At 44.0% G+C, this 72,089-nt stretch overlaps 3 protein-coding genes across 3 annotated transcripts in view; 1 reads left to right on the forward strand and 2 right to left on the reverse strand.

Moving 5' to 3' along the window:
• Window positions 1-13,422: 13,422 nt before the first annotated feature.
• On the reverse strand, window positions 13,423-19,527 carry LOC310772933 (HLA class II histocompatibility antigen, DP alpha 1 chain-like). The gene is made up of 3 exons (XM_083632879.1): window positions 19,477-19,527; window positions 16,149-16,409; window positions 13,423-14,922 (listed from the first exon to the last, which is right to left on the reverse strand). Exons 1-3 carry the CDS (start codon window positions 19,508-19,510, stop codon window positions 14,783-14,785), a joined length of 435 nt encoding a protein of 144 aa, XP_083489005.1. The 5' UTR covers window positions 19,511-19,527; the 3' UTR covers window positions 13,423-14,782.
• Window positions 19,528-27,449: 7,922 nt separating this feature from the next.
• Window positions 27,450-42,369, forward strand: LOC310772976 (rano class II histocompatibility antigen, A beta chain-like; the record flags this gene model as incomplete). Its single annotated transcript, XM_083632924.1, has 4 exons — window positions 27,450-27,495; window positions 29,786-30,073; window positions 40,120-40,389; window positions 42,245-42,369. The coding sequence occupies 4 exons, from the start codon at window positions 27,450-27,452 to the stop codon at window positions 42,367-42,369; spliced, it is 729 nt and encodes a 242-aa protein (XP_083489050.1).
• Window positions 42,370-49,482: 7,113 nt separating this feature from the next.
• The window catches only part of pudp (pseudouridine 5'-phosphatase), a gene marked incomplete at its 5' end in the record, with an annotated part of 55,076 nt that continues 32,469 nt past the window's right edge, over window positions 49,483-72,089 (reverse strand). The window contains one exon of the mRNA XM_083633575.1: window positions 49,483-50,788. Within this exon, the coding sequence (XP_083489701.1) occupies window positions 50,612-50,788 (177 nt within the window). The 3' untranslated portion in view covers window positions 49,483-50,611. The remainder of the gene's footprint in view (window positions 50,789-72,089) is intronic.

A 72,089-nucleotide genomic window follows, 5' to 3' on the forward strand; every position in this document is an offset into this window, starting at 1 on the left:
TTTCAGCCCAAAAGCGTGAGCCAAGAAAGAGAGAACGAGGTGCAGAAAGAGATAAGGAGAAACAGTAGAAGACTGTGGATAGGCGACGCTCGTGCTGTGCTAGCTCCGTTGCCATCGCCCATCCCCTTCACAGAAAAGCCTGTGTAAAGTATTCATGGCCTGCCTTTTGCTTTACATTTCCTTTCCCACACACAGGATCTGTATTGACTCTACCCACAGCAGAGTCTCAGAGTGAACAGTGATGATGTGCAGTCCTCCACAGCACAGAGTCTCTGAGTGAACAGTGATCATGTGCAGCACCTCCACAGCACAGAGTCTCTCTGAGTGAACAGTGATGATGTGCAGCTCTCCACAGCAGAGTCTCTCTGGGTGAACAGAGATGATGTGCAGCACCTCCACAGCACATAGTCTCTGAGTGAACAGTGATGATGTGCAGCACCTCCACAGCACATAGTCTCTGAGTGAACAGTGATGATGTGCAGTCCTCCACAGCACAGAGTCTCTGAGTGAACTGTGATGATGTGCAGCACCTCCACAGCACAGAGTCTCTCTGAGTGAACAGTGATGATGTGCAGCACCTCCACAGCACATAGTCTCTGAGTGAACAGTGATGGTGTGCAGTCCTCCACAGCGCAGAGTCTCTGAGTGAACAGTGATGATGTGCAGTCCTCCACAGCACATAGTCTCTGAGTGAACAGTGATGATGTGCAGTCCTCCACAGCACATAGTCTCTGAGTGAACAGTGATGATGTGCAGCACCTCCACAGCACATAGTCTCTGAGTGAACAGTGATGATGTGCAGTCCTCCACAGCACAGAGTCTCTGAGTGAACAGTGATGATGTGCAGTCCTCCACAGCACAGAGTCTCTGAGTGAACAGTGATGATGTGCAGCCCTCCACAGCACATAGTCTCTCTGAGTGAACAGTGATGATGTGCAGCACCTCCACAGCACATAGTCTCTCTGGGTGAACAGTGATGATGTGCAGCACCTCCACAGCACAGAGTCTCAGAGTGAACAGTGATGATGTGCAGCACCTCCACAGCACAGAGTCTCTGAGTGAACAGTGATGATGTGCAGCACCTCCACAGCACATAGTCTCTCTGGGTGAACAGTGATGATGTGCAGCACCTCCACAGCACAGAGTCTCAGAGTGAACAGTGATGATGTGCAGCACCTCCACAGCACATAGTCTCTCTGAGTGAACAGTGATGATGTGCAGCACCTCCACAGCACAGAGTCTCTGAGTGAACAGTGATGATGTGCAGCCCTCCACAGCACAGAGTCTCAGAGTGAACAGTGATGATGTGCATTCCTCCACAGCACAGAATCTCTCTGAGTGAACAGTGATGATGTGCAGCCCTCCACAGCACAGAGTCTCTGAGTGAACAGTGATGATGTGCAGTCCTCCACAGCACAGAATCTCTCTGAGTGAACAGTGATGATGTGCAGCCCTCCACAGCACAGAGTCTCTGAGTGAACAGAGATGATGTGCAGTCCTCCACAGCACAGAGTCTCTGAGTGAACAGTGATGATGTGCAGCACCTCCACAGCACAGAGTCTCTGAGTGAACAGTGATGATGTGCAGCCCTCCACAGCACAGAGTCTCTGAGTGAACAGTGATGATGTGCAGCACCTCCACAGCACAGAGTCTCAGAGTGAACAGTGATGATGTGCAGTCCTCCACAGCACAGAGTATGTGAGTGAACAGCAATGACGTGCCAACGTCTGATAACAGCTGAGCCATAATGTCTGTTGAAGCATAGGGAAGCCACTTTCCCCCGTGCCAGTTTAACACCGGCACTGTCGCACAAGCGGGGATGCAATGCGGAATACATACATGTGATTAAAAATTAAGTAATGAATCAATCTCCATTCTAAATAATTCAGCAGATCTGCACAGGCTCAGATTAAAAGCATACAATAATATTAATGTTTGATGCGGTAATATTAGAAAAAAAAGAGAGACTGTAGCGCATTTCAAATTAAACCTTGTCGTTCCGTGATATCAAACTCCCGGAATAGCAACACAAAGACGTTATTTTTTAATTCGGCAAAGCATGATTGCAAAACATATTAATCTCCTTTAATTGTGCATTAAACCCCTACTTGCACGGAACGCAACGTGCCACCCCAACACTGTCCTCTATAGCACCTGCTCCTGTAAGCACATTTGTTCTCTCATCATATGACGATGCTGAATAAATCATGAGGTCTATTTGCATCACTGAGGAAATGTTGAGTGTTGTAAGCAAGTGCAAAAAAAAAGAAAAAAAAAAAAAAAGCACGGTCTCCGCATCCTATCTCGTAACAGTCAAAGTGCTCCTCACGCGGTCAGAGGCCTAGCCTTCCATATCTTCATCAAAGTGCTCCTCACGCGGTCAGAGGCCTTCCATATCTTCATCTCCACACCATCCGTACGGTTCAACTTAAGACTGCAGACGTTGGCAGCGGAATACAAAATGGCATCCAGCGTAAGTTCTTCAATCAGATTTTGGCATTCTTTTGTGCTATACCCTCCTTGGCAATTCAGCTACAGCCTGTGCTTGCGAGATATGCAGACTTGAGATGTCCCTTCGCCTGGTGTCGAGAATAGAGAAATCTATCTCAAGTTCCGCCACCTTGCAACACAGTGCAGTTATTTGTTTCGCTTAAGGCTTTACCAACTATGGACAAAGAGGATTTTCTTAAGATCATTGACAATACAACAAAGAACTTGGCACATACTGCGAACTATTTAGAATAGATGCAAACTTTTGGATTGTGTTCATTTCTGTTCCAAAAACAAACAATTAAACGACTTAAATCACTGTGATTTAAATGGATCTGACAATAATACAGACATTTAACCCGTCATTTCCTTCACTAAGGTGATGGCCTGTCTTCTTCTAAATCCCTTGAACAAAACAAAACAAAAATACTAAAACTGCTTCCGGTAAATTAGTTCAAGTCAGTTGTGGCTGTTTATATAAGACGGCAGCCTTCTAAAGTGCTCTGATTTCAATGTCCTGATTTGGGATGGAATACCATTACAGATCTGTTGGGAGATTGAAATGTTGTTGATGTGTGTCATTCATCTTGGTGTGGGACACTGATTGACAAGCACATTTGAAAATCAATATTCATATCAATTTGCCGACCCCTGGCTGCCTTTCACACCGGAAGGTTCAATTCCCAGTCATGGTCACCGCGCTTCCAAAGTCTATCTTTCAACCGTGAGTCACATTTAATGTTTTCGTCATTTAAGCCTAACCCAAACCATAAGCAAGTTGTTTTAGTTGCCTAAACATAACCCAAGTCGTTTCACACAAAGGACCACTCCGCCCATTTTCAACCAGCTTTCTATCATTAGAACATCAGTAGTATATCAGAAAACTGTAAACGGTTTTGAAGTCTGTCATTTAATTTGACAGTTATTGAGTGTTAAAGTGTGGACCAGTGACATCACTGGTCCACACTAGTCTCGGCTCAGAAACTGTCTGTCAGAGCCCGGCGAGAACCGCCGGCAGCAGACACGCCTACATTTATTATTAGAATTTTATTTGGTAGCGGCAATGCAATGTTTCATAGTTCCAATATAGAGCAAGACACCGATGTGCTGCAAAGAGAGTTTATACCTGTTGTTTATTTTACAATAATGTTTCCTACCCGCAAGTGGTCCGCTTGCTACTGTGAGTCATCAGCAGCCAGCAGGCTCTGTAACGTTAGCCTCGGGAGTCGGGCTTATCGCTGGGGAAAAGACCTCTAGCCGCCGGGGCCGGATGAAACACGTCCTATTAACAGGTTATGTTTGTTTCTAAGTGATTAATATGTTTCTCCGCAAACGCGGCGATGTTTGCGAGACACTGGTTCTGCATGAGCGTCACTGCCCCCAGAAAGCAGGCCCGCCCACAACACTCATGATTGGTTCTCCGATGCAAGGCTTCCAACAGCGCCACCTAACGTTATGCAAAGATTTAAATAGTAATATTCTCAGTCTTACAGGAGTGAAACGGATTAAGACTGAGGGCTGAGTCTAGGTCCACACTAACTCAAATTAATAACTCATTAACTCAAATCAACTGTCAATAACTGTCAAACTATTCATCATTCATCTAGTTTGACAGTTATTGAGAGTTGATTTGAGTTAATGAGTTATTAATTTGAGTCACAGTGATGTCACTGGTCCACACTTTAACACTCAATAACTGTCAAATTAAATGACAGACTTCAAAACCGTTTACAGTTTTCTGATATACTACTGATGTTCTAATGATACAAAGCTGGTTGAAAATTGATTGATTGATTGATTGATTGATTGATTTTATTTGATGTATTGTAACAAAGAAAACATGGAACAGAGGACATGCATCTCGGAAAACATCAAAATACATAAAATAATATAAAATTAAATGAACGAGAACCAAGACAAAGTGCATCTATGCTGTGACATTATCTAAAAGCCAGGATTTGACCTTCATTTTAAAAGAAAGCTGGCTGGTAGTAGTCTTGATCGGGAGGGCTAACATGTTCCAGTTTACAGCTCCACTAAACCTAAAAGAACATTTGCCCATGTTGGTTTTAAACCTGGGCAGGCAAAGATCTGCTATACTAGCTCTGGTTTGATGAGCATGAGCGTCACCACTCCTCTGGAAATGATCCTTAAGATATTCAGGGGCCCTATTGTTGCAGATATTGTGGACCATACTGAGCTGCAGCTGGACCACCCTGGCCTCTAGAGGGAGCCAGCCAAGCTGCTGAAAATGCTGTTTCCCAACGTGGTCTCTAGAGGATAGACCTAAGACAACCCTGATTAATTTGTTCTGGGAGACTTGTAATTTATCTTTGAGTACCTTTGACAGTCCTCCATACCAGGAGCAAATGGCATAATCAAAACAACATAAAACAAGAGAGCTAGCCAGCAAAAGCAGACTGGCTGCATCCAGTAAAGGAGCTTTTCTGGCTATGAATTTGGTTCTACCATTAACCTTGCTAATGGTTTTTAGAGCCATGGTTTCCCCACCCAGGCTGCTGTCTAAAATGCAACCCAGGTAGCTCACTGACGTTTTAGCAGGGAAGATCTGGCCTCCGAGGATAATTTAAGATGAAACCAATCTGCGCAACCTGGGTTTTGAACCAAATAAAATATATTCTGTTTTAGCCATATGAAGGGACAACTTGTTGTCCCTTCATGGGCAGAGTGTTCCTTTAACATTGGAAAGGCAGCAAGGTTTTAACATTTTTGGTTTCAAATTTACGTCGAGATTGTACTGGTGACATGTCAAATGCCGACGTTTTATTCTGGTAATTGGGTTGCCACACTCAGGGGACGGACGGTCTGGCAGCCTTTTAAGATGACGGAGGGATAAAAAAAAGAGACTAATGTTTAAAATGATGTCTCCCTCGCAGCCCCAGTGCTTTGCAACTTGGCCTGTAGGGGAGCGGCTTGTCTGAGCGCTGATAAAACGCGGATATAAAAGCTGACGCCGAAGATGAATGTGTCCCACGGCCACTCTGGCCTATCAGTGGCGAGCACAGGCGGAGACGGGGGGCCTGGTTAACATGTCGGAGAGCTATCTCCTCTGCCCGGTCCCTCTCGCTGCTCTCCTCTACAGGCACAATTAAGAGTTGAAAAGGTTTGCAGCGGGGATGAAAGCGGACGCTGATTGGCAGAGATGGGAAAGAATGCTGTTTTTTAAGCGGTGCAGCGGCTTCTATAAGTGAAATGTGTGTCCATGAGACGCATGAGGCGCATGAGATTTAGCCTAGGCCCCTCCCCACCCCCGGCTGTACAAGGAAGGGAGATTGGAGATAGAAAACACAGCTGGTGAAACACGCACGCACACACATGCACACGCACGCACAGACAGTGCCGGAGAGAGGGGTGGGGGAGAACGGACCGACCTGCGTAAACCTGCACCGTTTAACTACTTTAAGGGAACGGACAGCTTTCAGGGTCTCTATATGACCCGCAGCGCTTACAGGTTCTGTATTACAGGGATGTTCAGAGACGTAGCAACGTCGCTGGTGTCTAGGCTGGGCCCAGCATAGTCACCTAAACACCGGCTTGCCAAAAAGGCCTAAGCCCCCGACACAGAGGGCCGACAGTCGGCCATCGAGCATCTGTGGCGCTAGTTTTTGTTGGCACTAGTCGGGCTCGTCGGCAGCTTTTCCAGTCGTCGTCGGTGAAAGAAATCACTCTGATTGGCTAGTCAGCAGCAGCTTAAGCGAATCAGACGAGAAGGGAGGGGGCGTGCACAAAACTTTCTGCAAATTTTTCAACTTTATCTGATAATTCCAATACACGGATATTTTCACAATGACGTGGCCTTGGGAAGCCCCTTGAGCAGTTTCGAGGGCTGACAACGCCAGTGCCATTTGAAACTTTTGATCAGACATATTCTCAATCTCAATTAGAAGTAGTATACTACAAAACCGTCTAAGTGAGCAAGGGTGGCGTGAAAATGGTAGGCAAACGCTGCTTTGTGTGATGCATCTGAACGTACTGTACGTGCTAGTTGGCTGTCGGCTGTAGTCTTTGCGGTGTTTTCAAGTGCAACTTTTTGGCTCCGAAACTGTTTCGTGTACGTGTCTGGGCCTTAAAGGATCATTTTTGGACTTTTCAACCTCTACCCTATTTTCCTAACTTGATGTAAGTAACTAATCTGATATATTTTTTTTTTATTGATGCTCTATTGAGCGAGATCGCGTCAGCCGGCCAGCAGCTGCAGTGGCTACAATGTAATCACATGCCGCCATGGTCTCGGCTTCCAATGTTACGCCGATGACCTCCAGCTGTATATCTCCACCAAATCATTCACCACTGCAAGCCCACTCCACTCTGACCAACTGTCTCACCGAAGTTAAATCATGGATGCAAACAAACGTCCTCAAACTCAACTGACAAATCTGACATGATCATCATTGGTGCAAACACATCACCCAAACTGCCTTTTTCCACCTAGAAAGCATAGCTTGTCTCCGCCCATGACTCCCTGCTACCAAAACTCTAACCCATGCCTTCATGGGGGTACGGTGGCGCAGTCGGTAGCGCTGTCGCCTCACAGTTAGAAGGTCCTGAGTTCGATTCTCACCTGGGACACTGTGGGCGCTGTGGTTGTGTTCCCCCCATATCTTCAGTGCCTACTGCCCAGGTGGGTTATCTCGTCGTAAGGGCCTTTCTGTCTGTGTGGAGTTTGCATGTTCTCCCCCCCCCCCCAGGGGGTTCCTCCGTATATAACCCCCCCACTAAAAACATGCAGAAGATAAGATCGTCATCGTCATCCGACCAGTGACGACAACATCCGAAGTTGGTCCCCGGGCGATGTACGAGAAAGCGACCACTGCTCCTGGCCTGCCCCCCGGAGGAAAGGACATGCCTGGATGGGTTAAATGCAGAGGACACTTTTCACATGCCACCGCATGAGTGTGTTGTGGCCGCATGCATGTATTGTGGTGTTCGTGTGACAATAAAAGATGGGCTTGTCCGTTACGAGAGTTTTTTTTTCCATCACTTCCAGAATCGCATCCAATTCAAAGTGCTTCTCTTCACTCACAAAGCCCTCCATAACCAGGCCCGCTCCTACCTTACCGACCTGCTTCACCACCACACTCCTTCCCGCAGCCTTCCGTTCCACTGATGCCAACCTCCTATCCCCACCACTCGGGACCAAGTGCTGGACCTCCCCACCACTCAGGACCAAGTGCTGGACCTGGGCTGACAGAACCTTCTCAATAACTGCCCCCCCGCCTCCGGAACTCACTCCCAAAACACATCCGAGACTGCACCGTTCTGCCCACGATCAAATCTCTAGTCGAAACCCACCTATTCAGAACTGCTTTTAATGTTTGATTACTCGTGTGAGATTCATGCTATGTAATATATGTTTTTAATGTGTTTTCTTTGATCTTTTAACCCATGCATTGTATTTATTTATTTTTCATCTTTTTTACATGGGGCACAGCACACCGTCAATGTATACATGTCCACTAAAAGTGCTTGTTTTTGCAACTTGACAGGCTCAGGTTTTTATTATCAGTGTCTGACAACATGGAAACGAGAGACGTGGAACACATGTCTTTACCTTTGAGTTGATCCGGTCTGTTTGTAGCTGTGTGTGACTCAGTCTCTCTCAGGAGATGATCTGGTCTGTTTGTAGCTGTGTGTGACTCAGTCTCTCTCAGGAGATGATCTGGTCTGTTTGTAGCTGTGTGTGACTCAGTCTCTCTCAGGAGATGATCTGGTCTGTTTGTAGCTGTGTGTGACTCAGTCTCTCTCAGGAGATGTCTTGAGGAGAAAAGTCGAGTTGTTGGAGGAAGAGAATGCTGGAAACATGAGTGAGAGCTGGAGAGAGGTAACCTGACGCTGCCAGATGGACGGTATAGCTCCACATAGGTTTCACTAAACCAGTCGATCTGGGTTTGAAGTCACCAGACCCGCTGACGGAGGCGGGCACTTTGTCCAAGCTACTTGGCAGGTGATTGGATGACCCATCTGTCTATCACCGCTGGTGGGTGTTAACTTCAACCAATCAGATCGCGGAAGGTGCCTGTGGATGATCTCCGTGGTATTCATTGATTGAGTCCTCGCGGTCGTAAAGTCACCTTCGAAGCATTTAGTTAGATTATAACGAACTAGTTGTGTGGCTTAGCCTTCCCAAATGTTGAGGGTCGTTTTTTAGAATTTAATACATAGAATTGGGAACATTACATTCAATTTCATTCAGACTGCCTGTCACTTCCGCGATGTTGACGAGTGAAAAGAACTACAAAGACCATGTACCCACTACTTGCCCAGACGAGCCTGCCCGCCTACGGCCGCCGCTGATTCGTCGGCCCGGCAATGGCCGGCATGGCTCGACCAATCATCTTAAACTGCCTGTGCGGGTCCAGACCGTCACGGAGAACCAAATGAAATGTGAGTTCACGTGACGGGCGGTTTACCAGGCTAGGAGAGAGGAGTCCCGGGAGGAGATTGTTGTGTGGGCGTACAGACAGCATAGCTTTAGCTTTTTTCTAACTGTATACTTGCTACAACAACTCTCGCGAGACTTGGAGCTAGACTCCTCCTTGAGCGAGACTTGGTAGACATCTCCATTCACTCCAATGGACCAGTTTTTTTACTTTGCAAAAGGAACTTTTGGGAAGGTTCTGGATTAAGGAGCGCTGTCGAGCTACAGCAGAACAGACCGTTTGTGATGTACTTTGAAAGGGTCAGACGTTTAAATGGTTAAATTGTATATTATCAGCTTTATTTTATGCATTCAAACATAGTGCGAGCCCCCTGCCTGGATCCGCATTTTGAATATTTTTTTTCCTGATTCTTTATCCCATTTTATCCCCCATTAGTGCTCATTTGATTTCTCAATCCTGGTTGCTACTCCATCCTCTGCCGATCTGGGGAGAGCCGAGACTGGCTCCATGCTTCCTCCGAGACATGGGCAGTCAGCCAGCCGCTTCTTTTCACCTGACAGAGGAAGCTTCACCGGTAGGACATAGCACGTGGGAGGTTCACGCTATTCCAACCAGTTCCCCTCCCTCTGAACAGGCGCCCTTAACGATCAGAGGAGGAACCACATTAGCAACCAGGATATTGCATGTTTTTGTGAAGGGGGTTCCTATATGAAGGAAACCCCCGGGAGGCACGGGGAGAACATGCAAACTCCACACAGAAAGGCCATTTTGCCGACCCCACCCGGGCGGTGGGCACTCGAGGACATGCGGACGGGCACGCATCCCTTCAGCGTTCACCTCGTCCCCAGGTGGGAATCGAACCCACGACCTTCGAGCTGTGAGGCGATAGTGCTTACCACTGCACCACCGTACCTCCTAGGATCCGCATTTTGGACCTCCGCTGACAGCCACATACAAGCGAAAGTGTTCAATTCCATTTCCATGTTGTCAGACATGTATAATAATAAGGGATACATACAGTGGTAGACAAAGCTGAGACTACGGTACGATGCTCTTGAGATGTCTCAACAAAGTGACTCTAAGTCACTCTTCAAGTGGGGATCAAACGCAAAACTCCTGAAGGTAAACTAATAAATGTGGAATTAACGAGCTTTGAGCGTAGCAATAATTTATTTTAACCTTCAAATGTTATTAGACACACGTGTTCTGACTCAAGAGATAATGAAATGACTGCGTTGATGCTGAAACCTCTGTAGCCATATCCCCCTCCCCCACCCCCCACCCCCCCATACAGAAAATTGCTCCGGAATCGATAAAGAATCGGACCGATAAGCAGAATCGATATCAATAAAATCGTATCAATTCCCATCCCTAGCCCTGCATCCTTTTTGAGACTTGGAATCATACCTTCATGTTGGAGAGTGAATACGTGATTCATTCTCTGGGTTATTCTTCTTAATTTGAGCTTTTCTAATTGGCCATGTCCTGGACTTGACACGATACCAATATACCATACAGTGATTGCACATAATTGGCCCTCTGCTGATTTGAAGTGAACTATATGTGACAAGGTAATTAAAGTTCACTAAAAGTATAACTAAGGATAGAATATGTGCCAAAAAAAGTTAGGCAATTGGTTCAGCCTTTGGTCCTGAGCGGGGAAGAGCGCCATCTCAAAATTAAGCACCACATCCATTAAACATGGATGCATTATATTCTACGGATATCTGAAAGTCAATTCATGAAAAATGTTATATATCTGAAATGATCCTATAAGCCTAATTAAATTGGAAATCAAAGAAGTCAAGAATAAAATAAATAAGACGCCTAATGCAAATCACATAATTGTCATATCCTGGCTTCGAGTTCTGAATTTCTTTATTTGATAATAAAAGTTAACACAGACACATTTGCATAACAGAAAGAAAAATATGCTTGGTAATAAATGCATAATAAGGCATTGTTCTTGCTTTAGATCCAGTAGCTGCAAAAGCTTTTTTTTTTTTTTTATCCTATTTTTATCCCCTATTAATGCTAATTGTAATGTATTTATCCTGGGTGCTGCTCCACCCTCTGCCAATCTGGGGAGAGCTGAAACTGGCTCCATGCTTCCTCCGAGACATGGGCAGTAGCCAGCCGCTTCTTTTCATCTGACAGGGGAAGCTTCACCGGTAGGACATAGCACGTGGGAGGATCATGCTATTCCAACGAGCTCCCCTCCCTCCCAACAGGTGCCCCGAACGACCAGAGGAGGCACCACTTCAGCAACCAGGATATTGCATGTTTTAGTGAGGGGTTCCTATATGAAGGAAACCCCCAGGGGGCATGGGGAGAACATGCAAACTCCACACAAAAGGCCCTTTTGATGACCCCACCCGGGCGGTGGGCACTCGAGGACATGCGGACGGGCATGCACTCCTTCAGCGCTCACAGCGTCCCAGGTGGGAATTGAACCCAGGACCTTCTAGCTGTGAGGCAACAGCGCTTACCACCACTGCACCACCATGCCCACCTAGCTGCAAAAGTTTTAACAATGGCGTAATAGGGGTAAGTTAGTAAGACTCAACAAAAGAGTGTTCCTTTAATACCATCCAGCCTTCTTCAAGATTAACAATGAAGGCCGGAGGGCCGAAACGGCATACAATTACATATGGAGCCAGAGTGTGCGACACTTTTGTAATGCTATTATAAACAATTATAAGAAACTCATAGCAGTCTATGAACTGTTAACAAGTTTCTTAAGTGCTTAGAAACGTCTTATAATTTAACAATACATGTGTTTATGATGGTATTAAAAGGAATACTCTGCTGATTTTCAACCAGCTTTGTAGCATTACAAAATCAGTAGTATATCCGAAAACAGTTTTGCAGTCATTCATTTAGTTTGACAGTTGTTGAGAATTGATTTGAGTCAATTTGACTGTTGTGGAACAGTGATGTCATTTGTGCATGAATGAAATCACTGGTCCACACCTTCACTCAAATCAATTCTCAACAGCTGTCAAACTAAATGATTACCTGCAAAACCGTTTGCAGTTTTCGGATATACTACTGATTTTGTAATGATACAAAGCTGGTTGAAAATCAGCGGAGTGTTCCTTTAACAACTATAAAGTCTTATTAAGACATAAGGGGCTCTATCTTCCAAAAAGCGCTAATTTAGCGTTTGCGCTCGTTTAACGCCATGTGCAATGCAAATTGGGGGCGGACACAAGCGCATGCCTGTGATAATTGTACTGGGCATTGGCTGCCACAAGCCAAAGCAGGCGTTTCAGCGCTAAAATGTGGTGATAGATGGCATTATGCTATCGTCAGCAGCGTGCAATTACTTTGCGCTAAGAGCTTTGAAAAGGACCTCTTACGCGCAAATACCTCTCTGCGCTGGGTGCGCTGCACGGAGATTACGGCTGCGCTCCCAGCGCAGAGAGGTATTTGCGCAGTGGAAAGTGGAATTCCTTTTGGATATGTCATTACGCACAGCCTTGCCATGCCAAGACATCAAATTATGCTGCTAAAATTGGGTATTAGCAGATAATTCAGTGAGGCAATCAACTATAACTCACTGAGAAACTTTTATCATATCGCAAAGAGGGAAATGAATTGAGAAAACTTGTTGGACAATCAGACATAGGCTATTTACCTCCCTAACCCGAAGGGTCGTTGGCACCACAGACGATCTGTCAATAAGCTCTCTCTGTCCTCGCATGAGTGAGTATACTCTATTACGCATGGAGAGAATTACAGCATATTGCATACCTAGCGCAACCATTGCGAGACGGGAATCTGATTGGTTTTGATTGACGTAATGCCCAGCCTTGCCTGGCCACGCCTGTGAATAATTCTGGTAGTTAAGACCGCCCAAATCCCGTTTGCGCAGGCATTTTGGGGCGCAGATGATTTTGGCACAGCTCTAACTTGCGCTTGGGACACCTGCCGTGAACCTTTCGGCATCCCGGCCGAGAATTGCATCCCCAACATATTTCGGGGCTGTTTTAACTTAGAAATCAGGGAGGTCACGTCTACCAGACAAGTATATCACTTTTAAACAGTTACATTTCTGTATAAATGATTACAAGTATGCTCCCGTGAGGTGGGGATGCTTTTTTTTGCTGATTGGCGGGGGAGCAAAACTCGGCAGAACACCTGGCAGACGGCGCAATGTGGAATGCTATCTTCCCTGCAAACAGGTGCGCAAAGCGCTATTAGGGGATAGCGCCTGTCGGAAGATAGAGCCCAATAAGTGTTAGTAAGTACCTTATAAGGACCTTATTACCTATTAATTAATGCATATTATAAGGATCTTAACATAAAGCGTTACAAAAATGCTTTTACACAGGGAGTATAGAATCATTTTATGTTATTTTCATGCGGTCTTCAATATAATCCAAAATCAAAATACAGGCACTACAATCACTTTTATGTTAAGTGTGTAAGAGACGCGAACGCGAGCACGTGCGTGTGCGTGCTTGCGTGTGTGTCTCTTATCCTACTAAGTGTAGTAGTGTATTGTAGTAAGTGTGCCTAGTATCCACATTCCAATCCACATTCATCACAAAAGATAAAGAAGACCATATTCCAGCTCTGTACATCACATACCAGGTCTAATTAATGTAGGCTACATCACATATCAGGTTTATCAGTCAGTTCATATCAGGTTTAAGTCAGTTATGACCAGGGTGGGAATTTCATCATTTTAGGGGCAAGGCCAGATAGAATCTACAATTCTTTTTAGGGCACATTAGGCCATTGCTCTATTGACATCATGAAGAGTGATTTTTCTGAAATGTGTGTTAAAATGAGCCAATTACACATCCTTTGCAAAGGGCAGGCAACACATTGAGACCACTGATGCTTTTAAAGCAACTGACAGTAGCAGGCTGGTAGCAGGGCATACACTGCCAAGGTGGCTTTAAGGATCTCAGGGCATCACAGCCAAAGGGAGGGGCAATGTAGGCCATGGCCGCCGTCCATAGAGCTCAACCGTCGCATGACTTTCTGTGACGTTTCCTGCCCCGGAAGTGAGTTCGCCATTCATTTTCTCTATAGACAACTGAAATGTTTTATGGTCACTCAGGATTCAGTGGGTCACAGGTTGGCTTTGTTCCAGCCTTAAAACTCGTTATTGTTATATTACTGTATAAGGATTTTTTCGAAATGTCTATGGAGAAATGAATGGGGAACTCACATTAGTCATAATGAGGGCAAGAAATGTCACGTGCCTGTTCAGCACTATGGCCTCTGTGTAATTCCCACCCTGGTTATGACTCATGAGTCATAACTGATACAAGTGTCGTTAGCCTGAACGTTTTTTCCAACCACAACAGCAAAGTACTAAACTGACTGATTCCGATAGTAGTACTGACACTCCTGACAGGACAACACACTCACAGACAAACAATATGAATGGGATTTGCAAGAAACACCAGAAATAAAGTCTGTGCTATTGGAGGCTACTAGCTCCTACTAACTGTACCGTGTTATGTACTGTACTGTACAATGAAATAAAATACATTAGCTAACATCAGCTGTGTGAACTTGTTCCCTTTTCCCACCCGTACAGTCAACACAGTCTCTTAGAAAATTGTATAATACCAACGATATGGACCAACGTTGCTATTTTACGATTTCGGCTCGAAAATTGTAAAATAGTAACGTTCTGAGTGGTTAGGGTGAGGATTAGAGTAGGGGGAGGGGTTAGAAACAGAAAATCTCCGTAAAACACGCCCAAACCACGCCCACCGCTGTAGACGCATACGTTCCCATTTTACAATTTCTTAGCCGACATCGTAAAATACCAACGTATGTCCACAAACGTTGCTATTTTACAATTTTTTTGGAGATCGGGTTGGTACAGTTCATCCTGTTGGGGATTTGAACCGACGACTCCCGGGTCAGAGGTGAAGCGCTTTGTAGAACAGGACGACTCCAGCATTCAGACAGAGTAAACCCAGAGTCAGACCGACACCGAGCAGCACCAAGGAGTTAGAGTCAGCCGGCTGGGATGGGATGGATCCCGGCTGGGATGAGAACACTGCAGGACAGGAGACGTAAGACATTTACAGACTGAACAACTTTGGCGCGTTCTGCTTGCAGGCAGTGTTGGGCAATAGCGTCGCTACTCAAGTTGCCATTGCTGTTACTGTTTGGAGCAGGTCTTTATTCTTTTGATATTGTGGTTTGAGTTGAATTAAATTAGTTTGTAAAAAATATGGTAATATATATATATATATATATATATATATATATATATATATATATATATATATATATATACATAATATATATATATATACATAATATATACATAATATATATATATATAATATACACACATCGATCAGAAGAATTGCACATGAAAATAAATCTTTAGGTTACTTCTGTAACTCTAGTCAAGTAGCATAAGTATGAGATGTCTCACTATGGGAAGCGCTCCCTCCCATATAACGTTTCTGTGTTTGTGAAAAGTATATGTGTGTCTCTGTGTGTGTGTGTCTCGAGACTCCTGTCAGCTGAGCTACCGACCTGTATGCTAATGGCTAGCAGCTGGTGCTCCACATCTAACAGCTTACAGCTTTGCCTTCCTCAAAGCCGCATATAAACAAACACACACATGTCTTGCTTCCAGAAGAGGGTGCACTAATTTCAAGATTACTTACTGCAGAAACCAGTGAATTTGGGAATGGAGATAAAGCATTGTGCTGCTGCGACCGTCATTCCACGGTAGTATAGTGTGACACGTAGTGACACGTGTTGTGACACGTGTGACAAGTAGCTACACTATACTACCACCAGCAGAACAAACTCTACTGTTTGGAGACAGACTAGAGTGCTATTCTAATCTTCATGAATGCCTTTATTTCTATGGAGATGGTAAGCACAACCTGGATTATCCAGAACACCGTATTCAGCGATGGAGTCACCTGCTCTGATCTGCGAACGTTTAAGCTAACTTGAGGAAGCAACAGGTGAGAGATAATACTTCTAAAGTGAGAAGAGATGATTGAATGATGCAGTACTGTCAGCCCTATATAGAGGGAGGAGGGTCCTGAGTCGTGACGCAGATGTCACGACTGCCAGGCAATCAGGGCTGGAGTAGTGAAGTAAAAGCTTCAGAGAATACGCAAGGGAGCCTATCCCATAGTATGATTAGAAATAAATACTATGAAAGAGAAGTGCTTTTCTGATCTCATAAATCATCTCGCAACCCTTTCACGACCCCCTGAGGGTCCCGACCCTGGGTTGAGAAGAATGGCTCACCCCAGTTGACCATGAGGGTTCCGGTCTGGTGCGCCACCCTGCATTCCACCACCGCTCCAGGCTTGGGGCTGAAGGTCAGGCTGGCCAGCTGGCTGAACGTCCCGTCCGGCTCGGGGATCAGGTTGCTCAAAGTGACGTCCTTCGTCAGCTCAACGCCGTTCGTGCTCCAGCTGATGTTGATGGACGGCGGGTAGAACTGGCTGATGTAGCACAACAGAGTGTTCTCTGCCTCCTGCCGTGGGTAGACGACAGCTGTCGGGGCTGTGGGGAGAGAAGGACACGTGGTTGAGAGTGTTGGGAGTACAGTAGTCTCGCTGGCCAGCCTCCCCTCCCTTCCGTGAGAGGAGTCTGGTGGTGCTGGCCACCATTCTGGAATTGCGTTGGGCGGCGCTTAGCGGCAGTGCTCTTGGAAAATAGTTTCCAACAATCCAACATTTTCAGCGTGTAGCAACGAGCTAGCATGTAGGTTTCTGCCGTTAGCTTGCCAGCTAGTTAGCATTGTTGTTTTCACTGCGGTGGCAGGCGACTATTTACAGCGACACACAGGGAGGAGGGAGCGGAAGCCGCTCTGATTGACATGGTCGGAGCCAATGACAGAGCTTCTTAAGCAGGGAGCGGAAATCCGGCAGCGTCTGAAATCGATGCCTCCAATGGGAGAGCAGCTGTAGAGCAGGGGAGGGCTTGCCTGTTTCCGTGCAGCCAGACTCCTCTCACGGAAGGGAGGGGAGGCTGGCCAGCGAGACTAGGAGTACAGAAACATGAACACATAACACCAACTCTGTTCTCACTGCACTGGCTCCCTGTCTCCTTCAGAGTTGACTACAAAGTCCTGCTAATCACCTACAAATGCATAAACAGGCCCTCACCCCCTCCCACCTACACACCCCACAAACCTCCACCCGCACCCTCAGATCTGCGAACAACTTGCTCCTCCGGGTCCCCAGCACCAAGCTCCACACCATGGGTGACCGTGCCTTCTGCTCGGCTGCGCCGCGCTCTGGAACAGTCTTAAACCGTACCTAAGAGCACCACAGACTCTCAGCTCTTTTTCAAGACAGGCCTAAAAACGTTTTTATTTAGCAAGGCTTTCTCGTGCTAACTTTTTTTAAACTATTTTCAGTTGTACTGAATTAGCATGATGTCTTAGACCAGAGGTGTGACCAAGTCAACTTCGCTCGAGTCCCAAGCCAGTCTCAAGTCTTGAGGCACAGGTCTGTGTATCAACTGTGACCATAAATTTGAGAAGCACCCATTTCTATCTGACTGTGAAGGGGACAAGCACATGGGATAAGTAGTAAGTATTTATTTACATACATTTCCCCCAAAGTAATGCATCCAGGTCTAAAGATATGCATTATTGTTGGTGATTTGCCACCGTATAACCACCACAAAACGTGACTATGGGGCAAAGTGAGCCAAATGCTTGGGGTAAATTGAGCCAGTATAGTTTAACCACAGCGCACCGAAGTTAAGCTAAGTCTCCGAAGTATAAAATTGTATTTCACTTTAGTATTACACATGTGGCTTGGTTTATCATGTTAAACATTTCAGAAAAGTGTTTATGCCAAGAACCTACACAAGAGAAAAACCAACTGGGGGTCAACACCCCTTTAAGAGATGGAGAGAACAGTCATTGATCTCAAGGGTGGAACATCCATCAGATCAGTGGCAAAAGACAAAATAACAGGTCAAACCTGTGGTAGTCTCGCTGGCCAGCCTCCTCTCCCTTCCGTCCGAGGAGTCTGGTGCCACGGAAACAGGCAACAGGGATAAACCCTGCCCTGCTCTAGAGCTGCTCTCCCATTGGAGCGACTGTTTCGGTGGCAGCCGGATGTCCGCTCCCGGCTTATTACAAACTCTGTCATTGGCTCCGACCATGTCAATCAGAGCGGCTTCCGCTCCCTCCTCCCTGTGTGTCGCTGTAAATAGTGCCCTGCCGCCTCAGTGAAAACAACAACGCTAACTAGCTAGCAAGCTAACGGCAGAAACCTACACGCTAGCTCGTTTCTACACGCTGAAAACGGCAAGTTGGATTGTTGAAAACTATTTTCCAAGGGCACTGCCGCTAAGCGAGACTAAACCTGTGGAGCAGGGGCGGACTGGGATCATAATTCAGGCCGGGCATCAGATACCAAGCCAAGCCAAGATACCAAAAAATTTGGGCCGTTTGAAGCCCAATTTGGGCCGTTTGAAGCCCAATTTGAGCCATTTGAAGCCAGATTTGGGCCGTTTGAAGCCCAATTTGGGTCGTTTTTAGCCAGATTTGGGCCGTTTGAAGCCCAATTTGGGCCGAGTCCAATTTTACAATGAGATGCACCCACTTTAACCCTGAATAAAGTAATAAAACCCCTAGTAAACCAGTAGGCGGCACCTGGCCTGCTGTTCAGTGAGTGGCCTGACTGCGGGCACCAAAAAAAATAAATAAAAAGGAGGTAGCCTAAAGGAAGTAAAAACAGCAGATAACGTTACCCCTGACCTGGGGCAAGTTGAGTCACAGGAATATTTTTTAAGTGGTGCAGCCGCTTCTTTAGGTGACGGTGTGTTTGAGCATGGGATGTGAGAGTGGATTAGATTTAGCCTAGGTGTTACACTTTGAGCATGAGATGTGAGAGTGGATTAGATTTAGCCTAGGTGTTACACTTTGGTTTAGCCACAACTCATATCTCCGACATGACATGAGCCACCATATCACAATTAGCGCCACTTAATTTGGTATCGTTCCGTTTGTCTAGAGGTTTTCTACTAACTTACTACACTACCAATTGTAACGCTATTTAGTCTGCCTGGCGCACTACTTTCCAGCCAGAGCCGAAGCTCAAAATTGTAAACAGTGCAGTACACCCTCCCAACCACTGAGCACCCAACCAATACTGTGGAGCAGTTGAACCCAAAATGACACAGCCGGAGAAGGCTGTGTTTTAGCTTAAACTTCGGCTCTGGCATGTGAATAAGGGCTCGGTATTGAAAACTACACAATATTTTGGAATAGCATGGGACCCAAATCTTGGATAACAACATTGTGTCGGAGGTGGGCTACAGTTTTATTGTGAGTGATAACGTGTATGTCGCTTGCACCCATTTTAGCCGAGCCTTCAGTGGAATGAGGGGTTGCTAAGTCGAGACTCAGAATGAAGAATGAAGGCTGAGTCTTGCGTTGAGGCTAGCAACAATGTAAATTACCTCCATTATTCAGCTGAGCAGTGGAGACAAAGAGAGAGTGAAAAATAGAGTGAAAAATAAAATAAAAAAGTTAAAAAGTGAAGCATTTGGACATCATTGTTAGCCCTATGAAAGACAAAAGAAGAAAACTGGGCCACAGTCTCCTCACCTCTCTCCACAGGTGGCTCCTGGCTGGCCACCATGGCGGCAGGCAGGTAAAACGAACACACTCTCTTCCTCTTTAGCTGTGCCAAAAAGTAAAACTCGGGCCAGGAGTTGTTCAGCTCAGCCAGCAGGGGGGCGGTCCACACTGCCCGCTTTTTATTGAAGTCGGCGTATATCACCTGGTCTGCATCCACGTGAACCTGGACCCCAGTCTTGCCCGACTGCCAGCAGCCGTAGAACAGAGTGCCTTCATGAACGGCTGCAGAAGAAAACCATTTAATCACTTTAACTGACCTACTGTACCTCTTCAGCTCATCAGGGGTGTACTGGAGGGTAAACACAAGTAAAGACAGTTCACCCACCTCTTTGAAAGCAGAAGGCAGAGCGTTTACTCAACTCATTTCAGATCAATTGTATCAATCAATGGCGGACACAAGGTGGGTAAACTACTCATCTTGAATAGTTTGCCCACCTCTGTATTTACCACTACACACCTGATTCTAAATATTTGACAGTTTGATGAAAATGTTATTTTCTTGTATTTGTATACCACCTATACCTCTTTTTCTGTCTGTCTGCCTGTCCGTTTTTATTGTTTTACTCAGTTTATTTCCTTGTTTTTATGTTTTTTATTGTGTAAAGCACTTTGGAAACAGTCTTGCTATAACTATACAGATGTTTATTATTATTATTATTATTACTAGTGCAGTGCCCGTTCCCCCATGCACCACCCCGTGGGCGCTTTCCCCCTGCACGCACACTGCACTCTGTCAGGTCCCCCTCAGCGCAAGTTTGAAGTCGATCCGACAGACAGTCCTGGAATAAGTCCAAATTGCATGAAATGCGGCACCACACTCCATCGGGGTCCGAGCACCGTACTCCCCAAGTCTGAAGTCAATCGGACAAATGTTTCTCGAAATAAACTGCTTTTTGTGTTGCCAGTAGGAGGCGCTATGTCAAATTGCAAGATTCAGTGCTACACTACTTCGAGTTCCCAGGAGCACACTCCCCAAGTTTGAAGTCAATCGGATGAACGGTTCTCAAGATAAACTACTTTTTGTGTTGCCAGTAGGTGGCGCTGTGCCGAATTGCACAAAATTTGGCACTGTTCTATGTCAGGTTCCCAGCAGCGCACTCCCCAAGTTTTTATAGTCGATCAGATGAATGGCTATCGAGATAAACTGCTTTTTGTGTTGCCAGTAGGTGGCGCTATGCCAGATTACACGGAATTCAGCTCCCTGCACTCCGTTGAGTCCCCCTAAACGCACTCCCAGAGTTTGAAGTTTGAAGTCGATCAGATGAATGGTTATCAAGATAAATCGCTATTTGTGTTGCCAGTAGGTGGCGCTATGCGCAATTGCACGAAAATAGGGCACTGTACTGGACAATAGGGCACACTCCCAAAGTTTGAAGTCGATCCGACCAACGCTTCTCGATGGCAAGCAGCAGATGATGCTCATCCATAATAAACTGCTTTTTGTGTTGCCAGTAGGTGGCGCTATGCCAGGTTGCACGGAATTCAGCTCCCTGCACTCCGTTGAGTCCCCTAAGCGCACTCCCTGAGTTTGAAGTCGATCAGATGAATGGTTATCAAGATAAATCGCTATTTGTGTGGCCAGTAGGTGGCGCTATGCGCAATTGCACGAAAATAGGGCACTGCACTGCACAATAGGGCACACTCCCAAAGTTTGAAGTGGATCCGACCAATGGCCAGGTTTTACTCTGGGAACCCTACTTACACAGGATGGGGTTCCCGGAAGTGGTGTTGCCCTAGAGCAGAGGTTCTCAAATGTTTTTCAGCCAAGGACCCCTTATAAGATAGAAAATATACCGGGGACCCCCTCATTCTGATTTGTGATTTTGGGCTCAGCTTGTTTCCACGCTAACGTGCTTGACATTTAAATTGATAGGTTTGTCAGATTAGAATGTAATCCATGAACCATTTTAGATTTAAAGCATAACATATTTTCGTTGAACTATGAAGCTTTTGCACACACAAAAAGCCCCCCCCCCCCCTGAAAACTTTTCGCGGACCCCCTGGCAAAGTGCCATGGACCCCCATTTGAGAACCACTGCCCTAGAGGATATTATTTATGAATGCGTGACTCATTATAGCCTACCATTATAGCCACGTACAGATCTCTTCGAAATATCACTTAACTAAGATCACCGAGCTCTACTGATTATTTCCCCTTGATTTTATTCATGGCAGACTTGAATATTAATGCTGCTTATTCAGTTTACAAATACATGTCCTACCATTCTCTACCCTCTCTCTCATGGTAACTTAACACCCCCCCCCCCATTCAATCTCAAGGACTCATGTTGACTTAGTTAACGACCCTGTTTACTCAACGACTGTACTCACAGCAGTGTTGACACTTAGCCCAGATAAGCCAGGGCTTGAAGGGGCACACGCTTAATTGAACACAAATGTATTAATATCGAACGTGTTTCGCATCCGAATCACACAAAAACAGGGCACCGCACTCCGTCGGGTCGCCATCAGCGCACCCCCCGAGTTTCAAGTCGATCCGACCAACGGTTTCGAGATACGCGAAGGACAGAGAGACAGAGAGAGACAGACAGACGATAGTCCAATTATAGTATAGATAGATAGATTATTATTATTACTACCTGCAACGGTGGAGCCGATGTGAGACAGAAGCAGTGAAACCAGTAAGAGGTCCATCCAGTCAGAAGACTCAAAGCAGAATGATCCACATCAACATCAAATCTGGAAATGAAAGTATAGCTAATCAGAGTCATGTGACTGAAACCAGCCACAAAACACAAAGCGTCTGGTGAAACCTTTCAAAATAAAAGCTTGATGGTGAATAGTTAAATTTTTTTGTAATTGAAACCAAGGTGAAAAATAACATAAGAAGAAGCTTGGTTGTGAATAGTTTCCTCTTTTGTAATTCAAACTACCAAGGTGAAAAAACAACATTAAAATAAGAACGTGTTGTGAATGGAATTATGCAGTAATCCAGTGTAAGATGCCTAGTTCAACATGCAGGTCAGACTAACAGATTCAGTCATAAAACTTTGATAGACAATTTGACAATGAAGGATCAATGTTATTTTAGTAAAGTCCATTGTAATCCATTGCTGCAGCATCTTACAGGTTCATTAGTGATGACTATAGGTGTCAGTCTGGATATTGAAATCAAACTATCTCTACAGCTTATTTCATACAAGGTGTCACCATGTGCACAGAAGCAGACAATAAAGTGTAAAATACACAAAGAAATGTAAAAAAAAAGAAAAGAAAAAAGGAGGATAAGAGGTCAAGGAGGTCAAAATGACAGATCCACAGCTTCACTGATTCTGTTTTGATTTAACAGCAGTAGCTAAGTGTCAGGACTCGGATAAAGATTGAAACAAGCTGCTGAGCTCCGACTCAAACAACAGCAGCTCCGAAGTTTAAATCAGTCAGCAGGTAAACAGACAAGTCTATGATGGTGTGGAAAAGGTTGAAAGCTGATGAAATATGGGGCTGTCTAGACCAGTGGCTCCCAAACTTTTATAGTCCTGTACCCCCTTCAAACATTCAACCCCCTGCTGTACTCCCTCTACCTCCAGAGGGTACTGTTTTTTTGTGTACCCCCAACGTAACCGAGTACCCCTGGGGGCACACATACCCACAAAATATACGTGCAAGCTGTTTCCAAAGACTATTTTTTTTTCAGTTAGAAAATAAATACAAAGGAGACAGCTAAATCCTTAGCCCCAAGCCCCCCCCCCCCCCGTCTCCCATGGACCGCTCAGCTATAGCTCAGTGAGAGAAGTATACTGTAGCGTGTTCCTCTGTTCATGACCCAAGGAGCTTATCCTTTATTTGCATTGCTGCATGTGACCACATCTCCAAAGTGGAGGATTTTGCTTGATTAATTCTGACAGTAGACTCGGCTGTATAAAGTGGGAATTTCACAACCAGTAACACTTCAGTAGAAAAGTAACCTGACAAATCCAACGCAGTCTCAAGCTGAATTCAAATATTTACCCTCATTGTCATATCAGTTTAGTAGCATGGTGTGGCAGTGTTGGGTCATAAGGGGTGAGCGGGACCCATGCCATGTACTTTCCCACTGAAACAACTTGACCTTTACTCATGCTGCACCCTGCTCAACCAAGAATTCCCGCAACACTATAGTGTCAACCATGGCATCAACATGTTTCCATGCGGGCTGCTGTGCAGGACGTCAAGAAAGTAAATAAAAACTATTGTGAGCCTGTGGAGGAAAAAATCCACATGTAATGCTCTGCCGATCCATCAATAATTAGATATCCGTTTTAAATGTTCATAGGAGGTTTTCTTTATTTCCACAATCATCTCTCCGTGCACGGAGGTCTCCTCTTGTCTACATTTGACAATGCAAGAGCCCCGCATTATTGTTTACAACAGTTCATATACTAAAACCAATGTTGCCCGCCCCTCTCCGTGGAGGGCAGTTCTTTCCATTCATCCATGTAGCTAATCTAATGTTCACTGGAATACATAACAAGTCCAGTCTAGAGCCACAACAAGACACAGGTTCTCACAGGAAACTCTATTCCCATAGACACTTCCCAAAACAAGACATATGTTCTCACAGAAACTATTCTGTACAGCAATCTCCTGCAATGACTGAAGAACACAGTTCACAAAATACATCTTAGAAGGGCCATAATTAATAATTAATCAATCAATAAGCACTTGATCGATAATTTTCCATTACAAGCCCCATTCAAACTTCATGTGATGTAATTTTGTCATATTTTAAATACACTGGGAAAAGAAGAGATGAACCACAGAAAAACAATGGAGGACATATTTGAAGTGTCTTTTTATTTGCAGAACAAGGTGTGGTATTGGCATGGCTGAAGCCATGGAGAGATGCTCCTGAGTGTGTTCTCTAACCTTTTACCCTGCGTCCCCTGTTTATATAAACTTTCTCCACTCAAGGAACTCCCACTCTCACAATGTTACGCCCTGTTTTTCTTTCCTCCAATCGAATCCCTGCTTAGATGTGTATGTGTTCTGTGGAGCAGTTTCGTGTGTCACTTGTCAATCAAACCCGAATCTGACAACTGGCCCCTTCCACCTGGCCTACTCCATCTAAAATGCTTCCTCTTTCTCTCTGCTCTCCCTGTCAAACACACCGGCAAAGCAGAACGTCTCACGGCAAACGACAGTCGCCTTAATCCCCATCCAACTCCTGTGTGTCGCCTGTCATGTAATCTAGGACGAAGGAATTCATTAATTGTTCACTGTTCATTCCGCCTGGAATATTGAATTTGTTCAGGAGAGCAGCAACCGCCGTGTCATTCTTCCTCATGTTACAGTATCAGAGAGGATACACGCACATCCAAAAGCCAAGTTGGGCAGGTGCTGAGCTCAAAGGTGAACAATAAGTGAAAAATGAATAAAAAGCTTGCACACTGCAAGGGCTCCTAGTTTGTGTTTTTTATTTCAACCACCCAAAAAAGTGACGTTTCGAGCAAAGCTCTTCATCAGACTCAATCAGACTGTCTGATGAAGAGCTTTGCTCGAAACGTCACTTTTTTGGGTGTTTGAAATAAAAAACACAAACTAGGAGCCCTTGCAGTGTGCGAGCTTTTTATTCATTTTTCACTTATTCTTCCTCATGTTGTCAGCTGTTGTGTTGTGATGTGAGCTGCTGTGGCTACTGAATATTTATGCGGATGCGCGTCCTATCGCACGTCCTGATTGGCGGATACCCAAACAAAGGCCGGCCGACACCCGAGCAGCCAATCGATACTGCTATGCAAATCCAAGACAGAGCATTTTGTTTTCCGCAGTCTGCTTCGACAAAACAACTCGACTTTTATTTTACAAGATTAACGCATTTAAAGGAACACTCCGCCCATTTTCAACCAGCTTTGTATCATTAGAACATCAGTAGTATATCAGGAAACTGTAAACTGTTTTCAAGTCTGTCATTTAATTTGACAGTTATTGAGTGTTAAAGTGTGGACCAGTGACATCACTGGTCCACATTAACTCAAATTAATAACTCATTAACTCAAATCAACTCTCAATAACTGTCAAACTAGATGAATGATGAATAGTTTGACAGTTATTGAGAGTTGATTTGAGTTAATGAGTTATTAATTTGAGTTAGTGTGGACCAGTGATGTCACTGGTCCACACTAACACTCAATAACTGTCAAATTAAATGACAGACTTCAAAACCGTTTACAGTTTTCTGATATACTACTGATGTTCTAATGATACAAAGCTGGTTGAAAATGGGTGGAGTGTTCCTTTAATGATCCCAAAACATCTTAATTTTATATGGAATGGATAGTTCAAATAATATATTTTGTACTATTGTAAAAAAAAGCAAAACCACATTTTTTCAAGAAATTACTTTGACGCTCTGCTGTGAAGAACTGCCACGGCCGAATTGAGGGACCATCCGACAGCAGGCGTCACAAAGGTCTAACTTCCCCAATGATGGCAAGAAAACGTCCCTACATCCTCTGGCCCCCACTCTCACTTCCCTCAGATCAAACCCAAGTGTGTGCATGTAAGTGCACGTGAGTGCATGTGAGTGTGTGCGCTCTCCTGTTTCCCATAGAAGTCAGCCTGTTCTGTGTGTCACCAAATGTTTGGCTTTTATGACCATGTGAACACAAACGCCTCCTGTTTCCCTGCCAGCTGCTCTCTGCCTTTCAATACCCAACTAAGCTATTCAAACACTACACTCTTATCCAATAATGAATAGCTACTAATGAATAACTAGTAATTTAATAATTAAAGGCCGGCTTTACCGTGGGGAATATGAATATATATTAAATCTCACGCCCCTAAGGTTTTCGAATCCGTTGAAATTTTTGAAATTGGTTGTTTCCCGCCAGAGATATCACCAGAAATCCACTCTGTGTGGAGGGGGGGGGGGTGGTGGAGGGGAGGGGCGGGTGCGGGGACCCGAAATACTACATTTCCCACAATGCACTGGGCTCGCGTGGCCTTCGTTTTCATGCCCACCCCTCAGGCATTTGGCTGATATCAAACTCCAGTAGGTGGCGGTAATGCACATATATGTTTGCCAACCGCCATAAAACTCAAAGAAGAAGAAGAAGAAGGCTTCGACAATAAAAGATACAAAGAAGAAGAAATAAATCGAAAATAAAATTGCACCAAATTGCACCAAATGTAAACGGTAGTATATATGTCGGGAGATGTCTTCATAAAAAAATTCTCATGCATTTTAAGGCATTTTCGGAGGAGTTACGCGCATCTGATGTTGTAACTATTTTCTGTAAAAATGGGTAAAAATGGGTACATTGCTCAGCGTTGATTTCGTTACTTCAACTCACCTACTACTAGATGTAAAATTTGACGAGCTTTCCAATGCCGCCAGTCCCGTGTCTTTTGGTGCTTCCGTTCCCGAGAAAATCGTCTCTTTGCAAGGAACTATGGGAAGCTAATATTAGCTACAGCAGGCTAGGCGGGTGAACAAGATGGCTGCCTTTTGCTTTTCGTCGAGAGCTCTGAAGGGGCGTGGAGGACCTCTAGAGGCGGGACCATGGCTCACAAGACTTGTAGTTCATAGGCCCTCGAGTTCCGCAAGCGGGGAGGGAAGCCGGGTGACGCGTAACGCGTCACCCGGCTTCCCTAAAAATGTGAGAGATGCCTGATAGGTCAGGCAGTGAAGCTCCAATTTCAAATAATTTCAACGGATTCTAAAACCTTAGGGGCGTGAGATTGATATATATTCATATTCCCCACGGTAAAGCCGTCCTTTAAATAGACCAGACACGACAATTTCAGACATTGCCCTACTCACAGCAGTGTGACGAGGTGCACATACGTGATACGTAGCTGCTCGACATGAAGCACGGGACTGTGGATTTTTTCTCTCTCCACCTACATATCTTTTTCTTCAGTCCCATGACTATTTTTTCTCCCTTATGGCCTGATTGGTCAGTCTGTCTGCTTTCAGTTTGTGTTCTGTCAGACTGAACATGGAGCGTCTGCTCTCTCTGCTGCTCTGCTCTCTGTCAGCTTCTGGTAAGATCAAATGATTTCAGATAGTTCAGTTTGAACATACTTTGACATAACCAATTAAAATACTGCCAAAGTGACAACTCTATGTTGTATAACAACAATAGTATCATAACGTTTATAGTAGCTACTCGAGGTGTCTACGTCTACTTTAGCTATAGTGTATAGAACAAGTTAACTGCTTTGTTGTCTGTTCAACCCGGAGGGCTTGCTGAGACAAGGATGAATGGGAACTATTTTTAAAATGTCTTTATTGGGATGAAGGAATCTCTTGCGCTTCAGCCGAGCGTGTCCACAGACAGAGGATTGATGCCATCAGGAAAGGACAATATTGGGTAACGCTTTAGAATACAGCCCGCAAATAAGCATGTAGTTATAGTATACTACGGGGTACAAGGAGTGTAGTTATAGTATAACTACGGGGTACAAGGAGTGAATTTAGACTTTAACTAGAGGGTAACAAGATCTGTACTTATAGTATAACTACGGGGTACACGGAGTGTAGTTATAGTATAACTACGGGGTACAAGGAGTGAATTTAGACTTTAACTAGAGAGTAACAAGATCTGTACTTATAGTATAACTACGGGGTACCACACTGTACTTACAGGGTAACTACGGGGTTGCGGGCTGTATTCTGAAGCAGGGGACCAATCCGGTACTTATAGGCTAATTACGGGGTACCACACGTAGTTATACTATAACTACACTCCTTGTACCCCGTAGTTATACTATAACTACACTCCTTGTAGCCCGTAGTTATACTATAACTACAGTGTGGTACCCCGTAGTTATACTATAAGTACAGATCTTGTTCCCCTGTAGTTACAGTCTAAATTCACTCCTTGTACCCCGTATAAGTACAGTGTGGTACCCCGTAATTAGCCTATAAGTACAGAATTGGTCCCCTGCTTTAGAATACAGCCCACGACCCCGTAGTTACCCTGTAAGTAGCCTACAGTGTGGTACCCTGTAATTAGCCTATAAGTACCGAATGGGTCCCCTGCTTTAGAATACAGCCCGCAACCCCATAGTTACCCTGTAAGTACAGTGTGGTACCCCATAGTTATACTATAAGTACAGATCTTGTTACCCTCTAGTTAAAGTCTAAATTCACTCCTTGTACCCCGTAGTTATACTATAACTACACTCCTTGTACCCCCGTAGTTATACTATAACTACATGCTTATTTGCGGGCTGTATTCTAAAGCTTTACCCAATATTCTACAAACAGTTGAACTTCTCAACCACTGAACCCAAAGAAGATGCTGGACTTGATTCCAAGAGTCACTTTCGCAATTTATTAATAAGGTGCAAATGACTGTACGTTCCAATATGCACACTGCGTCTTTTCTTGTATTTATTGGGAATTCAATTGTAACTGGCAAAATTGTAAAGATTTATTTTTTACTTAGCCTACTGGTTCAAGTTTTGAAATATGTTGCTCAGCAGTTTTTTTTATGTAATCTATTTATCTATATATAAAATTGAGTATGTGGGCGATGTTTGTTTGTTTCAAGTTCTGTGTGCCACAGATATGCCATTTTAGGTGTGATCGGGCTGAAACCTTCAGGGTGTGTAAAGGGCACCTGATGGAGCTGGATTTTTTAATTAGGCTAATTAGCTAATGATGTGATATCATCAGTGATAATGTCGTCAGTGATGTCATAAGGGCGCACACACAGGCGCACACACACACACAATGAGGCATTGTGACAAGACTGATCAGTGATGTCATAGAGGGGCACACACACACACACGAGGAGGCATTGTGACATCACTGATGCAATAACATTTAGTGAGCAACACGTGTGTGTGTGTGTGTGTGTCCGGCGTGCGCCAATAGGGCAGGCGAGGCCGAGCTATTGTATATAGCTATAGCCATAGAGGCTATAGAGTCTATAGTATATACAATTGAGTGTGTGGGCTCTGTCCAGTGTTTGTTTCAAGTTCTGTGTTCGGCCACAGCTATGCCGTTTTATGTGCGGTCGGGCTGAAACTTTCAGGAAGTGTAAAGAGCACGCGTGCGGGTGACCTGACGGAGCCAGGATTTTTTAATTAGGGCAGATGAATTACCCTAATTGCCCTAAAGCTGATGCATACCCTTTTCTTGGTGAGAGCTCTGATGTTCAGCTCCCATTTCAGGTCATGGCTGATGATGGACCCCAGGAAGTGGAAGGACTCCACAGTGTTACGTGGGGAGTCACCCAGGGTGATGGGGGAGGACGTGGGTCCATGATTGTATTGCATTAACATTTTGTATTGAGGTGTATTGAATACCGATATTGTCCCACAGCGCTGTCCACTGATGGAAAATACTTCCACATACTGGAGACCTGTCAGTTCCTGGAGAAGGACTCTCAGTACGAAGTGCAGTATCAGGTCCAGTACCACTTCAACGGCCGGCTGCAGGCACACTACAACAGTTCCACGGAGAAGGTGGTTGGATTCACACAGTATGGAAAACAGTTTGCAGACGAAGTTAACAAAGAAGTTGGCTATCTGCGGGTCAGGAGAGACCATCTCCAATATATCTGCAAAATTCTAGCTGCTAAGATGTATGAACACGTGAAGGAAAAAGAAGGCGAGTGAAATAATGTCAGCTATTTTTCTTTTCTTATTACACAAGTAGCCTAATTTTACTTTTTACCTAATCCTTCATGGGAGCGGGATTCATTAGTTGTGATTTTTGGTGAAAGTAGCCAATCAAACTAACATGATCTCATAAAGTCGGGAAATAAGCAGGAACTCGTTTACATGAACTGGTACCCTATTTGTGACAAAAACATGAATTGGACATTTTCAGCTGAAGATTGGCAAATGATTAAGTTTAGGAAACTAAAACAACCTGGCAAAAGGAATAGTTCTGTATTTTGAACCCCATGTTTTCCCATCATGATCCCTATCAGTAGAAATCAGACATTCACTAGCCCGTGCACGTTCTGTCTAAGCCCGGCACGGGCCTGTCCCTTTGGCTGCATTAACACATTCAGTGCCACAGCGCTTCAGTAAAATTGTCTGGAGCCTGTGCCAGATTCACTTCCATTCAGTTGAAAACAGCTATAGAATTTTTTCTATTATGGCTATATTAACGGGGCTGGACTTTAATGAAACATTGAACACTCCTGCTTCTTCCAAAGAAGAAATTTTGTTTCTAGACAGTTCCATTATGAAATTACAGCCTCTCAAAAAAGTGCACTTTCAAGGGTTTTCTGTCGTTTTTTTTTACTTTCCAAGATATAGGCCCTTTTATGAATACCTTTTGCACTCTAATTTCGAGCACATTCACTGACTCTGGCTGGTGTTTTCTGATGTGGTGGCGTGTGGTGTGGTTTCTGTGAAGCCTGTGTGCCACACACCCCTCCCCCCTCCCCCCTCTCCACCTCTGAGCTGCGGGCTCCTCCCACACGCACAGAGTTTGTTTTCTCGTTTTTGCCCCGGACAGATCCCAGCGCCCATCAAGAAGGAAATGATGCGCGCTGGCAAACGCGACTGAACGAAAAGGCTTGGCCGTTCGGCTTCGGATGCTGGCTTTCTAGGAAATCGTGTGGAGATAGATAGAAGCATAAGAGCTCAGTTGTGAGCGCGGATGCAGCCGAGCCCACTGTCCGCTGTAGACAGAGCAATATATACGGCTCTGGCAGAAAGCATGCATCGGTTTCCACTTTCTCCGCTGTCTCCTGTACAAAGTAAAGGATCTGAGGTGGGTGGAGCAGCTCCTGTGACGATGTTTAAGGTGGCGCCGTGTGATCCCTTGAAGGGATTCATGCTCACTGGCTAGGTACGACCTTAAACAGCAGAATTATGGAATAATATGAATTATGATTTTAGGACGTCCACAGACGTCCTTGGCACTCCTCGTTACTTTTTTTTAGGACGTCCACAGACGTCCTTGGCACTGAATGTGTTAATGGGCCCAAGCCCGGTTTAAACCAGACATTTTCTTATATATATATATTTGGTAACACTTTACAATAAGGGTACATTAATTAAGGGTTAATTAATGGTTAATTAATGCTTAATAAGCATTAATTAACAGGGTTAGTAAACCTTAGTAAGCATTCATTAACCCTTAATTAATGTTAACTAATGTTTAATAAGGGTGCATTAATTAAGGGTCGGTTAATGCTTAATGAGCATTAATTAACCACCTTAATAAACATGTCTAGTAATGCTTAATAAGCATTAATTAATTAACCTTAACTAATGTGTCTAACAATCATTTACTAATGTTGTTCATGTTAACCAAGCCTTAGTTAACATGAACAACAGCATTAGTAAATGATTAAGAGTATGAGTAAGGTATTAACTTATAGGCTACATTATTTAATAGCATACAGTCTTTATCTTAATAAAGGAATGAAGTTTGTCATGTTCCAGTATGTTTCACTAATGTTAAATTTTATTTATTTATTTAACCTTTATTTAAACAGGTAAAAAACACGTTGAGACCGAGGTCTCATTTTCAAGTGTGACCTGTTCAGACAAGTACAAATTACAAAGACATAAAAACAATCAATACAGTCAGTACAAAAACAAAAAGAATCAAAACATTTAACAAATACATGTTAAAGGTGGAAGAGATTCAGCATGAGCACACTCTCTGAAGCTCTCTCTAAATCTCTTAACAATAATTTAAAACTCGCAAGGGGAATCAAGCTGGACAGCTTCAGACTCTGCTGAAGCGTGTTCCAGGTCGAGTAGGAGAAGGCCTTTTTTCCGTGCTCAGTACGGACTGAGGGGATGGAGAAAGTGATGAAGTCCTGGGACCGTAGGCTATAACTGGACTGATTATGAGATAGGTAGGATGTTAAGTAAGGGGGCAGCAGACCTATAATGGATTTTAAAAGATCACAAGGAGTATTAACTCATTCACTGCCAATATCTGACTGGCATTTTTGGCACAGGCCAAGTATTTCCATAATGTTTGGTCATCTTTCAAGACCCACAGTAAATTCTGTACTAGGACTACAGTGATGTCCAATACCTCGAAATGAAGATCTAAGTCTCTACTTTCACCCCCAAAAAGAAAGTTAGCTTTTAGCATGTTCTGTACTCTACTTATAACCCTTTTTATACACCCCATGTTCATCAAAAAAGCCTGTCTGGGAAGAGAAAAGGGAGAAAAAAGCATTTTTGTAAAAGGGCACAATCTCAGGCATAACTCACTCTCAATTCTTTTATTTTGAACTGTATTGACATCAGACATGTAAATATTATTCGTTAGGACACAAATGACAAAAAAAAAATATATATATATATATATATATATACACACATGAAGTGCTTTTTTTTCCACATTCAACAATACAGTTTACTCGGTGTGAGTGTGCAGACAGACAGACAGACAGACAGACAGACAGACAGACAGACACACCGACAGACAGACAGACAGACAGACAGACAGACAGACACACACACACACACACACACACACACACACACACACACACACACACACACACACACACACACACACACACACACACACACACACACACACACACACACACGATCCCCCTTTTAGATTTCTAACCCAACATAGGATAAGCAATAACCACGCCCTGTGGCGCTGGGATTGGCCAGGAGCAACACTGGAGGGCACGCAGCCCAGCGATTTCATAACTGAAGAGCTCTTGAGAAGGACAGCGGGCTGCTGTGAGTGCCTTCTGCCCGCTGCTGCCTAGCTGTTCCTGTGTTTATTTTTGATTTGTTCTGGTACACCCGTCTCCCTATCAACTCTGCTATTTGATCGTTCCCGTTTTCCCCTCGGCTATTCAACACGTCCTCACCGCCCTCGCAAACTGATCGATCATTTCCTCATTCCTCCGATGATCAAACACATCTCTTGATTACTTTCTCCCGTTTTCTCCTGGCTGGCACAGAGGAAGGCGACTCCAGCTCGTGCCGAGGGCGTTTCAATTGCGTTTCTCCTGTCTGCACAAGGAAGCGTTACCCGTTCTCTGCTTTTCCTCTTGCTAGATTTCAAAACAACAGCTGCGGTATGTGTTTGATCGCGTGCTGTCGGCTACCCTTTGAAGGCAGGGACCTGTGTCTGTGTGACAGGCTGGGCAAGTGTTTGCTGCAGGCGCTGCACCAATAAAAACAAAAACACGTCAAACACGTCCTTGGCGGGGAAGGCCATTGCTGATAACACGTCAAAGACGTCATTGGCGGTGAATGAGTTAATACAATAATTTATACAATTAGGCTGAAATTCCCTATCTGAAGAGAATAGCTATTGTAATAAATTATTGACATTGACACAATAACATATTATCTAGCTGTGACCTGGTCAGAATGGGGTTAATTTTATTTGTTGTAGCATTGCATTAAGCCAATAAGTCAGTTCTAAAGGAGACTGGCTTGACTAATCAGCTGATCAGTTTTGCCCTGCTGGCATCATGGCTGGCATTTTTGCTGCTGTCGCTCCTATACAAGGAGATAAAAACATTGCCGCGGCCTACTGTAGATCACCAGATCACCACTGTAACTGCCTAACATCGCCAGTTTTAAATTTGTGGTTGGCATCCTGCAAATTTTATTTTTGTTTTGGTCCTACCGTTAATCTCGTAGTCTAGAGGCGGAACTAATCTGACGCACCCGTGTTTATCGGACAATTGAGAACGTAACACACACCTTGATACCACATGCAAGCAGAGCACCAAGTAGCCACGGCGCCAAGAGCTCACCAAAGAAAGCAAATAAAAGATTAAACTCCGAACCTGCAGCCTAGAGGAAGGAGGACCTAGAAGCAAGACGTTTTATCCCCTTTAGTAACAAGCAGCCTACGAGGTACGTTTAGAGTTTTAAGTTCGTTTCTGTCTGATACATGTGTTCTGTGTTGTGCTAATGTGCTAGCTAGCATGCTAATGTTGGTATAGCTGTCACTGGTTGTGGTGATTGTTTGAGGCAAATTTTTGGCGTATTTCCTCTTGTTGTGGTGGTGCAAGGAGTGATTAAGCACATTGCTAGCTAATGCTAATGTTTTGTTTATATGACTAGTATGTAACTATGGTTCTGTGACTAAGCACATTATCTAATGCTTATATTTTGTTTATAAAGTTACTATGTATCTACAGTTCCTGATACTTGAATTACATTTACATTTACACAATTTACATTTTGTTTTATAAAATTATTAATTAATGTAACTGCACTTTTGATACCTGAGAGTATAGATGCACACATTGTTGTACAACTAAAATGAGATTCAAATTTAAGTTATATGTAGGTTTACTGCAATAGTGGGGAAGCGTCAGGGCCCTCTAGGCCCTCTGTGAGGGCCTAACATGTTCTTAAAAAATAAAATTTAAAAAGTAATTTTATTATATTAACACATTGAGTGCCAGCGACGCCATATGGCGTCAAGAGAAATTTACCGTAGGCTGCCAGCGACGCCAAATGGCGTCAATAACTCCAAATTGTTTTTTTGACGGGGGGGTGTCGATCTAAGCCTCTTACATCGCCTCTTACAATATGAGAGCTATTGAATGTGTCTAACCTATTTTACAGAACCCTTAGGTGGCGACAGCGCTCTCCAGATGAGAGAACGTGGAGTAAAACACACAGAAGAAGTCGTTGGGGAAAAGGAAATCGCATCGCATCCGTCCGTATGCAGCTGCTTCATTGAAGCATACCGTTAGCTGTGCCTGCAGCAGCCAATCTGCTGTCACAATTGAGCACCTCCGTGTCCGCTGCTACAGCCCATCCGCATGTGGAGTTGTTATTATTCTCAACTGGAAGCATGGGAGCTGGTGACAAATACACGCGGCTGTAAAAAAGCTGGATGTAGCGGACTTTTCAGTGCAGAGCACACGCAGAGCAAACGCACTCACAGCAGAGCCCAGAGAGACACTCCTCCCACAACGGGGGAGGAGGAGGAGGGGGGGGGGGGGGGGGGGGCACGCAGGGCACTACAGCATACAACAGACCCAGGCAGCTGCAGCAGGCTCGATGCACAGAGAGCAAACAAGCTAGAATAGGCTATCTGATGCCCACCAGCAGTAAATCAAGACCAGCAAGAAGGTGTAGGGTCTGCGCACGCAGGGGCCAGCGCTGCTGGTTGCAGCTAAAAAATATTATTTGGCCAAACAAAATTCCTTTGTTTTCACTCTTGTTCACTTGTTTGTTTTATTGAAGGAAATTATTTTTGAGGTGTCATTACATCAGAAAATATTAGCAATGAGTCAATGATGTGCTTGAAATGCTTCCTTTCACAAAAGGCTGAATATCTCAGGTTTCTAGAAAAAAATGGCTGTTTTTGGTCAAATCAATCTATCTTCTCCGGCTCATAACTAAAGAACGGAAAATGGGATCAATAAACTTTTTTTTGCAGGTGATAGAAGAGAGTCTCATTGTTATTTGTGCGTGTTCAGTGTTTACATAGTAATTATTAAAGAAATTATATGACTGTTTTAAAATGCATTGGAGCCTATGTGGCACTTTATAGCAACCTTTTGGCAAACCCCGTGGCACTGAATGTGTTAACTCATAAATTGACAATCATCATCTAAACAAACATGTTTCTGAGTAGATAGGCCCTTAAAACTGCCTGTTCAGTTTGATTTGGACTGTGAAGGGTTAACTGAATGAAGCCATTTGTGTGACCCTATTAGAATTGTGCACCTCTGTGTTGGCGTTCCCTCTACTACATTCACAGAGGTTTGATGTAACGAATTCACCGTGAGGATATTTTTCGAGTGACAGTAAAATTGACCAATCATATCATCCCTGGCATGCTCAGTGTTGACTCTATGACAGATTCCGCCCTCTGTGTGGTCAAGCCCATGTCATGTGACTTGCGACAAGTCAAGAGGCAAGAGTCAAGGCACTCCAGGGGCAGGGCAGAATTGCCCACATCTAGGCGCACGCAGTCTGTTTTGTTTTCGAGGAAGTCAGCATCATGGAGCCGCACAAGCAATGCAAGCCAGATTAACATTGAATGAAAAGTTGGAGTTGGTTGGGAAGGGAAGGGAAGGCCCGCACCAGCTCTTGATTTAGTTCAGCAAACCAAAAAATACGAGAGGCATTTCAACACCAGCAATTATGCTCGTGGATGACTGGATCAAGCGAAAAACATAAGCTGTTCGGCTGGGACTGTCTCCTTTTCGGCGCGGAGACTGACTGACTCTTGGGCTATAGCACAGACATCAAATCGTAAGTTATTTAAACTTATAGGCTAGGCCGGCCGCTGAGCCTGTGCCAATTAACTGTACGCTATACAGCGCGCTGCCGCTGATGTGTGTGTGTGTGTGTGTGTGTGTGTTCGCTCCCTGAGTAATTTCATCCTGGCGCCGGGGCTGAGAGCATTATGATGATGATTATTATTATTTTCAGACAGTATTGTCTGTCGCTTTTTTTCCCCGATGGTGTGGGGGGGGGGGGGGGGGGGGGGGGGTTGTCATGCGGGCGGGTCAGAGGGCCCAGGTGTGAGAGGCAGGGTTCGCTACTGAATAATACATTGCTTTTATTGTCACTGTAGCCTGTAGATTGAATTACTATGGGTTTACTGGGATATTACACACATTTTATAAATATTGTAGCCTGTACCAATTGATTTGATTACAGAATAGTAATTAAGAGAAATGGTGTGACCTTGTCATAGGTCAGATTTTTGTAGACGGGGACTTCCAGGATGAATCCCAGGATCCAGGGGAATACAGCGAGACTACAGATCTCCCAGTCGACTGGGATGGCGAGCCACCACGCATCTAGAAGAGCAATCCACACATTCACTGCAGTAGCATCAAGGACTACCCTGCTGTACGACTGGAGCGGTCGTTACACACACAGTCCAGCGGATGAACTTCATCGGGACGCGTACAGACAATCGATCGACTTTTGGCCCCAAACAATTTTATTTTATTTTTTGGACTGAAGGGATAAAATATTTTATTTGTGTGCGCGCTTTATTATTTTTTGGGAATTATAAATTGTCAACTGTGAAAACCTGAAGTGCTGAATTTATGTTTACAAACAAAAGGCTTTAAATTCATCTGTCTTACTAAGATAATCTTGCTAAAAGCCACAACTCTGTGTTGTTTAATTTCATTGCTGTTATTAATTTTTAAGGGCTCTGGTCATTCTGAAAATCTGGTACTTGTCCATGCTCATTTATATTAATATTCTATTATTATTATTATTATTATTCAGAATTCCAGTACTTATGCTACAGTCATAAAGAGCATTAATACATGGTTAATTACGGATAAGTAATGTTTTTTCAGCACTGTCATGCATTTATGAACTGTTATTTAAGGCATATTTGTTTTCAACTTTACAATAAGGATCACAAAGAGCATTAATAAATGGTTAATTACAGATAAGTAATGCTTATTCAGCACTTTAATGCGTTAATGAAGTGGTAGTTAAGGCATATATGTTTTCAACTTTACAATAAGGGTCACAAAGTGCATTAATAAATGGTTACTTACGGATAAGTAATGTTTTTTCAGCACTTTAATGCATTTATGAACTGTTACTTAAGGCATATATGTTTTCAACTTTACAATAAGGGTCACAAAGAGCATTAATAAATGGTTAATTACAGATAAGTAATGTTTCTTCAGCACTTTAATGCATTAATGAAGTGTTAGTTAAGGCATACATGTTTTCAACTTTACAATAAGGGTCACAAAGAGCATTCATAAATGGTTAATTACAGTTAAGTAATGTTTTTTCAGGACTTTAATGCGTTTATGAACTGTTACTTAAGGCATATATGTTTTCAACTTTACAATAAGGGTCACAAAGAGCATTAATAAATGGTTTATTATGGATAAGTAATGCTTATTAGGCACAGTTATGCTTTTATGGAGTGTTACTTAAGGGATATATGTTTGCAACTTTACAATAAGGGTCACAAACAGCATTAATAAATGGTTAATTACAGTTAAGTAATGTTTATAGAACATGCATATAAGTTAGAGCCACATGAAGAAACGGAACCAGCAAACCTCAAATTAACATTAATTAAGGGTTAATGGATGCTTATTAAGCACTACTAGTCATGTTAATTACAGGGCGTTAACTAATGCTTATTAAGCATTAACCAACCCTTACTTAAGGCACATTAGTTAATGTTAATTAAGGGTTAATTAAGGCTTACTAAGCTTTACTAACCCTGTTAATTAACGGTTAATTGATGCTTATTAAGCATTAACTAAGCATTAATTAACCCTTAATTAATGTACCCTTATTGTAAAGTGTTACCATATATTTAAGCAATATAGCATGAGAGCCAGTGTGTTGTGGCAAATATATCCCGCTGATCAGCTGTTATCGGCCGAGTGGGATAACTGCTGAGCAGCGGGATATATGCCACAACACACGCAGCTCGAGTGCTATATTGCTTTTATAAAACGGTTTCCAAGTATGATAATATAATAATAATAATAATACTATAAGTCCGACTGGCATGGCATTCTGATAGAGTCAGTTGAAACACTACTGTAAGGCGGGACCTCTAGCAAGAAGATAGACGTGTGGGTGATTTGATTGGATCGTTCTGGAGACTGAAGTTGACATTGGCCAATCCTGGCGCTTGCTGAGAAGCTGAGAGCTTTCTGCAAAGCCCGACACCAACTAACGTTACGTCTTATTTAGAAATGCGGAATGCGGGGTTAACAGCCTTTTTTTTGCAAAGAAGACATTAGCCCGCGTCTATTCTTGTACAAAACACAATTTTCTGCGAAGTATTAGTAAAGTTATAAGCGAAGATCGATTCACAAGGATCTGACAGCTGTCTCCGCCATTTTGTTTTTTCTACATTGTCATTTGCGGTAACCAAAGCCTTTTAGTAAGAGAGTTCTCATAACCCATGGCCATGGGTTATGAGAGTGGTATACGGTATTTATACCATGGCTGTGAACCAATCTGATTGCTTGATTTGAGAGAGCCGTTTTATATATATATATATATATATATATATATATATATATATATATATATATTCGTTGTGTGCCGTCCCAGGTGAATTATTCAATTTTTGAAAGGATATTTTGGAGTGCTGGCCTGCTTCTTCTATTGCTCTTGTGACTTGTGTTGGCCCTGCACCCAAGTGGAACTCTTATTGTGAGTGTGCTCGCATTCGGTGAGTTTGCACACTGATGATATTTCCCCACCTCGTCCTGTTCTGTGCCATCCTCTCCAGATCTTGCCATCTTTACCCCTCCCCCTCTCTTTCCTTCTTTACCCCTCCCCCTCTCTTTCCTTCTCATCTTTACCCCTCCCCCTCTCTTTCCTTCTCGGCTGTAACACTCCCAGAGTGGGAGGGGCCGCATTGTGTGACTGGGCGGGGGGAGTAGGCGGTTCCTTTAAGGTTTGGGAAAGACTGTTTGGTATTAAGAAGAACTTTTACAAAAAAATATATCTGACAGAGTTGAAATTTCCTTCATACTGTACCAGTTAGGAATTGAACTACACTGTGACTCTACTGAGTGTTTACAGTCGTGTCTCCTTCATGGAACCATTTGCTGCTGGGAAAACAGAGGTTTAACACTGTACTTACTAATTAATTGTAGCTTATACTTTGCTGATTACAAGTCATGTTCATTTTATGTCCATGTGTGAGATCAGGTTGATTGGGTCCGTTTCTCCATGATCTTGACAGTAACTCTTCTCCTTCAGTGCCTCCTGTCGTCAGCCTGAAGGCGGTGCGGTCAAAGGACGGCTCTGCGGTCCTGGTCTGCAGTGCGTATGACTTCTACCCCCGGCAGATCAAACTCTCCTGGCTGAGGGGCGGGGCTCCTGTACCGGAGACCTCGGGTGCGACGATGCCTGACGGTGCCTGGCGCTACCAGAGCCACTCCTACCTGGAACACACGGCAGCCGCGGGGCAGGCCGTCAGCTGCATCGTGGAGCACTTCAGTCTGCAGGAACCCAGGGAGCTACATCTGGGTAGGCGGGCCTTCCAGGGGGGTGGAGCTACATTTAGAAAGGGAGGGACAGACAACCTGATTATCAGTCGCCAGCCGCTTCTTTTCCCCTGACAGCGAGGAGTTTCACCAGCAGGATGTACAGTAGCTGGACGCCTGACCAAGCCAGAGGTAACTCAGGGGTTCGAACCTGCGACTCTCACGTTGGTGGCAGCGAATCTACCGCTACTACCCAGACGCTCAACAGAGGTTTCTGACAGCTGGTTTGTGCTCACATCATAAGTGACTATAAGACAGCTGTTTTTCCCACCTGTTAACCAGCTCAGCAAACTGCAGCGCTGCTCGGACATAATGTGCCATTGTCGCAATGAACCTTGGGGCTTTCCATTCACTCTCATTGGTCTATTGCAGCGTTTCTCAAGTGGTGGGTCGCGGGGCCGTTTTGATTGGGTCGCGGACATTGGCCAATTTTTTTTTTTTTTTTCATATTTCATTTGAGTTAAATTCAGATTATTGAAACTGGATTAGCCTGACCAGTTTTACTTGTTTAACAAGCTGAAGCATATGCTCTGCCTGTAGTTCAAGAGAAGTCTGCCTTTTCATTTCATATTTAATTTTAGTTCAATTCAGATGATTGAAACTGGATTAGCATGGCCCCAGTTTAATTAAAAGTTATGACCAGTTTAACTCAAAAGCATATAGCCTGCCTGTGATTCCTTTTTATGTCATATTAGTTAAATTCAGAATTTCAGACTATTGAAACTGGATTAGCATGACCAGGTTAACTTGTTTTATTATTATTAACTTGTTTAAAAACATATAGGCATGTAATTCAAGATAAATCTGCCTTTTATTTCATATTTCATACAGTTCAAATAAGACTTTCTGAGCATGACCAGTTTGACTTGTTTAAATTTAAAAACATATAGGCCTGTAATTCAAGTCTGCCTTATTTCAATTGGTTTTTAGCCCTAGTTGCACTTCTGTTGCACTATTTTCTTCATTTGAGGTTTATAACAGTGCATGAAGGCATTGTGTATTAAATGAATGCGCTATTTTTTGTGCAATAAATTTGAGTGGTCTAAAAAAAAATCTGAAATTTGGGTCGCGACTTCATGACAAGGAAAATAGTGGGTCCTGAGGCTACACCAGTTGAGAACCACTGGTCTATTGGACTATGCTTAACTTCAACTTCAAACTTCAGCATCTTTATGTCTTCCATCCTTTCATTATTTAGTTTTGCTTCAGCGGTTAGACATTACGCAAGAAAGCACAAGAACACATATCGGCCATATTATTTTGTTCATGACCGAGGTTACAATCACACCGACAGTTGCTTTTCTTTGAACCGAGTTAATTGTTGTATTTTTGTATTTGGTTCCTTTAGGTTCACACCGACCATCGTGACCGATTGCAAACCAGCCAGGGCTTAGAAATAAAAGTGGCATGGCTCATGAGCCGCTAGTTTATTTTGGTTATTATTTTGTATTTTCATTGTTTTTTGTTTTTATTTCGTTTTTAATTTTTGTTCTCACTTGTTTAGTTTCCAGGGTGGGTGGGATGGATGGATGGATGTAAAGTATGTATGTATCTATCTGTATGTATGTAACTATGTATGTATGTAGGCTACTGTAGCCTACGTATGTACTGGATGTACAGTATGCATGTAAACTGTAAAGTTCTGATTTCTGGAACCCTAGCCCTCTTTGCTACTTACCAATGATGATGTAGATTGGTAGATTCCTTCCTCAGCACAATCCAGGCTGTTCCTCATACTATAGCTCCATATAGTTATAGCCACCACAAACCAATCCAAGGTCAATGGGGTCACACTGGGGGTGTTTCTGTCTAACCTGTTTCTGCCTCTTTGTCTGCAGACCAGGCTAATCCAGGCGCTGATGCCTACTCTTGGCACTCCAAACTGGGAGTCTCTTGTCTCCTACTGGGAACTGTGGTCCTGCTCAGCGGGGGGGTCGTTTACTGGAGGAAAGCGACAGGCTGAGGTGATAGACACGTCGAGCATACTGTTTACATTATATACTAGATGTTTACATTAGTCCAGGGAGAATCATTTAAATAAAAGTAGTAAAATGGGTGTACATGCACAACCTGGTTTATACAGTAAACTTTACATGTGCTGTAAATGGGTTCACATATACTGTACAGTAAACTGGTTCACAGAACATTTTCAGAATTAAAGCCATTGTAAAAGTGGTTTATACTTATTTATATTCCCTTCTTCTTTGCTGTATCCTGTTAATATTTGCTGCTGCAAGCCAGTTTCCCGACATGGAAACTTCATCTGATGTCATCACAGAGGACAGAGATCAGGTGAAAATCAGCAGGACCAGTCCAGCCCTGGTTTGCGGTTACAAAAAGACCAGCCCAGACAGACGGATCGGCTCGCATGGTACTCCTGATATTGTTGTACAGCTTTGAAAAATGACTTTTCTCATTTCTTTGGTTTGATGATTCTGAAAGGTAAGGCAAAGTATGTGGGACACTGTGTGAAGTTTGGGAGAAACGATACGACGATGATATCAAATAACTTGTATTGCGAAAAACTGGCAGTCAATAGGTTGTTCCATTGCAACATCAGCACACAGCAAACATGCCATTTTGGAGAGACTATAGGCTACCTCTGATTTGCTGCCATGGATCTGATGTTCTGCTCTTGTCCCATTGGTGCAAGGAGGCATTTTTCAGGCCAAAACGGCAGCAGCGCTGTTTCCAAAAAACTGACTGTCGACCCTTGCCTTCAATCCTCTTTGATGATATCCAGCCCGTTCTCACTCCCACTGTGTTGATTTCCGCCACTTTGTCACCAGCAGTGATGCCCTGGTGGCCTGCTTTTAAACTTGGAAAGGCCGGTGTAGTTACCGGATGTGTTTGGCCCGCCAGATCTGTTCAGGGTCCACAGGTGTAGTTACTGGATCTGTTCAGGGTCCACAGGTGTAGTTACTGGATCTGTTCAGGGTCCACAGGTGTAGTTACCGGATCTGTTGCGGAACCCCAAACAGATCTGGCAGGCCGATCACATCCAGTACCTACACCGGCCTTCCTACGGCCGGCTGAAAGCCCACAGAGTCCTGGCCCTGGTGCTCTTTCTTCCTAGCCTGGCTCCAGACCTTCGAAGCCACGCCCACTCCACAGTTGTGAATATGGCTCTTCTTGGTCTGGAATGTGCAAATGCCTTTTCTCCGGTTGAAAATCCAATGACGGACGCTGATTGGCTAACGCAGTTGCACAACAGAAACAGCTGTGGCTAAAGCCAACGTGTCCTAAGCCGTTTTCACACATGCGTACAGGAAAATTACCTGTAAATCATCGGCCATTTCCCGTAATTTTCCTTCACACCTAAGCGCTCGCATGTGTGAATATAGCAGCGAAATTGCCTGTATGTTAGGGGGCGGGGCGGCACTGCAGAGCGGGTGGGGAGTGACGTGTCGGCAAAACTCCGATGGTGAAATAAGTTTGCTTGTCACACAATAAATCACACTCGTTTGACTTAAGAGGGCATGTATGTTGTATCATTCACATTCGCTAACCAGTCTTTGAACTGAAATATTTGAAGAAGTTGGGATCCGTGTCTGAGAGAAATAGCCTGGCTGGTTCGATGTTTATCCGTTCACCTGCGTCGCGTTGAAGCACTTTTTACAGACTGGTTTCGTTTGATGTGTCTGGGCTTGCCTTCGCTGTCGGCAACGTAAGCAAAATACTTCCACATTTCGCTTCGTGTATTTGCTTTCTCAACAAGCATTGGGCGGCTTGCAAGACTCTCAGAGCTGTCTGTGTCCCTGTCGGGCTGCTGACTGAAGGAGGAGGACTGAAGGACTGGCCAGAGAGCGAGCAGGCAGCAGAGAGGGGAGAGGGGGAAATCGGCACGCCCACACATGAAGCTGACATACCGCTCTTATTATCACAAGATAATTTCGCCAGTTTGCTTTAATGTGCACGAATGATTAGATTATGCCCGCTGGAACATTAAGCAATGTGTGTACACCTCGCCCATGAGAAGGACCGGCAAATGACTTGACACGTTTCTACTTGTGTCCCTTATCGCGGCATACCGCTCTTCTGACTGGCTCGAAACTGGTGAAATGTCCGCGATGACGGGGTCACGCTTATAACGGAAAACAACTTTCACACATGAAGGCAATAGACCGCTTTCCGGTCATTTAGCGGTAAAAAGCGCATGTGTGAAAACGGCTATATAGAGACAGTCCGCATGTCTGGGAATGCCCACAAAATGTTAAACGGCTGGCGCGCGAGTGGGGTAAAACCGCCCATATATCTCATGGGCTCCAAAAGACGGTGCTGCGGCTCTAAACTACAGGTTTGGGGGTTCTAGAGCAAGAACACAAGACGTCTGCTCAGATGTGCGTTTACTGCGGTGGTTAAATCCCCGATCGTGTCTGCCTGGGCTGGGCTCTCAGCTAAATTCTAACTTTGCTGAATGGATAGACCGGGGGAATTTACCCCACCCTGACCACGCCCCCAGCCAGGCTGAGCCAGCTAAACCAGCGTCTATGATGAGACGTGGCCTCAACCTATAATGTGGAGTCTAGTCATAGGTTGATGTTGCCGCACGGACCGGTTTATGTGACGGACATGTAACTTCCTGGTCAGACGTAAAGTAAAGAGTAAAGCACGTTACTGATATTCTGCTCTCCGTCTCGTCATTATGTGATCTTAGAGGCATAACGATTACACAACATAATGTAGCTAGCTAATAATGCATGCTAGCCAGCTTCTCCACATTGAGCAGCCACCTTTGGCCGACATTGTATGTTTGTTTTAATGAACGTCTTATTAGTTACTGCAGTGTACATTAAGACTTACGTTTGAATGACAAGTGCAAAGTCGGCCGACTTAAGTTGCTTAACGTGGAGAAGCTGGCTAGCATTAGCTAGCTACATTAGCTTGTGCTTGTGACTAGCAAGACTGCTGCGGCTGCCCTGCTGATTGGTTGGGGAAGACCGAAGACCGCCCCCTCATAGAAATGCTCTGAAGTGAGCGGCGCGCAATCTCAGACGAAGAGGCAATGAGTTTATGAATTGATGATGCAGTTTGAATATCAGGCTACTTCCTTCCCTAAACTTGACCCATATACAAACCCTAACCCTAACCCCAACCAAGTGACTGACCATTGCCTAACCCCAACCCCAGGGCGTCAGGGTGCCGCATTCCAACAATGTGCATCCAAAGGCAAAGTACAAAGCGTCCGAAATCAACACTCTGGGAGTGAGAACGCGTTGTGATATCTGCTCTCCATGAACTCTGAGTTAAATCAACACTCTGGGAGTGAGAACGCGTTGTGATATCTGCTCTCCATGAACTCTGAGTTAAATCAACACTCTGGGAGTGAGAACGCGTTGTGATATCTGCTCTCCATGAACTCTGAGTTAAATCAACACTCTGGGAGTGAGAACGCGTTGTGATATCTGCTCTCCATGAACTCTGAGTTAAATCAACACTCTGGGAGTGAGAACGCGTTGTGAGATCTGCTCTCCATGAACTCTGAGTTAAATCAACACTCTGGGAGTGAGAACGCGTTGTGATATCTGCTCTCCATGAACTCTGAGTTAAATCAACACTCTGGGAGTGAGAACGCATTGTGAGATCTGCTCTCCATGAACTCTGAGTTAAATCAACACTCTGGGAGTGAGAACGCGTTGTGATATCTGCTCTCCATGAACTCTGAGTTAAATCAACACTCTGGGAGTGAGAACGCGTTGTGAGATCTGCTCTCCATGAACTCTGAGTTAAATCAACACTCTGGGAGTGAGAACGCGTTGTGAGATCTGCTCTCCATGAACTCTGAGTTTGTTTGGGATTTTACTATCAAAGAAGGACAAAGGTCCAGAATGACACCCTGGATCCCTGCAGTTTTAAAGAGCCAATCAGCAATAAGTCAGGGTTTTTGAGCAGTAAACCTGCTTCGACCTATGCTAAATGCTATACCTAAACAGCTTTAGAATGATTATATTATACTAATATTATATTAATGATTTCCTTTTCCCTTTTTCCCCTCAATTTCCTTTATTTGATTTACTCAACATGCTTTGGTTTGTCTATTATTTTATTTTCATCCGCCTCTTGACATCCATGTAACATTATGTTGTACATTCAGTCAATCGTTCATGATTGTATAGTTTCAATAAAAAAAAAACACAATTCAAATAATGGCCACCTCCAAGTAGAGTTGACTGATCTGTTATCACTGAACCCGTTTGTTAGTCTCTATGTGACTGATTAAATCACAAATCATTCTGCTGACTTCAGGTGTATTGTGACATATTTTGGTTTAGTTTGATCAAACATTTTGCAAAAAAGAAAATGGTTCCAGGACCCTGGACCCCTAATAAATAAGAAACCTAATGCAAATCACATAATTATCATACCCTGGGTTTGTGTTCAGATTTTTTTCCATTTGATAATAAAAGTTAACTGACATATGTTTCACAGCAAATAGTATCAAATGCTTTTACACAGTGAGTATAGAATAATTGATTGTTATTATCTTTATGCGGCCTTCAATTTGATCCAAAATCAAAATACAGGCATCTGCTTTTAACGCTCCTAACACTTTTATGGTTTATGTAAGACACACACACACAGAGAGAGAGAGAGAGAAAGAGGAGAAACACAGTGTAGGGCAGGGGAGGGCAGATGACATGTAAAAGTGGCGAGCGATGAGTGCGAGTGCGTGAGTGGGAAGCTGAGGAGATTACCCCTCCTTGAGGATGAAAGGCCGGGGAGGCACGGGGAGGAAGTGGATGGGAGGGCGGGGGGAAATCCTATTTCAGCTGAGCGACGGAGCCGAAGGCACCGGGACCTTTTCCCTCCCTCTCTCTCTCTCTCTCTCTGGGTTGAGGCCTCTCTCTCTCTCTGGGTTGAGGCCTCTCTGCCGGAGCTTTTCCCTCTCTCTCTCTCTCTCTGGGTTGAGGCCTCTCTGCTGGAGCTTTTCCGGTGAGAGGGGGGATGCATGTGAAGCAAGACACGTGCGGAGATGAAAGGGTCAGGAACGACTCGCAACCTCTTTACTGGATTAAACTACATAGCAGAGTGGCTTCTTTGCCATTTCAAAAACAAGAGCAGGGGCAGGGTTCTCGCTGCATAGAGGGATTTGTTGGTGCGCGCAAGGTGGTTTTACCCAAAAGGCCGTATTTGAGTTAAGGCCAATCCTGACTGTGCATACGAAATCCAAATCAAACATTTTTACTATATTATTCCAAATCAATCATTTTTACTATATCATTTAGATTCCCACGTCAAGTCCCACATTTGTACCTTCAAATGGCTTCTTTTGTAAAAACACATTGCTCCATACTGTAAGTTGTGACAATGACTGATATTTCTTAGATCAGAACAACTCTGACTACACACCAACCCCCCCCCCCCTTTTTTTTTACTGTATCAATTTAGAGGATTTCAAAGTTAAAGTCTCACATTTGTACGTTGAAACGTGGGGTGTTGTGAAAACACATTGCTCTATGATTTGACAATATTTGTGTTCAGGAACCCTGACACTAACCCAAAAGTCAAATGTTGGTAAGTAAGCTCCCCCAAAGGTCTGTTCTGAGCCAGGAAAAAGCCTGCGTAGAGGGGAGGAAAACAGTAGATGTACGAAGTTTCATTCATTGGGGGCATTGACTTCTCGAAACGTTAAGGTGCAGGGACACATCTTGACGACGTATAATAAGCTGGCCCCGAGGTGCGTCGGCTAAAAAGGGTTCAACTGAAAGACGTGACATCTCATTACGCTCCGACAGAAAACAATTAAGTCCGGTTAATTGGCGGGGACGAAAAACGTCAATATTCAAAGGACACGATCAGGCGTCCAGGAAAATAATCTATCATCATGGTCCAAGCAGAAGAATGGAGCTTTACAAAAAGACAGAAAATCATAATGGTTCTGTTATGCAACAATTATCGCTTTTGATGGTACGATTATAGTCTGAGAAAAATAATCTGTTTCACGATTATTGTGCTTTCATTTATTTCACAACACTACGGATAATTCACGCTGATCTCGCTCGCCTATGCTTTTATGTGTTTTTACAATACATTCATGCTACTGTTGGTAGATTGATTAACTACATTTCCCATACACCCTAGGGGTGATTCGTCTTTGGTCCCAAATAACAAAGGCTTAAAATCACTGCACGCCTTGAGTCTCGATCCCTGAAGCCTAAGGATCAAGTCAAAAATCTTGGCGTTATTATTGATTCCGATCTCAACTTTTAGGGAAGAATTAGGGGCTACATGTCCAGATAGGATCTAGAAAAACTAATTCACGCCTTCATCTATAGTAGGTTAGACTACTGCAATAGCCTTTTCTCTGGTCTCTCCAAAAAAGAACTTAGGCAACTTCAGCTCATTCAGAATGCTGCTGCTAGAGTTCTAACGAAGACTAAGAAAGCTGATCATATCACTCCAGTTCTTAAGTCCTTACACTGGTTGCCAGTGTGTCATAGAATAGATTTTAAAATACTGTTATTAGTCTATAAATCACTTAACACATTGAGTGCCACAGCGCTTCAGTAAAATTGTCTGGAGCCTGTGCCAGATTCACTTCCATTCAGTTGAAAACAGCTATAGAACTTTTTCTATTAGGGCTATATGGACAGAGCTGGACTCTAATGAAACATTGGACACTCCTGCTTCTTTCAAAGAAGAAATTTTGTTTCTAGACAGTTCCATTATGAAATGACAGCCTCTGAAACAAGAGCACTTTCAAGGGTTTTCTGCTGTCTTTTTTTACTTTTCAAGATAAAGTCACTTTTATGAATACTTTTTGCACTCTAATTTCAAGCACATTCACTGACTCTGGCTAATGTTTTCTGATGTGGTGACATGGTGTAGTTCTGTGCAGCCTGCGTGCCCCACCCCCCTCTCCCCCCCTCTCCACCCATGAGCTGCAGACTCCTCCCCACACGCACACAGTCTATTTTCGCAGCCTCCGTTTTTGCCCCGGGCGGATCCCAGCGTGACAAGGAAATGGCAAACGGGACTGCGGGAAAGGGTTTGGCCGTTCGGCTTCGGGTGCTGCCTTTCTGGCGGGTGGTCGTGTGGAGAGACTATATGCAGACAGATAGACAGAGGCGGAGGAGCTCAGTTGTGGGCACGGATCGCAGCCAACTGTCGGCTGCAGACGGAGCAATCTGTGTGGCTCTGGCTGCAGCATGCATCAGTGTCTCTTTGATCACGGCTTTCTCCGCTTTCTCCTGCACAAAGTAAAGGATCTGAGGTGGGTGGCGCAGCTCCCGTGTAGATTTTTAAGGTGGCGCCGTGTGATCCCTTGAAGGGATTCATGCTCACTGGCTGGGTACGACCTTAAACAGCAGAATTATGGAATAATATGAATTATGATTTTAGGACGTCCAGCGACGTCCTTGGCACTTCTCGTTACTTTTTTTTAGGACGTCCACAGACGTCCTTGGCTCTCAATGTGTTAATGGCCTAGGCCCAAAATACATAGCTGAATTGCTCCCACGCTACGAACAGTCTAGAACTCTTAGGTCAGCAGGGTCCAGCTTATTAACTGTCCCTAGGATCAAATCAAATCATGGGAAGGCCGCATTTACCCACTATGCTTCTGCTAGCTGGAACAAATTGCCTGAAGACCTTAGATCTGCCCCAACCTTACTTACTTTTAAAAATAGACTAAAGACTTTTATGTTTACCGTCGCTTTTAACTGCTGACAGCTGTTTCTCAATATTTTATTATGCAAACCCAATGAGTCCTCTATAAGTTTTTAGCTCTTTTTGCAACTGCTGCGCCTGTTGCTTAATGCACTTTTTATACTCTTTTTTAAAGTTTTGTTGTGATGCTTTTAAATGTCCATTTTATTCTCTTCTTTTTTCTTTTATTTTCCTGTCAACCATTTTATGTGAAGCACTGTGTATGAAATGTGCTATACAAATAAACTTGACTTGACTTGACTTGATTATATTTTGTGGTCTGTGACAACTAGGAAGTGAAGTTGTGTAACTCGTGTTGTTGAAATAAGCGAAGGGTGATCTTTTAACTCAACAAGGAGTTGTCTCTGCGTTTATCTTGCACACAACCTCCACAGTACATAATGTCCCTTTTAAGTTCCACAGTACAATAATGTCCTTTTTTTAGAGTGAGAACAGAGGAACACTCGGTGTCGCTGAGACTTGACGCTTATCAAACCGTACCGTTTTAAACCATGGTGAACTGTGAATAGTGAAATGGGTGAATGACTGCATCCCTATCAGTCATACGCGGGCAAGCCGAAGAGCTCTGGCTTGAAGTCCTCCATGCTCCTCAGCTTCAGCGTGGCCTCCCGGGTGAGCTCGGGGTTCAGTTCGTCATCGGGGATCATCACCACCTGCATGCCCGCCGCCAGCCCCGCCTTCACGCCGTTGGGAGCGTCTTCGAACACCAAGCACTGCACAAGGACAAGACACAAGGAAAAAAAATACAAAGTGATATTATCCCGTAGCTACCGTGACATCACCCATTGGCTTTTGGACTCCAATTTTGAAGCCTAGTGTGGCCGTCGCCATCTTGGGGTTCTAGTGCAGCTCGCGTGAGACGGCACGAGACGAGGCGGTTTCCCAGAGCCGCAGCTCCGCCTGCTATTGCTATATAAAATGCACCCCCTCAGTAGTTGTTATGAAAGGTGAAATAAGCTATATAAGCAAACACTATGTTTTGAACCAGGCTGTAAACATGCTTAATCACTGTTACAAAGTCGGGCATTTTGACATGGGGGTGAACTTGGGTCCAGCCTCAAGTGGTCATTCGAGGAACTACAGCTTTCACGATCACTTCCGCGGCTTCCTCTGTCAATGTCCGAGCTAGCCCTCTTAGCCTATTTACGAGTTTCCTGATGAGACCGTGGGCGCGTCCATGACACCCTCCCTCCCTGTTTCCAGCTGCCGGTTTCCTGTTTCCGCCCAGGACCGTTCATAGCGAAAGAGACTGAAAATAATCATAATAATTGTTGTGACTTTACCTACCTACCTACGTCTTGTAATGATGCCCCCCAGCACAATAATTTCACACGTGCATAATTGTACCAGTACAACGGAGTGACAATATCTTGAATCTTGAAAGAGAGAGACCGCTAAAGCTACGTTCAATGACCAAATAATAAGAGTTCCGGTTTAGACGTTTAGCCTTCAAAACAAAAGCGGCCGCTATGCAACCACCACATACTATTTTTAGCCATTTCGGCTAAAATAAGCCCGTACAGTACGAGTGAATTGACATTCACCTCGTTCTTTGTAAAATATCGCCGCTATGCAACAACACAACGTTACTATTTTTAGCCATTTGGGATCAAATAAGCCAAACGTTCCCACTCTTGACAGCGGCGCGCACCTCCTTGCTAGTGAAAAAAATTTAAACAGGAAGTCGACAACCGGCAACCGCTGAGAATCATGGGAAACGTAAGTCCAGGAATACGGTGAATCGAGCTCAACAGTCGCGGGACGTTTCCTGCCCCGGAAGAGAATTCCCTGTTTATTTTTCTCCATAGACATTTCGAAATATCCTTATGTACAACGAGTTTTAAGGCATGCGACTGTTGAGCTGCAGGGTTTGACCCCTCCGCGCCACCACCAGACACGTACCACCCCCACCCACCCACCCCACCCACAGAACACAGGGCCCAGGCCGACACACACGTGCCCCCCGCAGAGCACAGAGCCCAGGCCCACAACAAACACGACAGTGACAGAGAGTCCAAACAGAACCATTTCCATTTTCAATGTGATGAACTTCACGTGTCCCAGAGGAGCGCTGTGCTTGCTGCTTGCTGGTGGCACACTATACATTACAGCCCTAATCCATAGTCGGAGCGTGGCGTCCCCCTGTTGTTTCTAATGGCTTTGTTTGTGTTTTGATTCAGGGGATAGGAGATATTTTCTTCTCTCTCACATTGACTGAGTGTGTAAATGAAAACTAAATAGACGTTTTACCGCATGCGCATTTTATACAGTAGCTATAAAAGGTGTGTTCTTATCGGTAGTGAGTGTTGGTAGACTAGACACAAGTCAAATATAACTACCTATCCGTTTGCATCCAAATGTCAGGCACATTTTTTTTAAGACCGCTTTTGAAATACGACAAAAAAAAAATCACACAAACCCAGATCAATATTTACTTGACAAATGCATCTCTATTGCTATGTATCGCCTAATAATAATAATAAAAAAAGAAATCCACATAATAGTGGACAACACTTTAAAATGTGCTGCTCCCATTCAGCATTTTTCTTCTTCTTCTATCATTACATAAGTGCATAAAATGGAAATGTATGACTTGCACTGGTTTATGGAAGTTGAAAAAAGCTTCGCAAGAATCCAATATAGCTAAAGTTTTATATGCCCAAATAAACTGGGGACTTTAAAAATGCGATGCTACCCATTAGTAAGAGTGTTTTTCTTCCTACTGCACACCGTGTAAACACACAAAGAAGAGTGTGCAGGGAGTGTATGTGTAGAATACATAGGTCCTTTCACACCACCCCCGGCCCCGGCCTGGCTAAAAGACAGCGTTTGATGCTACTTTTGCCTCAGAGGGATCGTCGAGTCTGATCTCAATTTATGAGGGTGGTAACATTTTACAGCTCGGGGGGCATGTACAGCATTAGGCACGAAAGTTCCAGCAAAAGCACGCATGCATGCACTTTTCAACCAATGAGCCGGGTTTACTGCGTGAAATATAATAATATACGATTATGGCCAGGACTCGTGTATCTCACCACAGGGAAGTAATACATATCTGCTTACAAGCAGTACGCTATCAGCGGCACAGTAAATCTCGTCGATCCCAACTCCCTAGAAATGGATTTCATTTGCGAGGCAGAAATTGTATTGAGCTTCGTCACGTCGAAATGCCATGACATGTGAGGATGTGGAAAACAACAACAACAACAACAAACGTGTAGCCTAATTACCAGTTGAAGGGCAAAGGTCAACAAGGACGTTCCGACAACAGCAGTGAATGAACCTTAACCACGGGGTTAATGATTTCTCAGCATCCAATACACACTGGGACTCGTTCATCAATATAATGTAAGAAACCAGCACAGAATTAATATTAAGATCAGATCAGGTCAGATCAGATCAGATCAGGTCAGATCAGATCAGATCAACTGTATTGTCCCCGTGGGGGATATTTGTCTTGGGAAAAAAGTACTACTACAGGCAGCTGCAATCATGAGCAGCACAATACAAATCAACAAAACAGAGTAACACAGAGATACAAGTACAGAACATGACCAACAGACAATACTGTAATTGCACTAAGGCACAGAGGTAAATATTATACGACAAGACGAGGGTATGATATATATATTATTTTTTTCCCCCCACTATTTTTTATCCCATTTTTATCCCGTTAGTGCTAATTTGAATTTATTTATCCTGGTTGCTGCTCCACCCTCTGCCAATCTGGGGAGAGCCGGAACTGGCCCCATGCTTCCTCCGAGACATGGGCAGTTAGCCAGCCGCTTCTTTTCACCTGACAGGGGAAGCTTCACCGGTAGGACATAACACGTGGGAGGTTCACGCTATTCCAACCAGTTCCCCTCCCTCCGAACAGGCGCCCCTAACGACCAGAGGAGGCACCACATTAGCAACCAGGATATTGCATGTTTTGGTGAGGGGTTCCTATATGAAGGAAACCCCCAGGGGGCACGGGAAGAACATGCAAACTCCACACAGAAAGGCCCTTTTGACGACCCCACCCGGGCGGCGGGCACTCGAGGACATGCGGACAGACACGCATTCCTTCAGCGCTCACAGCGTCCCAGGTGGGAATCGAACCCAGGACCTTCTAGCTGTGAGGCGACAGCGCTTACCACTGCACCACCACCATGCCCCCCGAGGGGATGATATTATTGATATTACACCTGATGCCCTCTTTATATTGCACCTACCCTAATGATATTGTACAAGCCCTATTAGATCAAAGAAGATATGCATACAACTAGACCTTATGAGAAGAAAAACATTACAGTGATTAAATGAACCACAACTCATAAAGCAAATGCATCACAATGTTGCACAAGACACACTGGAGAATGACAAACTCGCGCCCTGTGAGATGAACATATACCGTACATGGAATGATGTATAATTGCACAAGCCCTATGAGGTAAGGCTTTACGTCGTGAGAAGAAACATCATTTAAGATAATCCACAGACACAGGGTTCATGTGTGATTCTCGCTAATCTCTCGAGACACATTTTCAATTTGCATGAAAATCTGTCAGCATGTTCAAAGAAAATCCGGATAATCGCACGCCTAATAATAGCGCGAGCGCTGTTTAAAATGAGCATAAAAAGGGTGTGGCTGAGCGAGTTGAGTTCAGGTTGTTCAGGTATTGAAACATACTTGCCCCCAGAGGTGTAAAAAAAATATATAAATATACTGTATATACATTAAATTCAATTTTTTACCGATGGATTCCCAGATTGTATTCTCACCAATCACAGCGTAAGAATGAGCGGTCGTGATCGACTAAATGTGGCGGCTGGAAACAATCATCATTTAAAAATCACGGCCCTAAATATTCTCAGTTCACACACAGGCCTCGCCCCCGAAGTTTACGACATGCCAGGCGGAATATGTCCAAGAAGAGAAACTTCTGTGGAGATGACCTTGGTGCTGAAGAACTTCATAATTACAGACCACTTACAGTATAATCTTCCCTTTCTTTCGTAGGTCCTTGAAGGAATTGCCGCTATGCAATTAACCTAGTGTCTCCACCAGCGATGGGCCATTCAAACTGTTTCAATGGGGCGTCGGGTCATTTGAGCGCGCTGGCAGTGGACACGGGCGCCTCCCCTATCTGACCAAAGTCCCACCTTTCTGCCTCATCATGTTTGTCTGATTTGCTTTCTTCATGTCATTGTCCTTGCTATTGGCCATTTTCTTGTTTTGTCCCAGAACCTATTGCACTGGTGGGGGATCTCCCTTTGACTTGGCCTGACCCCAAGGTTTCTGCCATTTCCCCTCCAATAAGATTAGAATAAGAATAAGATGTATGTATGTACTGTATGTATGTATGTATGTACAGTATGTATGTAGAATACCGTATGTATGTATGTATGTATGTATGTACAGTATGTATGTATGTATGTATGTATGCATGTATGTATGTATGTATTCAGATTCAGATACTTTTATTGCCACGCAACCAGGTTGGTGGTATTTAGTTTCAGTACATGATGTTGTAGCTCTGGCAAAACATGAAAACAGGACATTGATACATTTAGACAATTAGACAGTTACACCATTCCCACTTCCAACAATAAATACATAAATACAGGATACAAGACCAATAGATGTATAGTTAGGGTGAGGGGGGAGGGGGGAGAGGGAGAGGGGTGCTGAGGGAGTTCAGAGTCCGTATGGCTGTGGGAAAGAAACTGTTTTTGAAGCGGGTGGTTTTGGTGGGAATTGATCTGTATCGTCTCTTTGAGTGTATGTATGTATGCCTGTATGTACACTATGTATGTATGTATGTATGTATGTACTGTATGTACAGTCTGTATGTATATATATATGTATGTATGTATGTACAGTATGTATGTCTGTATGTACAGTATGTATGTATGTATGTATGCATGTATGTATATACACTATGTATGTATGTATGTATGCATGTATGTACACTATGTATGTATGTATGTATGTATGTACTGTATGCATGTATGTACAGTATGTATGTATGTATGTATGTATTGATGCAGAACTATACCATGGAAAGACAACACTTATGCCATATCCTAATATTATGATATCCAATATTGATATATAGGATAATATTGTGATAAGATGTAATATGGATATATTGCCCAGCCCTGTGTGTGCGTGCGTGTGTCTGTGTGTGTCTGTGCGTGTGTGTGTGTGTACGTGTGGGCTCTAAATGGGTCTGCTGTCTGAAAATGAAACTATGATTTCTGTTCCCTGTTTTTTGCAGTTTCCAGGCGAAGTCATCCGTTTCCATAGTGAGATTGAGTCAAATGTACAGTATATTTGAAACCCCCCTGTTTGTGTCTTTGAACTTCGTCTTTCCTTGCAGCGTCCCATCGAACCTCCCCAGATTCTCTGAAATGTATCTGATCAATTCTCTAAAAATTGCAAAGGTCACCAAAATCACATGATTCTCGTGTTAAGGTAAACATGACCATATAAGCTGTTTCCTTTGTACTGACAAATTAAGTAAAATATGTATGTGTGGCTTTGATAGAAGTGTTTTTTTTTTATAGTAAATGATAACAAGAGGCTAATCTGCTTGCTGGCTTATAGAATGAACGGTGGAAGAGGGAGTCAGAGAACAGAGCGCCCAACACGATTCAGTGGGAAGCGCTGTCTCTAACTCCAACTCCCAGAAGTTCAAAGCATCTGTACGGTCCATGTTTTTTATCGAGAAGGCCAGAATTGGGTGGCAATTAGCCATGTTGGGGTTTCCCAGAAACTTATAGCAAAGGCCTGAGGTTTCCCACCAACCCTTACTCGAACATGAAGACCAGTCGCAAAATGTTGCGTTGTGCTATTTAAATGCTGTATAAGGGATGTATGATAAGGGGATGTAATGTGTTATTCTTAGCAGGAACTCAGTAATATAGCGTATCATTTATAATTGTTTTACTCTGGCACCTCTGCCATTTGTTTGCATATCAAGCGTTAATAAAATAACATTATGAAAGTTTTGCATGAAATGTGGAAGCATGCATTTTTGTGAAGAGGCAGTGTCACACCTGAAAGTGAAAGTTTCCAGTTCCGGATAACACCAGCCCTCCCCAACTGGAAAAGTACGAAAGGAGAAGTTGACTGACGGGAAATCATCGTTAGAAGACCACCCGCTTTTGAAGACCACCCACTTTTGAAATTGTTTATTAAGAGGGTCTGAGGCTATGAAAAAGGGTCAATCTCTGATGGCCGATGAGCGATTGCTGTACCAGGAGAGGAGTTGACCCAGATCTGTATTGGATATTTGAGCTTTTTATATTCAATGTCTGTTGTCAATTAATTCTCAGAAATAAATGTCAGATAAATTGTAACAAATTGTCTCACTCTATTTTACTTCACCATTCCAAGGGACGCGTCAGGAAGGTATAGAAAACAGATTGACTAAATTAACCTTCTGATAACTTATGTCTTGTAACATAAAAAGACCTTCTTGAATCAGTATGCATGTATGTACAGTATGTATTATGTATGCATGTATGTACAGTATGTATGTATGTATGTATGTATGCATGTATGCATGTATGTATGTATGTATGTATGTACAGTATGTATGTATGTATGTATGCATGCATGCATGCATGTATGTATGTATGTATGCATGCATGTATGTATGTATGTATGTACAGTATGTATGTATGTATGTATGTATGTATGCATGTATGTACAGTATGTATGTATGTATGCATGTATGTATGAATGTATGTACAGTATGTATGTATGTATGTATGTACAGTATGTATGTATGTATGTATGCATGCATGCATGTATGTATGTATGTATGCATGCATGTATGTATGTATGTATGTATGTACAGTATGTATGTATGTATGTATGTATGCATGTATGTACAGTATGTATGTATGTATGTATGCATGTATGTATGCATGTATGTACAGTATGTATGTATGTATGTATGTATGTATGCATGTATGTATGTATGCATGTATGTACAGTATGTATGTATGTATGCAGTATGAACAGTATGTATGCATGTATGTATGTACTGTATGTACAGTGTGTGTGTGTATGTATGTATGTATGTATGTATGTATGTACAGTATGTACAGTATGTATGTATGTATGTATGCATGTATGTATGTACAGTATGTATGTATGTATGTATGTATGCATGTGTATGTATGCATGTATGTAGAGTATGTATGTATGTATTTATTTATTTAAGTTCTTCCTTGTCTTCACTGAGGGTTTAAGGTTGGTGGTGTTCGGAAGGTGAGACCTGCTGTGTCTTTCCAACATACGATCTTGCGTCTTTTGCTCGGTTTTGTTTCCCCCGTGGTTTATTTTGTCGCGTGGCCTACTTCGTTGCATCACGTTTGTTGTGACCGATGGTTGATTAGTTCGCTCTACGTAGGCTCCTTCTCTGTAAAGCCCTTCGAGACATCCTTGTGATGAAGGGCAATATAGAAATCAACTTGAAATTGCCTGTGTTGCATTAGAAATGTGTTCTCCCGTCACTGTGTATGGACAACAGCAGACAACAACTCTATTATTGGGGTAAAATACGGCGTCGACTCTTTGTAGTGGAAAGAGCTCTCTAGTATGAATCAAAGAAAACAGGCCTGCGATAGGTCTGCAGCTCCAAACGCTCCCCAGACTAAGCCTGAGAAAGCCCTGAGAGCCTGTGTCTGTCTCAAGTCTAATACTCAGGTAGAACAAAGAGGCCTGCCGGAGTCTCCTCAAAGCCCTCAATGACTGTTGTGACGTCACTAAGCCTGGTAATGGAGGAGGGCGGACACAATAACGGCGGAAATAAGCAAGAGCGCCGCTACAGAGGGGCCCCTGCTAATTCCCTTGATTGGGAGCAATTAAAACTGGTAATTACCCAAATGAGCTGGCGAAATGACCCTTTAATCTGCTTCCAACGCGTGGCATTGGAACGGGTGGAAAGCAGACAGCGATGCATTGCGGCGGCTGCTTGCTGGCTTGATATAGCTTGTGTGGATTACGGATGGAAGGAGATGATGTCAAATGAGGAGAAAATGATTTGAAGCGAATGGAGCGCACTGAAATGCACATGGACACACCGACACACACACGCCTACACACACAAACAGGACCACAACACACACACGCCTACACGCACAAACAGTACCATGTGCTGCTTGGTAGACCCGTTTTTTTCCCACTTTGCACCATGAGTGTATAACTGTAGGTTTTCAGCGTGGGTGTGTCCACACAGCAGGAAACAAGGAAATAGTCAAGATCGTATCGCCCACCAGTGATGTAGTTCCATCATTGGGTCAGTCAGTGATTGCTGCGTGTGCATGAAATGTGAGTGAAATTGTATAAGCATTTTCATATGGGACTTATCATTTATTTATGATGCCTACTCTCCTCAGAATCCGGCTTATGCCTACCCCACACTACAGGATAATTTGCAAGATTGTGGCCAAGATTCCCCCCTCCCGATTTTCTCGGGGGTGCTCCCGATTTGAGGCGCGTCGGGCAGATAATCTTCCCAAATGATCCTGTAGTGTGTGGGGTTCAAAGATTCACAATCCGGAAGACTGCCTCTTCCCGATTGTGAATCGGGCATATCTAACATGTTAGATATTTACAACCCGACAGACGATTGCATCTTGAGCAGAGAGCCAGTAGTAGCTGCGTTTCCATTACAGTTTTTCGCAAAATAATCTGGTCCGCGTCCGCCCGCAGCCCCGCACAGAAACAAAGAACAAGGAAATTGTCATCGAGGTGAAATACCCGTGCGTCTTTGAACGGGACGGAAAACTAATGCTATACTGCAAAGCATGTAGCCTACAACAAGCGCTTAGGTCTCATATGCTTCCCGCATCGGCGAGTGTCCGCACGGAAAAGGGAGTCAAATCAGCAGACGCGCCCCTCCACAAGGCACCTTGTGCAGACGGTTTTCGCCTGGCCGTGCACAGTAGGCCTACACCCCGAATGGACGCGGCTGTCCGCGCAAATATTAGTTAAACAAATCCTTTCAGTGCAAATGCATTATAAAAACAAAAAATAAGATTTGTTTAGAAAACGAAATGACACAAATGTATTATTATTATTATTATTATTATTATTATCATTATTACTACTACTACACCCGGTGCGCAACCTGAATAGGCATTTTAAAAGTTAACGTCGAGCCCTGCTTCCAAGGTGAATCTTCGGCATAATCTTCTAGTGTGTGGGGTTGCGTTTGAACAGACGCGATTGTGTGTGTGTCCCAAGATTGAAATGTTAAAAAATCGGCTCTCTCTGTCCTGTAGTGTGTGGGCTCTCAAGATTTTTATAATCTTCAAGGATTTGAAAATCCTGTAGTGTGGGGTAGGCATTAGTTGTATCTTGAAAATTTAGTGACTGTAAGTCCTGTTTTTACTCAAAATATAAGAACTACAACACACAATAAATACAATTTATAATGCAATATACTATAGACTTTTTTATGTTTGTAAACAGCGATTATGTAATTTGTGGGTGGAGCCAAACTGGTTGCAGATAGTTACAACTAGCGGTTCAGCTGGCATATAAATATGGAAGATGTGGACGCCTCCTCCATGTATTTTAAAGCTTTGCCAGCAACAGACAGGTTACCTTACACAAATAAGAGAACTGTTTCAATGGGGTGAGGTTTCTTGACTCGTACTCACTGTCAGGATGGGTCTAGTATCCAAACATCACCAAAGTTGCAGTGCGGCACTTCGTCATATTCCTAGTGGGAATGTCCAGCGCCTATAGAGTATAGACTCTATACGCATACGGACGCAAGATGTCTTTTTCCTGTATTCCGGGGATCTATCTCGTTTCGGCTTGAGTTCCGCGGTTCAGTTGAATCTTCAACCATACATTATTATTGCAAATAGCCTAAAACGATGCAAAAAGTTATGGGTTAATTTTTTATTTACTATATCAGTACTTTGTACGCACTCATTTCCCAATACAGAGGCAAATTGTATACCCCCCCCCCCCCCCCCCCCCCCCACACACACACAAAAAAAGGATAATATGCGAGGGGGGAACACACACACACACACACACACACACACACACACACACACACACCAAGTGCCTCACAAAAGGTTTGAAAACCACTATACTCGGTAGCTTATATACAATAGAATAGACCATGATCAGGGTGCCTAGAATGAAGGTGCTGAGGACAGATATTGCTGACATATCGTGCATCTTACAAGAGTGTGCTGGACAACATGAAAATCCTCCCACACAATAGAAGTCTCTTTCTTTTGCTCCGTCCTTTCCTCAAAATCAATTGAATATCTCTGAATCCCACCAAGAATGTCTCTGTCTCTCTCTGCCGCTTGAAAACCCACATTTGGCCATTTTGATTCACTTTTATTGTCAGTATTGACGGGAACGCGTGTAGGTGATCTCCAGGAAACCTGGAATGACTGACTACAGATCAGTTAGTATGGATCAGTTAGTATGAGCCAAAGTTGTAAGAACTGATTCGAGATCAGTAGTTGCCGTACATTCGAGATGGGTTCACTTTGGGGTAGGCATGGGTCGATTTCCGGTTTTACCGGTTCGGTTCGGTGTACGAGCCCAAACCGGTTTGATCACGTGCAAACCGAAAAAAAATATTTTTTTTCTTTCTTTTTTTAATAAAAAAATGTAGCCAATCCATTCTTATTGCACTATTTTTCGTATTAGCCTCTTGTCAAGTTGCGCTAGTAGGCAAAAGTCTTATTTTGTTTATTATGTTGATGTTTGAAGAAAAGTTCAGCTGAATAGTTATGAGAAATAAAAACGGTGTGTTGTTACAGTTAAATGGTTCTGCTTATTTTTATTCAGTGTTAGTGCTGGTTGGCATACCAGCTTAGAGGTGCATTATCGCCACCAACTGCAGTCGCATTACAGTCATTTATGGACTACACTAAAAAAATTAAAAAAATTTTTTTTTGTAAAATTCGATATACCGGTTTGACAAGTTATTGGGGGGGAATATCTAAATGGTTACATTTTTTCAAACATGACTACTTTGGGGTCGACTCCTTACCGTCAAATCCGCCAACACTTCCAACACGTTTCCAAACTGTATGACGTAACAAAGCTTCATTTGCTGAAAGCATTTGAGTTGGCCACTTTGATACACGCCACAAATGACCGTTTCAACACAGCACAGTGTTTTGAAGGTATCGATGCATTTCAAATCACTGTTTCAGGGCCCATCACTATCCTAAGTACTCTCAAACTGAAGTGTTATGAGGATGAGGTACTTCAAGGGAAAACACAAAATAGTCTTTCTGAAAATACCGATATGATATCGGTGGTCGTGATGCTTTATGATGCTCATCACCCCGAGGACAAAGATGATGACCCACTTGTTCATTTGACCACTACATCACTGAGAACGAGTCAAAAAGCAAAAATACTATTGGAGGATTAAAAGCCACTGCACAGACCCGGGTTCAATTCCCGATAGCGGTACTCCTGGCTTGGTCAGACGTTCCCACAGGAACAATTGGGTCTCTGTTCGGGGGACGAGGGGAAACTGGGGGAAATAGCGTGCTCCTCCCACGCTCTAGGTCCTGCCGGTGAAACTCTTGGCTGTCAGGTGAAAAGAAGCGACAGGTGACTGCACATGTATCGGAGGAAGCGTGTGCTCTAGTCTACAACTCCGCAGATCGGCAGAGGGGGTGGAGCAACGAGCTGGACAGCAGGGGGAATTGGCCAAGTACAATTGGGGAGACAAATCTGGAAAATAAATAAATAAATAAATAGTATTTGATATTCACTGGGAGCTATTGGACGACTGTTGGAAGATCATCGTGGAGACATAGGAAGCCTTTAAAGGTTGTTTCCAGCAGTGCAGGCTGGTCTTCTGGCTTTACCTGGTGGACAGGTGAGACCCCCCCCCCCCTCGCGCTGGTACCCCGCTATAAACGGCACCATGGAACATTTGCAACCTGTCTGTGGGCCTAAAGCCAAACTAGGGATGTCACGATACTATAATTTCTACTTCGATACAGATACCCAGGAAAATATCAACACTTGATACCATTTTCGATACCACGGGAAGGGGGGAAGACGACACATCAAGAGGCATAAAAATAAAGTTAGACAGATGGACAGACGCGCACTTCTGCATAATGTAAAACTTTGAACTGAATTTAGACAGCAGATTAGCGCTGCTCTAGCCATCAGAGCACGTTTAGCTTGTTGAAGCAACAGATCCCCACCAATGATAGGGAGGGGAAAAAATCAGATTTTTCATTAAAAGAAAGCACTGATGGTATCGAAACTGTTGCAAATCAGTATTGTATCCATTTCAAATTTTTAGTATCGATACGTATCGATACTATCGATACCTGTTGCAATTGAGTATTGTATTCTATTCAAATTTTCCGTATTGAACCTTTCGATACCATCGATACTTTTGACAAGCCTAACCCAAAACACATGCAAGATTCATCAGAGCCAATTGAATCTGGATTCAGCGTGTACCCAAGTCAGCCGTGCGTGCACACACTCAAACACCCTCAAAACCCTTTACACAAGTGTGTTATGGTGAGATGACAGGCCCGCGATGCTCGCATGCTGCGACTTAGAGCCAGTCCAAGCCTTGTTTGGCTGCGCAGCGCTTGGCTGTGGACAGCAGCTCAATAAAGGAGCCTCTACAATGAGAGGCTGCCCCGCGAGGGGAGCCTGATTGAGTGGTACGCTGCTACGTTTCAGCTGGGTTCACAGGCGCTCATTATTTAATAGATCATCTCCTTATAAGCAAGGATTAGACAGGCCATTTGCATCCAAAAGGACCAGATTCAAAGCTGTTTCTGTCCATTCCAGCTGTGTGGTGGAGCACAGTTAAACTATCAACGGGCAGATACTGTAACTGTGCGTTCACAGGGCAGATAGTGTAACTGTGCGTTCACACAGGGCAGATAGTGTAACTGTGTGTTCACAGGGCAGATAGTGTAACTGTGTGTTCACACAGGGCAGATAGTGTAACTGTGTGTTCACAGGGCAGATAGTGTAACTGTGTGTTCACAGGGCAGATAGAGTAACTGTGTGTTCACAGGGCAGATAGTGTAACTGTGTGTTCATAGGGCAGATAGTGTAACTGTGTGTTCACACAGGGCAGATAGTGTAACTGTGTTCACAGGGGTGATAGTGTAACTGTGTGTTCACAGGGCAGATAGTGTAACTGTGTGTTCATAGGGCAGATAGTGTAACTGTGTGTTCACACAGGGCAGATAGTGTAACTGTGTTCACAGGGGTGATAGTGTAACTGTGTGTTCACAGGGCAGATAATGTAACTGTATGTTCACAGGGCAGATAGTGTAACTGTGTGTTCACAGGGCAGATAGTGTAACTGTGCGTTCACAGGGCAGATACTGTAACTGTGCGTTCACAGGGCAGATAGTGTAACTGTGCGTTCACAGGACAGATAGTGTAACTGTGTGTTCACACAGGGCAGATAGTGTAACTGTGTGTTCACAGGGCAGATAGTGTAACTGTGCGTTCACAGGGCAGATAGTGTAACTGTGCGTTCACAGGGCAGATAGTGTAACTGTGTGTTCACAGGGCAGATACTGTAACTGTGTGTTCACAGGGCAGATAGTGTAACTGTGCGTTCACAGGGCAGATACTGTAACTGTGTGTTCATAGGGCAGATACTACAGTATAACTGTGCGTTCATAGGGCAGATACTACAGTATAACTGTGCGTTCATAGGGCAGATACTACAGTATAACTGTGTGTTCACAGGGCAGATACTATAACTGTGTGTTCACACAGGGCAGATAGTGTAACTGTGTGTTCACAGGGCAGATAGTGTAACTGTGTGTTCACAGGGCAGATAGAGTAACTGTGTGTTCACAGGGCAGATAGTGTAACTGTGTGTTCATAGGGCAGATAGTGTAACTGTGTGTTCACACAGGGCAGATAGTGTAACTGTGTTCACAGGGGTGATAGTGTAACTGTGTGTTCACAGGGCAGATAGTGTAACTGTGTGCTCATAGGGCAGATAGTGTAACTGTGTGTTCACACAGGGCAGATAGTGTAACTGTGTTCACAGGGGTGATAGTGTAACTGTGTGTTCACAGGGCAGATAATGTAACTGTATGTTCACAGGGCAGATAGTGTAACTGTGTGTTCACAGGGCAGATAGTGTAACTGTGCGTTCACAGGGCAGATACTGTAACTGTGCGTTCACAGGGCAGATAGTGTAACTGTGCGTTCACAGGACAGATAGTGTAACTGTGTGTTCACACAGGGCAGATAGTGTAACTGTGTGTTCACAGGGCAGATAGTGTAACTGTGCGTTCACAGGGCAGATAGTGTAACTGTGCGTTCACAGGGCAGATAGTGTAACTGTGTGTTCACAGGGCAGATACTGTAACTGTGTGTTCACAGGGCAGATAGTGTAACTGTGCGTTCACAGGGCAGATACTGTAACTGTGTGTTCATAGGGCAGATACTACAGTATAACTGTGCGTTCATAGGGCAGATACTACAGTATAACTGTGCGTTCATAGGGCAGATACTACAGTATAACTGTGTGTTCACAGGGCAGATACTATAACTGTGCGTTCATAGGGCAGATAGTGTAACTGTGCGTTCATAAGGCAGATAGTGTAACTGTGCGTTCACAGGGCAGATATTATAACTGTGTGTTCACAGGGAAGATATTATAACTGTGTGTTCACAGGCAGATACTGTAACGAAGTTTGTTCATTTCTCATAGCGCCAAGCAAACGCTGAAACTCGGCCAATGTGCGGGTCGACAAGCTTGAAGTTGGCCACAGCTGAACTTGTTGTCGTCACCGGCCGTCAGCAGCCATTATATTTCTGCGACTCCCCGTTTCCTACCCATGTGATTTCCTTTCATGACTTTTTCTGTTTGGCCGGTGCAAAACAGTTGCAAGACAGTTGATTACAGCGACGCATGAACGAGGGCTCAAAAACAATGCTCGGAGAACGGGTTATCTATTGTGTCGGGGTCGATGGGAAGCTCTGAACTCATTTGATAGATGTTTTAGATTGATGATGAGAACGTTTTAGTATGCTACTAGGGGTGTCAAAAATAATTTCTAATTCGATTAGAAGATGCATCGCGATGCGGACGTGCACGATTCTGCACCGATTCACAAATGTCAAAAATCGATTATATTAACACATTGAGTGCCACAGCGCTTCAGTAAAATTGTCTGGAGCCTGTGCCAGATTCACTTCCATTCAGTTGAAAACAGCTATAGAATTTTTTCTATTAGGGCTATATGGACAGGGCTGGACTCTAATGAAACATTGGACACTCCTGCTTCTTTCAAAGAAGAAATTTTGTTTCTAGACAGTTCCATTATGAAATGACAGCCTCTGAAAGAAGAGCACTTTCAAGGGTTTTCTGCTGTCTTTTTTTACTTTTCAAGATAGTCACTTTTATGAATACTTTTTGCACTCTAATTTCAAGCACATTCACTGACTCTAGCTAATATTTTCTGATGTAGTGACATGGTGTAGTTCTGTGCAGCCTGCGTGCCCCACCCCCCTCTCCCCCCCTCTCCCCCCCTGAGCTGCAAACTCCTCCCCACACGCACACAGTCTATTTTCGCAGCCTCCGTTTTTGCCCCGGGTGGATCCCAGCGCGACAAGGAAATGCCAAACGGGACTGAAGGAAAAGGTTTGGCTGTTCGGCGTCGGGTGCTGCCTTTCTGGCAGGGAATCGTGTGGAGAAACTATATGCAGACAGATAGACAGAGGCAGAGGAGCTCAGTTGTGGGCGCGGATCGCAGCCAACTGTCAGCTGCAGACAGAGCAATCTATATGGCTCTGGCTGCAGCATGCATCGGTGTCTCTTTGATCACGGCTTTCTCCTGCACAAAGTAAAGGATCTGAGCGCCAAGGTTTTAGGGTGGCGCAGCTCCCGTGTAGATTTTTAAGGTGGCGCCGTGTGATCCCTTGAAGGAATTCATGCTCACTGGCTGCGTACGACCTTAAACAGCAGAATTATGGAATAATATGAATTATGATTTTAGGACGTCCACAGACGTCCTTGGCACTTCTCGTTACTTTTTTTTAGGACGTCCACAGACGTCCTTGGCACTCAATGTGTTAAAAAAAAAAAAAAAAAAAAAAATCGAATAAAATATAATGGAAGTACATGCAGTTGTTTATTTGGATCATAATACAATGCAATTCCAAATGCACTTTTATTTTAAAAGTAGCCACACCGTGAGAAAAATGAAAGCGAGAAAAAATAAATCATGTATTGGGGAAAAAAAAGTGATGCATCGATTGAAGATGCATCGAGATGCATCGATAATCGTAATCGTCATCGAATCGAAGCCCTCTGAATCGTAATCGAATGGAATCGTGAGGCCAGTGAAGATGCACAGCCCTACATGCTACCTAAAGAAACTATGCAATGTTACGAAAGACAAATCAACCAAGTGCCTCAAAGTGTGAATGCACACAGTAAGCACTAAGAGAATGACTCAAAGTGTGAACGCACACAGTAAGCACTAAGAGAATGACTCAAAGTGTGAACGCACACAGTAAGCACTAAGAGAATGACTCAAAGTGTGAACGCACACAGTAAGCACTAAGAGAATGCCTCAAAGTGTGAACGCACACAGTAAGCACTAAGAGAATGACTCAAAGTGTGAACGCACACAGTAAGCACTAAGAGAATGACTCAAAGTGTGAACGCACACAGTAAGCACTAAGAGAATGACTCAAAGTGTGAACGCACACAGTAAGCACTAAGAGAATGACTCAAAGTGTGAACGCACACAGTAAGTACACACAGTAAGCACTAAGAGAATGACTCAAAGTGTGAACGCACACAGTAAGTACACACAGTAAGCACTAAGAGAATGACTCAAAGTGTGAACGCACACAGTAAGTACACACAGTAAGCACTAAGAGAATGACTCAAAGTGTGAACGCACACAGTAAGTACACACAGTAAGCACTAAGAGAATCCTGCAAACATTGGCCATCTGCAGTACAGTCAAGTCAGCGTTTATCCGTTTGGATTCCACTACACGCTCGTCCAATCACGCTCATTTGCTTGCTTGGTGGTGCGGGTGGATGCTGCTCCAGTGAAAGCCTGGGCTGGATCAGTGTGGTGCGGGTGGATGCTGCTCCAGTGAAAGCCTGGGCTGGATCAGTGTGGTGCGGGTGGATGCTGCTCCAGTGAAAGCCTGGGCTGGATCAGTGTGGTGCGGGTGGATGCTGCTCCAGTGAAAGCCTGGGCTGGATCAGTGTGGTGCGGGTGGATGCTGCTCCAGTGAAAGCCTGGGCTGGATCAGTGTGGTGCGGGTGGATGCTGCTCCAGTGAAAGCCTGGGCTGGATCAGTGTGGTGCGGGTGGATGCTGCTCCAGTGAAAGCCTGGGCTGGATCAGTGTGGTGCGGGTGGATGCTGCTCCAGTGAAAGCCTGGACTGGATCAGTGTGGTGCGGGTGGATGCTGCTCCAGTGAAAGCCTGGGCTGGATCAGTGGGGTGGATGCTGCTCCAGTGAAAGCCTGGGCTGGATCAGTGTGGTGCGGGTGAATGCTGCTCCAGTGAAAGCCTGGGCTGGATCAGTGTTGCAACACTGGAGAGGAACAACGCGTGAACAAAAAGTTTGCCTCCGAGTTACACCATCGACGGACAGATCCTCCCGCTTCGCCGCGGCTTGTTCGACTTAGCTGGCTTTGTCAGCATGCGACACAGGGGGGCGAACGAACGGCAGGGGGTCGACTCCATGTCTGCCCGCCTGCTCTGTCTCTCAACCTAACGTGACTTTGGAACGGATCTGTCGTGGCGAAGATGTTCACCAGCACAAAAGCATTTAAAAGGCCTTTGCCGTGCGGTATAGGCTCGACCGATGCCCTATAGACCCTTTTCACGGGGGGGCATTTTGTGTCGAAAAGGCAGAATAAACACAGGTGCGAGCAAAACGCTATAATGTGGGTTTCCACATTCCAATCGTGGAAGTTTGAAACCCTCATTATAGTGTTTTGCTTGCACCTGTGTTTATTCTGCCTTTTTGACACAAAATGGCCCCCGTGAGAAGGGTCTATTCTCATCAGACGAACAGGCAGCAGGTCAGGGGTGTTGTCACGCTAGTGTCCTGAAACCAAGTCGCTTCCAGATTGGCACATGGCTCCAGTTTTGTTAAAACCAGTGGTGTAATGTAACTAGTACTGTACTTTAAGTATTTTTTCTGAGTAACTGTACTTTACTTGAGTATTTATATTTCTGTCAACTTTCACTTTTACTCCACTACATTTCCCAAATAAAATGGATACTTTTACTCCATTTCCCCCAAGCATCTTAGTTACAAAGTAAAATCAGAAGAAATTGCGTAGCCAGCAAGCAATCAGGTTTGGCAAATCAGTGCTCCTAGTTTGCAAGTTACGTTAATCACGATCCACACGCCATTCCATTTGGTGGCTGTAATGCAACATAACGTTGTTTGCCAGCGGCTATAAAAGTCAAGAAGAAGAAATAGACTTCCACTCAAGCTCAGGCATGTCTTTTGCTTGATTTTTTTTGCAGCATTTACTTGTACTTTTTACTTTCAATATTTAAGTACATTTAATATCAGAAAATTACTTTTGATACTTAAGTACAGAAAATATCAAGTACTTTAAGACTTTTACTCAAGTAATATTCTAATGAGTGACTTTGACTTTTACCAAAGTCTTTTTCTGGGAAGATATCTTTACTTTGACTTAAGTATGGTTTTCGAGTACTTTATACACCACTGGTTCAAACAGTTTAGGTGGCCTGTGATTCAGCTGAGGACATTCTGGGGCTGTTTGATGGCGTTGTCGTTAATGGCATTTGGAGGAAATTGGCATGGGGCGATGGCTGCGCTCACAACGCCGATAAACACAACAATGTGTGCATGTCTGCACGGGGACTGGGACTAAAAACACTCAGAGATGGTGCTACTGTGTGCACCACACTAACATGATTTATTGATTTATTTTTATTTACGCATGCATTTACACATTTTCACTCTCTCTCTCTCAGAGGAGATGCTGTTATCTGCTGATAAATGCTGCCATTATGTACACTAACCATTTATTTATTTTCGATTTGTTAAATTATGTTTTTTACAGAGTTTAGTTTTTCGATTATTTATGGGCTTTTTTTTAATAAGTAGATTGTAGAGTGAAGATCAACTTAAGAAAACAGACAATGCACATTTTTAATTTTCCAAATACGTTCCTGTGTTCAAGTGAATAATACAATACTTGTATACAAATATAAAAAGATATGCTGCTTGGTGCTACTGTGTGTGCTAACTTTATTATTTATGTGTTTGTTCTCTTTCAGAAACAAGGAGATGCTGTCATCTGCTGATAAATGCTGTTAAGTGCATTACAACTTTATTTTTCATTCATATGTTGTTTTTTGCAAACTTTTTTATTTTTATTATTATTATTATTATTATTATTATTATTATTATTATTATTATTACCACCTGTGGACATTTATTTAGTAGATAAATGTTTATAAGTGCACTGGAGACAGAGTGCACGTCGTCTACTTATGCAAACAGAGACAATGCAGGCAATAACATTATTAGTGTTGAATAAATGTTCATTTCAGCTCAGAACTTTTGTGTCTCATTTGTTATTATTAAATTCTTGCATTTTTATCAGATGAAACAACAACAACATGATATTGGCAAGAAGGACCTGGAGCACTCGATTCACTGGGATCAATTGAATTCACTAGGTGCAGAGCAACGTTTCGACGCGACGGCGTCTTCATCAGTCATCAGAGTTTTTTTACTCTGATGAAGATGCTGCTCTGCACCTAGTGAATTCAATTGATCCCAGTGAATCGAGTGCTCCAGGTCCTTCTTGAGTTTATACCCATTTATTTCTGTTGTGAATACTGTCGTGTCCTGAGCACCTCCCTCTGTGGAGGGGCTCAAGCACAAGAGACCCCTCTACATTAACATCATATTGGCATTATATATCGCTATGGGTCAGCTGCTCTGCTCTCTAAGTATGGGCATTAGCCATTGAAACAGCCATATTGGTGGAGCACTAGTTGGTGTGACTCAGACTGCTGCTGTCAGACTCACGCTCGGTCTATTCCAATCCTCCTCCTAACACTTTCCTTCGTTCACTCATTAAGCTCATAAAGGTCTGTGAGGCGTAGAGATGGAAAATGCAGCGCTTTCAGTGGACTTTTGTTTTAAATACTTTACTGTGCAATCATCAATCAAATCTAACTGGTCTGGGCACGGGTCTGTGTGTGTGTGTGGGGGGGGGGGGGAGGGGTCTGGGCACGGGTCTGTGTGTGTGTGTGTGGGGGGGGGGGGGTCTGGGCACGGGTCTGTGTGTGTGTGTGGGGGGGGGGGGGGGGGGTCTGGGCAGGGGTCTGTGTGTGTGTGTGGGGGGGGTCTGTGTGTGTGTGTGTGGGGGGGGTCTGTGTGTGTGTGTGTGGGGGGGGTCTGTGTGTGTGTGTGTGGGGGGGGTCTGTGTGTGTGTGTGTGGGGGGGGTCTGTGTGTGTGTGTGTGTGTGTGTGTGTGTGTGTGGGGGGGGGGGGTGTCTGTGTGTGTGTGGGGGGGGGGGTCTGGGCAGGGGTCTGTGTGTGTGTGTGTGTGTGGGGGGGGTCTGGGCAGGGGTCTTTGTGTGTGTGTGGGGGGGGGTCTGGGCAGGGGTCTGTGTGTGTGGGGGGGGAAGGGTCTGGGCAGGGGTCTGTGTGTGTGTGTGGGGGGGAGGGGGGGTCTGTGTATGTGTGGGGGGGAGGGTCTGGGCAGGGGTCTGTGTGTGTGTGGGGGGGGGGGGGTCTGTGTGTGTGTGTGTGTGTGTGTGTGTGTGTGTGTGTGGCGGTCTGGGCAGGGGTCTGTGTGTGTGTGGGGGGGGGGCACATTTCTCTTCGATGATCCTCACATTGTTTTAAAGTGGACGCTAGTGGCCGTTCATGTACACACGTCGCACGCATAGCGAAACACAACATGTTATAAGCCGAGGCTTATGGAAAGCTCTGGTATATGGCTTATTTGCTTTGCTTAACATCAACTA

Source organism: Poromitra crassiceps (genome assembly GCF_964638095.1).
Source record: "Poromitra crassiceps genome assembly, chromosome: 3".
Lineage (NCBI taxonomy): Eukaryota > Metazoa > Chordata > Actinopteri > Beryciformes > Melamphaidae > Poromitra > Poromitra crassiceps.

What these genes read in the sequence shown, in the direction of transcription:
- LOC310772933 (XM_083632879.1), bottom strand. Translation starts at nt 19,510, where the DNA reads ATGGTGGCCAGCCAGGAGCCACCTGTGGAGAGAG. An exon ending in GGAGCCACCTGTGGAGAGAG is followed by an intron (nt 16,410 to 19,476) that starts GTGAGGAGACTG and finishes CTCTCCCCACAG; the next exon opens with CCCCGACAGCTGTCGTCTAC. An exon ending in AACCCTCATGGTCAACTGGG is followed by an intron (nt 14,923 to 16,148) that starts GTGAGCCATTCT and finishes CCTGTCCTGCAG; the next exon opens with TGTTCTCATCCCAGCCGGGA.